Source organism: Sinohyriopsis cumingii, chromosome 7, assembly GCF_028554795.1.
Source record: "Sinohyriopsis cumingii isolate HCF-2022 chromosome 7, ASM2855479v2, whole genome shotgun sequence".
NCBI lineage: Eukaryota > Metazoa > Mollusca > Bivalvia > Unionida > Unionidae > Sinohyriopsis > Sinohyriopsis cumingii.
Genome location: NC_142967.1, coordinates 49,055,236 through 49,127,324, shown reverse-complemented (window position 1 = coordinate 49,127,324; position 72,089 = coordinate 49,055,236). Strand labels below are relative to the sequence as shown.

General features: G+C 37.4%; 1 protein-coding gene across 1 annotated transcript; it reads left to right on the top strand.

Annotated features, from left to right (window-relative positions):
* The first annotated feature begins 23,165 nt into the window (after nt 1–23,165).
* On the top strand, nt 23,166–59,487 carry LOC149795179 (beta-1,3-galactosyl-O-glycosyl-glycoprotein beta-1,6-N-acetylglucosaminyltransferase-like). Its single transcript, XM_089964049.1, has 3 exons — nt 23,166–23,383; nt 57,283–58,437; nt 58,685–59,487. Exons 2-3 carry the CDS (start codon nt 57,339–57,341, stop codon nt 58,957–58,959), a joined length of 1,374 nt encoding a protein of 457 aa, XP_089820175.1. The 5' UTR covers nt 23,166–23,383; nt 57,283–57,338; the 3' UTR covers nt 58,960–59,487.
* Nucleotides 59,488–72,089: the final 12,602 nt, after the last annotated feature.

Sequence of the window (72,089 nt, the reverse complement as noted above, 5' to 3'; positions counted from 1 at the left end):
AATGCTCATCAAAAACACAAAAATGTGCCAACTGTAGAGAAAACCATCCCCACCCCCCAACTCCCACGAATGTCCATATACTAAAACAGAACAACGAACAATGGAAATAATGGAACAACAACATCTCCCATACTGTGAAGCAAGGAAAATAGCCAATAAACCACGCCAAACAATTTCAGAAACTGCTGCTACAACAAGACCAACGAATAAAAATATAATACCAGAGATCGCGACCAATCCCCCAACTCAAGGACCTAACAAACCGACAAGAAATAACATACAAAGGGAATGGAACACACAACGAGAAATACACCCAAACAAGCATCCAAATAAACCAATAAACACAAATATGCAACTACAACAGCAAAATAAAACTAATAATGAAGGATTGATAGAACCGAACCTAATTCAAAATTACATTGGTGCATTCCGAGAAGGAGAAAAACAAATAACAAAAAATAACGAAATACAAAAACAAGATTTCTTCCAACTCCTAATAAAACTGATTGGATCATTCTAACTAACACTAGTTAAAAACCGAAAATTAAGTAACCACATAAACGCTCTATAACTAGAATGGATACCAATGACAGCCCAAACAGTGGAAATAGGATACTCATCTGGCAATGGAACTGCAGAGGACTAAGAAACAACCTTTGGGAACTTTCTGCAGCCATTGCTAATTCTAATCCTAAACCAAGCGTTATATGTTTGCAGGAAACTCATCTTACTAATGCAAACAATAACGTACCCAAAATTAGTGAGTACAATACTACATACATAAAAAATAGAAGTCACGGCACAAGGGGGGGAGGGGAGGATTAGCCATTTATATAAACAACGCCATAACAGAAACCAATGAAGCTAATCCCACCATAGACCTAAATGGGAGTCCCATAGAGTATCTAGCAATAAATATTAAACTTAAAAATAAAACAATAACTATATACAACATCTATGACCCAGGTAGCTCTAGCCTAAATCCCATACAAAACTATACAGAGATCTTTAAAGAAAGGGGTCAACACACAGTTATCTGCGGAGATTTTAACACATATAATCTAGAGTGGGGAGGCGACCATACTGACACCAGTGGGAAAAACCTAGAAAAGTACACTATGGAACACCAACTAGTAATTCTAAACACAGGAACACCCACAGATTAGACCCAGGAACAGGAAAGTTAACTCCTATAGAAATAACTATTGCCACACCCAACATAGCTCTAATCAGCGAATGGGAAGTACTACATCAAAGCACCCTTGGCAGCGACCACTTCCCCATATGCACAACAATATACACAGAAAACATTAAACAGTAAACTAAAACCATACCCAATGGAAAACCCAAAACGCTGATTGGAATACATTTTATAAATCATTAGAAAAAGTAATATTAGGGGAACTACATAACAACGACACCAACCAATTTTACGAAGCCATAACTCCGGCCATCAACAACGCGGCCACAACCAGTATACCAAAAACACATGACAAAATAAAAAATATACCTATACCATGGTGGACAGAGGAATGCCGATTAACAATTCAGGCCAAAAAGAAAGCTCTAAATCGGTTCAAGCATACTAAAGTAACAGCAGACTTCCTCGAATATAAACGTAAAGAAACTATAACACGGACTACAATCAAGGAAGCCAAAACCAACTCATGGCGAAAATATTGCTCCACACTTAACCATCATTGCGATTCAAAACAAGTGTGGGGAAAGATCAGAGCCATGAAAGGAAACGCACCCAAAACAACACCAAAAACCCTGGAGCGGAAACTAACGAAGAAAAAGCCAAACGGTTGGCTCAACACATCACGAATTGAAGCAGCAACAGTAACCACACCAAGGAATTTATGAAACAATCTTCCATTCTTGAAGCGGAATTCCCGTACCTATTTAGTGACCAAATAAACAACGACAATGCACCATTAAATGAGTTATTTAATCTAAATGAATGGAGAAAGGCGTTACGCAATACAAAGTCCACATCACCAGGTGAAGACCAAATAGGCTATGAATTTTACAAAACATACCACCAAACATGGAAAACATAATCCTGCAACTAATTAATCAAATATGGCAAACAGGGAACATACCAACAACCTGGAAACAAGCAATAGTCATTGCCATACCTAAACTGGGGAAAGACCCTACAAATATTAATTCCTACCGACCAATCTCCCTGACCAACACCCTATGTAATCTCATGGAGACTATGATAAATAACCGCCTAAAGCACCATGTAGAACAAAACAAATTATTATCAGAGAATCAAAGCGGATTTAGACATAGACGATCTACTTTAGACCAACTCATCCGACTAGAAGCCAACATCAAACTCGCCTACAATGCAAAAAGGAAAAAAGACCGACACCTTATTGCGATCTTCTTAGACCTAGAAAAAGCCTTTGACATGGTGTGAACCAAAGGACTCATATCCAAACCCAACCAGTATGGTATTACAGGTCGCATGCATTGCTGGATCTCGAATTTTCTAACAGGAAGACAAATCAAAACCAGAATAGGGGATGCACACTCAGAAACACACACATTGGATAATGGAACACCACAAGGAAGTGTGATTAGCCCTACTCTATTCAACATCATAGTCAACGAACTCAGCAAATATCTTAACACCAACCAAGTAGAACTATCACAATTTGCTGACGATAGTGATATGTGGAAAGCGGGCAACCCAAACAGCCAGGAAATCATCAAACAAATCCAACTCAACCTAGATAAGATAGGAACATGGGCTGACAATTGGGGCTTCAAGATATCTAAAACCAAAACTGTAGGAATGCTTTTTTCTCCATCAAATAAGCGTACAATAACATACCCTAAGCTATATCTACAAAAAACGCCAATAAACTTTGTTAAAAATACGTACTTCCTAGGAATGTTGCTAGACGAACAATTAACCTAGCAGTCCCATATTACCAACATCATTCAGAGGGCAATAAAGACCTAAACCTACTTAAAAACATAAAGGGAACAACATGGGGAGCAGACCAACAAACCATGTTAATGTTATATAGGTCACTAATTATATCTAAACTAGATTATGGCCGCCAGGTATATGCATCGGCAAACACAAATTTACTTCAAAAATTAAATAACATACAGTACAAAGCACTAAGGCTCTGCACAGGAACACTTCCAAACATTGCCTTAGAAGAACTACAAATCCTAACAGGGGACTTACCCCTATGCCTAAGAAGAGAGGAACAGACCTTTAGATATGCTACCAGGAACTCCATACACATGGATAACAACCCCACCAAAACTACAATCAACAAATGCCGAATACCATTTAGGCCAAAACTTGTCCCAAATCCACCTGCAGCCAATAAGGTACATACTCTCTGTACCGAATTTGTGCAATGGGGAATACAAGCTGAACAACACCAACTAAATGACACGACACCATGGAAAAACAGGACCCCAGATATCAACCTAACAGCACAAAAACTTGGGTCCAAAAGTGAAAACCCAATAGGACTCCTAATGGAAGTACAAAAAATCTTAATGGAAGAATACCCGACTCATGTAAAAATCTACACAGACGGTTCCAAATCACAAGAGTTAGACATAACTGGAGCAGAACATAACATCGAAATAGTTGAAAGACTCCCAAACGACTGCTCAATCTATACAGCCGAAGTCTGGGCCATAAATGAGGCACTAAAATGGATCGCAAATTCAACCACAAAACAACATGTAATCATCACCGACTCCCTCAGTGTACTTAAATCACTGGAATCTGGTCTTTCCAAAAGTAGAGCAAACCTAATGGAAACAGCGCTACAAACAATAAGGGAAATAGAAGCTAAACAACAAGAACTGACATTCCTGTGAGTACCCTCACACATTAACCTACCAGGAAATGATAAGGGAAATAGAAGCTAAACAACAAGAACTGACATTCCTGTGAGTACCCTCACACATTAACCTACCAGGAAATGATAAAGCAGACCTAAGTGCAAAATTCAGCCTCACAAAAAATACTAATTTGGCCATGCAATATAGCGTAACAGAAATTTACAGCCAAGTAACCCAAAAAATCAACAACAAATGGCAACAAATATGGGACAACAACACCAAGGGCAGACACCTATACCAATGGCAAAAAAAGGTGGATAGACATATTACAGTACCTAGGACGCTACAAAGCTCAGATATCCGACTTATAAATAGAATAAGAACTACCAAAACCCTGCTTAAGGGAAGCTTTGGAAGACATCTCTACAAAGGACTTGACAACCATACCCAATGTCCCCATTGCACCAGTATAAAGACCCTGGAACATGTCTTTAACCATTGCACCCATTACCATTCGCACAGAATGGAATTTCAAAAACAACAAAAGAAAATCGGGTCCCCCTATAAATATTCAGACTTCCTAAATCTTAAAACAAACAGCAATAAAGAACTAACATACAAAAACATAATATCATACTTAAAACAAATAAACAAGTATGATAAGCTATGACCCAAGGAGTTGAAAGCAATAATTGCTGGCTGAAAAGCGAACTCAAGATCTAAAACAGGACAAACACAAACAAAGTATAGGTTATTAAACAGGCACCAAATAAAGAGAACAGGCACCTTTGAGAAGTCCCCAGGACCTGATTATTCAGCAAAGGTGCCTGCATACTAGATAAATACCCCGTAAACAATAAACAGGAAGGTACAAGCAAACACCAGAATAAAGACAATAGGTATAAACCAACGAGGACAGGCTCCTTTGATAAGTCCACCCGGACCTGAGTATTCAGCAAAGGAGCCTGTACCTAACCTAAAACAAAAAAAAAAAAAAAAAAAAAAAAACAAAAAAAAAAAACACAAAAAAACAAGGGAGGTAACTCCTCTTATAAAGGACAGACAAAAAGACAGATAATAGGGTGTAAATTACAACCAATAGGATTCTTTTAACTTTAAAAAATAATAATAATAAAAATAAAAAATGGAAAAAAGAATTTTAAAAAATGGGGAGACAGGCACCTGTGATAAGTCCACCCGGACGTGAGTATTCAGCAAAGGGACCTGCACCTATAAATCTAGATACAAGAAACTAACAAAAAATCAAAATAAAGACACAATTTAAAAAAACAACAACAAAAAAACAATAAATAATACTAATAAAAAAGGAGCACAACTCCTAAAACACGCAGGTTCTTTTTCTCCCTTCTCTACCCTCCAAACTTTCTCAAAATGCATGTCTGTATATACTAACCATAACATCTAAGGTCTGACAAGAACAGAACACATATTAACTTCCTAAATTTAGATATATAGGTGACATAAGTCCAGTCATCAGGACCCTCCGCACAAGGCGGAACAAAACTAAAGTCACAACAAAACTTTTAATTAACAACGCACTACACAGGGAACACGGCACTTTCTTCAGACCAAGTGCTGACATCTTTATTCTTGAAAAAAACAACATTATTTATAAGTAATAACATAGGGCTTGAGGCACAATGTTAATTAAGATGCTGGTTGTGTGGCAGTTGACAACAAAGAACAATAGAATAGGACCCCAGCAAGAAAGACCAGCAACCCACAACAACGATGATGGAAAGAAGACACAGACATCTATAAATTGCCTTAAAAGGAGCTCTCATTTTGGCTATTGGACAGCTCTTCAGATATACCAATTTTTTTGGCCCTAATTCAGTACGATCATTTTTGGACACCACCATCAAAATTCAAAACCTAAACTACAATACAAGAACTAAAAGTACCGGGTGACAAACACCTAACAGATTGGCATCATTTTCTTAATTTTGTATTTATCTTAATATGTATACGAAAGTACACTCTGTACACAAACAAAAGGAAACAAAACTGCTACAGGTTAAAAATAAACAAAATTTAACAACTACTAAGATTAGGTTAATTACAGTGGCTAACACAACATTGGCATATTCAACGTCCACTAGTACAACTGGATTTAATTTGAACAAATAGGCTTTGGCGTTTCTAACAACATGGACCTGTGACGTCGGGCTCCTCCTGGATTCATGCCTTCCCTCCTTTGCCACGATCAGACATTATAATTAAGTAGTGCGGCCATCGCACACAAACACGGGGATGTAGTGGCTCCATTCCTACAAACCCGACCAACTAAATAGCCTGGTCATCAGACGCATCAAGACGCAAAAGTATTAGTTTACATAAGCGTCTTTAATTTTATATTCATTCATTCATTCAGTCTGACTAGGATAAGGCACTAAATCCTTCACCCAGGAGTAATCAAACAGTCAGCCGTGCTGGCATAAAGCGTGATGCATGCACAATAGTGCGAAAATCACGTAAATTAAACTAATCAGTCATCATTCTGACTATTCCGTTATTCCATTTTCCATTTCAAGCACGGCTATTGATACACATATACGTGCGGTTGTGTGCTTGTTGCGGAGAGAAGTGCTTTGTTTAGCAGGAGCCTGTAGAGAACCATCATCCGATGAAGAAAGAAGAAGAGGAGAAAAAGAAGAACAGTAGTCCGCAACAAAGGAACTGAGGACCAAGCAACAATAAAAGCCCGCCAAGCTGAAACAAAGGAACAAAGGACTTGGAACAAAGGAATCCCGCCAAACAAAGAATAACGTAGAAACATCCACTAAACCTGAGGGTATATTAAAATTCTGTGCTGTTTTAAACTAATACTAATTTTCTAATTACTGTTTCCTACTCCACTCCACTTATATTCCTTTTTACTACATAACACAATAATTCTTCTTTGGCGCCATTAACCTAAAATAAGTGCTAGGTACCATACTAGCGAACACTTGGACCGAGTCCTTGCATTTTTTAAGCACCAGAAAATCCCTGCAAGATTCTCAGTTATTAGATACCGCCAACTGCTATTTACTAATCCCTCAAATATCAATAAATATTAACAAATCAATATTCTTCCTTCGCCACTTTTTGCTAAAACAGGTGCTAGGCCGCACATTTGCATTCACCTGGGCCGTGTCCTTACATATTTCTAAGCACAAAGAAAACCACTGTAAGATTCGGATAATCTAGCACCTCTAAATTCCACTATTTTCTCTGCTAAAACCTAACCCCTCTCACACGAAAACAAATTCCGAAAACAGGTACTAGGAAACACACCAGTAAACACCTGGGCAGAATCCTAGCAAGTCTGTTAGCTCTTACACACCCTGCATATATTTTCTGCCATCAGATGATATCGCTATCTTTTAGAAAACCCAACTCCACACTATCTACTAAAAATAAAATTAATTCATCCAAAACCTAATTTACAATATTAACAAACAAAAACTCGTCTACTTCAACAAAATGTCTCAAAAAACTGGAATTAACAAGGCTGCATTTAACCAAAGGCAAAATATAACTAGGAAACAAAACACCATCACAAAACAATTGACCAAATGTAACCTTCAGTCTCAGGGTACCACACAGCCTCAACCTCAGTTGGCACCACTAGTACCTCCCCCAAATAACAATATTCAGTATTTAACAATACAACAACCATCAAGCAATTAGTAGAAAAACACTAAAATGCACAATAAGGACCCAAACTAGCCCAAAACAAGTAATCCAAACTAGCCCAAAACAAGTAACCCAAACTAGCCCAAAACAAGTAACACAAACTTACAAAACCCAGAATGCATACTATCACCGGTCAGATATGAAGAACTAGAAGACAATATCCCCATGTCATCAAAGAAAAATATCTACGGAGACTTTACCATTACCACAAGCACCCCATAATTATGAAAAAACATATACTCCAAAATACCCCGCAACGATTACAAAAAACATTTGAACTAGAACAAAACCAAGTATTTCCAAGTACTGAAAATCCAAATAATGCAACTAAAGCAAAATTTCTAAACACAACATCTACACCAAGAATTCAAAAGGAAGTAATCCATGATAGACAAACACCTGGTCCATCAGGAATCACAGCCACAAAGGGAAAAAGTCCCAACACAAACCAAAAACACTACTAAATCAAACAACCTCTCCACTAAGGACAGCCACAAGAAACCAAAAACTTCAAACCCCTCCACAAAAAACACAATTAAAAAAAACAACTCGAATAACCAGTAATACACAACAGCCAAATCCCAGGTCCATCAGGGACCCACCCTGGGATTAAAACCCTCCCAAACAGAACACCAGCACACCTAACAAATTTCAGGGGAGCATCACCGGAAATGTTAAATACATAGAGAAAGGAAAGGGCCCTATGAAACCCAAACCTCAACCAAACCCTAACCAAACTGGAACAACAAATACAGGGACAATCCACCCACAGCACCATCAAGACAATAAACCAAAATTCCACTCAGTTGAACACACTCTTTACATCAGCATCAAGACCAACCAACTGTTAAATTTAAGTATCAACAGTATCATGGCAGCCCTACTAAGAGTTCACCAAGGACAGTTTATATTATTAAGGCCAAACACAAACTACTTAATTATCCACTGTAGCACCCACAGTCAAGTAGAGAAACTACTACAAATTGAAAATATATGGCACATTAAACTAAAAATAGAACGGCACTACAAGAAACAAAAAAGACCATACAACTCTGCATATTCTAAATCAACACTCCCCAAACCAAAAAATAAAGCAAACCCCAGTAATAAACTTACCCAACCACCCTCACAAAAAAACTTTAAGGGAGTATTAACACTCAAAGTCACAACAATGACCTAAACAATGAAATATTATTTTAAAAAACTCAACGAAAACGGTACTAAAGTCCAAAAAATATATCGACTTAAAATTTACAAAGGACAAAACACCTCAAAAGCTGTGATAGAATCTACCGAACCACTAACACCACTGGTCAAGCAGGGCCCATACACACCGAGACAGAGACTCGAACCCATTATTAACAAACCTAGGTTTTGCACAACATGTCATTATTGGGGACACTATGCCCTCAAATGTCGATACAAACAAAGATATCAACACGGTGGTGGCCAACACAAGGGCACATGTCACTCACATAACCAAAAAAGCCCTAACTGCAGGAACCCTCACCATCCCAAAGCAGCAGAAAGTCCCTACACAATTAAAGACAGGATGATCATTGATCTTATGAACACCAAACATCTTACATACCTTGCAGCCAAAAATATAGTAAACAAAACAAAAATGCCCCCCCCCAACATCCTGATGCTAGCGAAACACTTAATAGCCAAAATCAAACTATACCAAATAGAAACCCATCTCCAAATCACACACTCCCCCCCCCAAAAAAAATAACTAACCCATATTCAACAACCAAAGAAACAAATCGAACACAGGAAAAGCCTAAACCAAATCTGCATCATAGCCACTCTAGCTATAACCAAAACATAAACCCTCCACCCAATAGTAAAACCATTACATGGCCCATCCTCTTAGACATACTAAAGAAACTATCCGAATTAGCAACAACCCATCTACATAGCAGCCACAATAACAACACTAAATCCAATAATACCTAAGCATTTCAAATCCACACTTGCAATTATTCCCATGACCACCAATATAACAGAAAAATCTAACACCAACAATGGAAATACAACAAAAAAGAACTTATAATCTGGCAATGGAACTATAGGGGATTAATTAAAAACCTCCCATAACTACTTGTTAAAATTAATAAATCAATCAACAAACCGGTTATAATTTGCCTCCAAGAAACACTCCTATCAGAAAACCTGAAACGTTTACCTAAGATCCCAGGGTACTCACCAGGCATATTAAAACACCGTAATAACGGACAAAAGGGAGGAGGCCTGGCAATAATTTTACTAGAAACGTTAACAAACTCAGAAACCCTACCAGATTCAGTTGCCAATGAACCCAACAACATCCTTGAAATGCATTCTATCCTAATAAGTACTGGAACAACTACTATTCAAATTACAAATATATATGACCCAGGAGGTAATAACCAACAAGTAAACTCCACCAAATCACCAAAAACCCAAGAAAAAACTTAATCATATGTGGTGACTTCAATGCACACAATGAATTATAGGGAGAAAATAGGAATGGCAAAAGAGGAAAGCTGGTCGAAAATTGGATAACAAAATATAATCTAGTCATCCTCAATGACGGATCAAAAACCAGATTAAATGCTGAGGATGGCTCCCTCTCAGTCATTTACCTAACCATATGCACTCCTAAACTTGCACATATAACTAACTGGTGTGTAGACCAACTCAACATAACCCCACTGAAGTCCCCCCATATGGAAATTACACAAAGCAGACTGGGATAAATTCAAAAATATCTTGTCAACCATATATACTAAAGATCTAGAAAACCCAGATGCAAACATTTTCCACGACAATATATTTAAATCCATCCATAATACAAAATACTGTACGATCCCCAACTAAACAATCATTACCCTGGTGGAGTGACCTATGCAGCACAGCACATAAGGGAAGAAAAGAGCACTCAATAAATATAAACACAAACAAAACTCCATAGACTTCACCCACTACAAAGATAAGGAAAAAATCTAAAACACATCATAAAATTAGATTAAGAAAAATCCTGGCAAACCTTTTTGCTCTAAATTTAATCTAAAATCAAATTCCAAACAAGTCTGGGATAAAATAAAATCTATTAGAGGGAAATCAACCTACTCAACCCCAAAACTAATAGGTGCTACCACCAATCAAGAAAAGGCCGATATGCCTGCTAGTCACTTTTCCGACATGAGCAGCGATAAGAACCATTCAAAACATTTCCAAGACCAAAGAATCACGGTAGAAAACACCCTTCAACACATCTTTCAAGACAGACGAACCCAATATTCAAACTTAAACAGTGAAATCACCTTATCTGAACGGGACATAGCGTTAGGCTCAAAGAAAGAAAGATCACCTGGAAAAGATCAAATTAGGTATATAATATATATAAAAAAAAATCTCCACAGCAATATAACAACAACCATTATTAAGCTACTAAACCAAATATGGAATAATGGAAAACAACCAGATGGCTGGAAACAGGCCATTATTATTCCCATCCCCAAACCAGAAAAAGACCATAACAACATAACATCATATCAACCCATCTCCCTCACCAATAGTATATGTAACCTTATGGAAACTATACTCTCAAACAGATTAAAACATCACCTCGAAAGCAACAATCTGCTATCAGAAAACCAATGTGGCTTTCGTAACAAGCGTTCCACCACTGACCAGTTAGAAACGGACATTAAACTAGCATTTATCTCCATGAGAAAAACCGACAGAAACCTCATAGCGGTCTTTCTTGACCCAGAAAAAGCTTTTGACCTAGTCTGGACAAAAGGAGTGATTGCGAAACTCATCAACCTCGGAATTACTGGACGCATGTTTAACTGGATTGCAAACTTTCTAACAGGTCGTAAAATTATAACCAGAGTTGAGCACATAAATGCCTGAGGAATGAATCTCTAATTCCTTTCCCCATCATCAATTAACAGGTCGCTGGGCGATCATTAAACAGGGGTACAAGCAAATACGTGCGCACACCTCTATAATTCAACTAGATAGATCGATAGTCTGACCATCCATTGTTGACTCATCCTTCTATAAAGATGTGCTCAAGACTAGCGAAGCTGAACGAAGACGTACAGACTTCAGAAGCAGATAGAGCAGCAGTAGCAGCAACAGCAGCAGCAGGAACGAGACAGAGGTTTTGTCGACTGCAGTGTAGACACAAAGTGTTCTCCTTCTCCTTCCGAAGAAACAGACCCTATTCTGTGGAAAAGCCTGCCGCCAGACGGCGACGAAATCTTAGACAATGAAAGATTGCCATCACTCCTCGTCCACAAAAACAGCCCTTTTCAGGGCTACCCAATAATCTAGAAAATAGATACTAATTCAATTGCCAATGGTTTGTTAGTAAGTTTTAAAAAAATAGAAGTGTGCCTATAAGCACTTCTTTTCTTTATCTTTGTTAGAAGCGTGTCTATAAGCACTTCGTTTCCGTAGGTTGTCAAAATAGTCGGTGGGGTTAGTGATTGTAACTAGTGAGTGAGTGTTTTTATTATGTCCGCGCGTTCCATGCTTGTTGAGGTAATGAAACGGGTAATGTACGTTTTGGTGACGGAATCTTTTCCTTCACGTCCATGCTTGACATTTATAAAAGGAACTCTAGTCAGTCTGGCTACCCATTGATGATTCATCAACTGTAAAGAATGGGTAGCAGAACAGCAAAGTTACTGGTACTCCAGATGAACCTGGAACATGCCAGAAGACTCCTTGATGAACTGGCTATGGAGGCCGTAGCCGAAGAGAACAGGGTGAAAAAAGAGGAGGAGGAAAGAAAAATGAGGAAAAGAAAACAACTATCCTACCTCAAGTAATGATGACACCTGTGTGTGAGGTCAAGCCTTAGGCGAGGACGCCTCCACAGAGGCAATCACCACAGTCACGACCAACGCAGCAGCCTCTACCAGCTCCAGAGCAAGTTGCAGTACAGGTGCGTGCTGAAGATATAAGGAGGCCTCCACATCCAAGAGTGTGGAATATGAGAAGAGAGAGGGAAGTCTTCACTATCCCTCAAAGTGAAGACTGGGAGAGTGAAGCCAATCAACCTCCTTCAGGCTCCCAACCATAATAATCAATTGGGATAATGATTGGAGCCGGAGATGTGTCTGTGGTGCCAGACCCGGAAGATGTCACTATTAGCCAGGTACATCTGGAGTTGTAAAATCTTGCCCTTCTCAGGGCTACCCCAATACTCTAGAAAAGAGATTATTCAAGTTGCCATTTTGAGAGAGTAATGTGTAGTGTGATTATAAACACTCATTTTACTGATGTAAGTGTGTGTGTGTGTGTGTGTGTGTGTGTGTATGAGCTCGAGTGCGTTTGTATGGATAGTATAGTGTTGTTTTTTTACCTTCCCGTGTGTGGATAGTATAATTATGGTTAGTTTTTTCTTCCTCTCGTGTGTGGATAGTATATTTGTGGTTAGTTTTTCTACTTCCCATGCGTGGATTGTATCATTTGGTTAGTTTTTGCTCGTCACCTCTGTGTTGATAGCATAATTTGGTTTGTTTTTTGCTCCTTCCTTTGTGTTGATAGTATATTGGTGGCTTTTTTAAATAATATATAATACGTTTTTTTACCTTTCATTCCATATGGATAGTATATAACATGTGAAGTGAGTGTAAGGGATGTTTGACACATAAAGTCAAAGCGTTCGTCGTTCGCATCATTAACATATGAATGTGTGATGGGTCCATTACCACTCATACATAGCTAAATGCAGCTTATTAGCGACTGAATAGGTCGAGTGTGTGTTGGGTCTATTCCCACTCGCCGTCAAGCCTTCCATTCAGACAGTTAGGGGCTAATCTTAGCCCCACTGCCTGACGGCTTCAATCAAACAGTGCTCCGTGAGCACATAAAAGCCTGGGGAAAGTGGCTCGAATTCCTTCTCTAGGAATAATTAAGCAGCCTACCGTGTAGGCATAAAGCAGTGGTACCTGCACGACTGTGCGAAAACTACTTAAATCTAAATAAACTAACTCGTTCGCATCCATGCCATCATTCCATTCTCAATCCTATTAGGATTCGATTCATTCAGGCGGTACACACAAAGAAGGCATGACCGGAGTATCGGGGGCCCATGAATAGGGTGCAGGCGGGAAAAGCAGGCAAAGCGTGCCGCACATAGGACCACTACAATAATGTGTTCATAACGAGGTAGCCTCCTGCTCCCATGATGGAAATAAGCCTCAGATATAAGAAGTCGCTGGACAGCCCCGGAAAATTGGAGGGCGGTTAGGACACGAGGTAACCAAATTGTAGCCAGTGCGAGGCCCCACCAGAAACCGAGTGGCAGTTAAACAGCGATAAAAACTAAGCTGCCTGACAAAACAACGTTGCACCATAGGAGTTAATGGAAGGGCACCGGACACGAAGCTATCCCAGGCCAGTGGCGAGATGTCACCAGAAAAACGAATATAGTTAGACGACGTAAACCAGAGCAGCATTTCATTCCGGATGATGCCTTGAGTAGCAGAAACAGATGAAGCTAGATTCATTGCCATGTTGCCTGAATGTATACGTTTTTCATTTGGTTGAAAACCGTTTTTGATAATATCTTTATTTTAAAATCCTAATTTTACCTGTTAGGTACCACCATCAAAATTGTATTCTCTTATTTTTACTTATGCGTGATACAAACTATTTTAAAGTCATTTTTGACTTTACTGATTGGTATTTAATTAGTATATCAAATGTACACCTTGTACACTAAATTCCAACTCTAGAATCATTTTTCAAATTTGTTTGGGCCTCAGTTTAAACAATTGCACAGGTGGCTTACACATTATTGCTATATCATTGTCCATTTACATAACTGGACTCGATTTGAAATAAATACGGGCTGGCGTTCTTGGGAGTACACGACATCCATAGCTTGCTTGCCGAGTTCCTTGCCTTCCTTGCGTCTTTCGGACATAGTAAATTGACGGAGATGTGGAACTATTTCCACCCGTCAAAAAAAAAACAGGTGTCTTAATGTGACGTCATCGCTGCCGACCAATCGCAGCGGACGTTACATACTGCTTGGGTTGACAGGTGGTGCGTTCAATCGCAGCTGAGTATCAACTTTTTATGACGAGTGCGTGTTGGGTTCATTCCCACTCATGATGATTCTACACTCAGGTCGTTAGGGACTAATTAGTCCCACGACCTGAAGGCCAAATTAATTAGTGTTCCGTGAACACAGTAATGCCTGAGGGATGAGGCAATAATTCCTTCCCCCAGGATTAATCAAAGAGCCAGATAAAGCGTGATGCGTGCACAATAGTGAGAAAATCACGTAAATTCAACTAATCAATCAATCGTTCGCGCCATTCAACATTGAATAAAGGAAGATGGCGATAGACCCGTTTAACGAATTGAAGGACAGTTGGTACTGGATAATGGATGTAGCCTATGTGGCGGAAAAGCTTGAGAAAGGATTAAAGTATCCAGATAGCCAAGACTTCGTGACCAGATTGAAATTAATGAGAGATGTGGTAGAAGGTATAATAGAGGAAAATGTGAAGAAATTAAGAAGATTAATTACACCAAAATATGTGAGAGTGGGTAGCTTAAAGGAGGCACTTGATAATTTCATCAAATTCGGGTGCTTTCTTGAAGACACGTTTTATTGGACTTAGTGGTCTTTTGTTAAGTGAGGAAATAGACCAGCTAAAAAAAGCAGAAGAAATGATAAGAAAGGTGTAGAGGTGAAAAAGATTAAAGATACCTGGGCTTAAAGATACCTGGGCAAAGGAGAGAAAGGAAAAAGAAAACACAAAGGACAAAGAAAATAGAAAGAAAAAAGAGGAGTTTGAAAGAATGAATAACAACTGGATGAAGGTGCAGGAGAAATTTAGGTCGATGGGTCATCCTGACTGAATTCCAGAGACGGAAAAGAAGAAGAAAGGAATTATTGAGAAAGTGAGAACATGGTGGAAGAACTGGAGAAAATAGAAGAACCCAAAGGCCCTTTTCAGGGCCACTCATATGTCTCGAAAAGATTTGCTTTCTTGCCTATAATTTGTTTTAGTTAGTTGTATAGTTGGATACATGTTGCCTGTTGTCTGTGTTAACTCTGTCTCTGTCCCGCCAGTCCCGTTCCCGCCAAGCGTTTTAGCCAACCCACCCCGCTGTTTGATCAGTCGAGGTCTATAGGTTACTGCATTTGTATGGGAAAATATGAACGAGTTTTTGGATGGAATACCCCACGACCTTGGGATGGCAGTATACCCATCCGACAAAACGAGTTCATATTTTCCCATACAAATGCAGCAACCTTTTTATTATATGCTCATTTTCTTTTTCTACCGAAGTCTAAATTATATAAACAAAATACACTACAATAAACAATGTAAATGAATGTACGCCGTATTCCAAACTAAATACACAAGCGCAGATTCATCATTACACAAGAACAACATTATTAATGCGCACATAACTCCCCCCAGATAAATTTGAACTTGTCGCGCGCTCGACATAACTTTCGAACGAAAATGGCCTGTCTACTTAAAATTGAAATTTGTAGTCATATTGTGAATGAATGCGCATAGCAACAACTCTTCCATTTGATCTGGAGTGAATAGATTTTGATATTTTGTTTTCGATTCTACGAAATTTCTTGAGTATGGACTGGATTTATATGTGAAATACATCGGATTGAAGAAGCTAGGGAGAAGCGTGTTGACATCTGAAATGTTGTTGTTTTGTTGTGGGGTTTAACGCCATTTTTCAGCACACGATAGGCTATACATGGCGGCCAGTATTAATGGTGGAGGAAGAACCCGGAAAAACCCCGGAAAGAGCCACAGACCCACGAGAAGCTACTGGCAAGCTGTCTCACATACCCACATTGGCCGAAATCTGCAAATGTATTTATGTTTCTGTCATTTAATATTTGAAATCATAATGGGTGAAAAATATGAAGTCTTTCAATTGCAATTATCAAAAAGACGCTAAGGAATTGAATGCTTATTTCATTTTGAGTGCAGTAAGGAGGATATAATTGCACTTATATTTATAGGTTACTTCATTTGTATGGGAAAATATGAACGAGTTTTGGGATGGATTACTGCACGACCTTGGGAGTGCAGTATATTCTTCCGACAAAACGAGTTCATATTTTTCCATACAAAGGCAGTAACCTTTTTATTATATGCTCATTTTCTTTTATTCTACCTAAGATTTAATTATATAAACACAATACAATACAAGAAACAACGTAAATGAATGTATGCCGTATTCCAAACTAAATACACAAGCGCATATTCATCATTGCACAAATCAACATTATTACTGCGCACATAACTCCGCCCATATAAATTTGAACTTAGTCGCGCGCTCGACATAACTTTAGAAAGAAAATGGCGTGTCTAGTTAAAATTGAAAATTGGAGTCATATTGTGAATGAATGTGCATTGCAACAACTTTTCCATTTGATCTGGAATGAATAGATTTTCTCGATCCAAGGAAATTTCGTGATTATTGACTGGATTTGTATGTGACGATTCCACATGAAATACATGAGATTTATTTAGCTAGGGAGAAGCGTGTTGACATCTGCAAATGTGTTTCTGTCATTGAATGTTTGAAATCATAATGTGGGAAAAATATGAAGTCTTTCAATTGCAATTATCAAAAAGACGCTATGGAATTTAATGCTTATTTCATTTTGAGTGCAGTAAGAAGAATGCAATTGCACTTATCATCGAAATTACAGCACAGTTTCGAAATGTGTAATCCAGACTGAAAACCTATGACATGGCTCATGTAATTCGGATTTGCAGAATTAAGAAAATACATTTTGAGGAAATTCAGGATGTAAAACTGCAAGTATATTTTATTTTGCCATTCTTATCACCAGCTAAAGAAGAGAGTATATGACTTGTCACTCGTATGCTATTTGTAAGGACATTATCTTGCGTCTGTTATATAATGTAGCTAGCCTAAATCTGTAACACTGTATCAAGGCGGAATGTGCCAAAGCACCTGGTATGTGGCAGTCCACGAAACATCTGTTTTATTTCATTCAGAAACAAATTTAAACAACCACAACGTAAAGAGCCTCTTGTGCGAGTGTACATGATTTGTGTACAAAATCAAAAGTGCTGGCGTCAGCGTCCATTGTTTGTTTACAATAGAAAGTAGTTTCTTTATGCACGTGAATGCTATATGTGTATTGTCGCTAGTTTAGTATCGGGTAATATTGAACGATTCTGACAATGTAAAGTTAACGGGGAAAAAATGAGCATATAATAATCGAAATTACAGTATAATTTTGAAATGTGTAATCAATATTGAGAACCTATGACATGTAATTCGGATTTGCAGAACTAAGAAAGTACATTTTGAGGAAATTCAGGATGTAAAACTGTAAGTATATTTTTTTTGCCACTCTTATCACCAGCTAAAGAAGACCGTATATGCCTTGTCACTTGTATGTTATTCGTAAGGACCTTTTCTTGCGTCTGTTGTATAGCTAGCCTAAATCATAAACATTGTAACAAAATAGATAAAGCGGAATGTGCCAAAGCAGCTGGTATGTGGCAGTCAACGAAAGATCTGCTTTACTTCATTCAGAAACAAATTTAAACAACCACAACGTAAAGCGCGTACTACGCGAGTGTACATGATTTGTTTACAAATCAAAAGTGCTGGCGTCTGCGTCCATTGTTTGTTTACAATATAAAGTAGTTCCTTTATGCATGTGAATGCAATATGTGTATTTGCACGCGAGTTCAGTATCGGGTAATATTGAACTATTCTGACAATGTAAAGTTAACGGAGAAATAAATGAACATATAATAAAGCCCCAATACTTTTGTCCGTATACAGTCCCAATGTGTTTTTGACTGAGATTTCCCTTGTCCGTATATCGTCGGGGTGGGTGGGGTCTGTAATGTATTTTCCCATTGTCCGTATATCGTCTCCCTTCACTACTTAACTCTAACAAATGAGTCAGATAAATTAAGTTCAGGAATCAAGTTTCAAATTACCAAGTTACTTTCTGTTGAAATCATTTGGTAAATCTGAAATTGGTCTAATAATGAATGTAAATACATAAAAAGCATAAAATTTTGTGTGGTGTTTGTATATTTGCAAATAGTTTGGAAGAGTTACAGTAGAATATAAAGAATATTTAAGAGTTAAGGAAGCTGTTAAACATGTCTCTTCATTCATTCCTTAAAAGTATGAATGTCCTTTCCTGATGTAGACTATATCCGTTCTTGTGGAATGTTCATGAATCAATATCTTTTTTCCTTCTGGTTTGTATACTTTGGTATACATTCTGTTGTATTGTTACCTTGGTCTGTAGTTCTATGCCTCGACTTGTATACAGCCCTGTTATAGAAACCTTTATATGTATTTCATTGAGAATATGAAACCTTATCCGTTTTCCTTAATCCGTTTCCGTTTCAATATTGTAATATATTATATAAAATTCCATCCTCCTTTATTCCACGTCGATAGCATTCCTCCTACTTGTTTGAAATAAGGGCTATTCGTCTCGGCGAAAACCTGGGGATTTTCTCTTATAGTATTCCGTTTTATATATTTATTTCCCCTTGTATCCATTGTCTGAATCATAGTCCATATTCATTCCGGGTCATGCAAGTCTTTAAGTGGACCGCTCACTGACAAGACTTCCGTAATGTGAAGATTTAATCTTACGGTGAGGCATTTATACACAAACGAAATCGTCATACATTGTCTGTGCGCTGAAAGTATTCGGTTTTTCCCATTGAAAGCACTTTGCATGTGCGGCATATGATGAACCGAACTCACTATTTCGAAATATTGTACAATATACATAAATCACCCTCGGGTATCGTTGTACACAAAAAACGAAACCCGAGTACATGTATTTAATAAATAAAATGATTTATACAATTCCGTGACATTCGCCACGCGATAACCTTGGGTTTCCAAGATATTATTATTATTATTATTGTAAGACTTTTGTTTGTTTTCTGGCTTTTGAGTAAGTATTTACCTAAATTCTGACTTTTCATGTGCCTTTTTAGATTATGATGATATGCCGTTAAGTGCATACATATCCCACTTCTGCTCACTATAGAAACAGTCTACCCGATTCAAATAGATCTCACCGAACTGCTTATTCTGCCAATAGAACCTATTTTAAATGTTTTTATATTTTTTCATTCTATTTTTGGAGTGGGTTGTTGAGTGTTCTTGACTAAACAAACAACGAATTGAATATAGTGGAACCTTTAAATTACTGTGGGAGCTGAGGTGGCTTATTTGGTAATCCAAGTGTTGCAGGTTTGATACCTACAAAGACCAACCTGGATCTACCGTATTTGCAAAAGCATTTAGCCCCCATTTACTCGGCATGATATAGCCATATATGTATTAAAAGCGATGTAAAATCCAACGATAAAGAAAACAACTATTTTGTTGGTGTATCTCAGTGATGTACAACATTTTTTGTGTTTGTTTTCTCAAACCTGTTTAGAGGTGATTTGCTAAGACGTTTTTGGCTAGTTTTTCAACGGCAATGAGAGTTTGCGATTCAGTTTTGTAAGTTTTTAGTTTTATAAATCACTCTGAATTATTTTAATGGATCTTGTAGTTATGGAGTCCTCGATTTCAAGTATTTTTATACAACTTGCATCCCAGGTTATTTATTCGAAATGCAAGTATATTGTACAAGGGAAACAACCTCTCAAAATTGTTGTTGGAAACGACTGTTTAACACGTGTTTTGCCTCCCTTGATCTATCTTTCTGCACACGTTTTATCCTAATATAGCTTCTATAGTAAACCTATGGAAACATTTTGATATTAAAAATTCAATGGCTTTAAATTTCATAATGCTCATGATTAAATCTACATTTCTCAGCATAGATCATTCCTTGATTGAAACTTCTCTGACGGCAAAAGAATACGAGCAGTGGCAATGTTTCGAAATGTATATGAATCTTCTTTTCAATTCCGCACGTAAAGAATCAGGTACTAAAGTCAAGTCTGTAAATGGACTAAATTTCCACCAATAAAAATTGTCTCTATTGGTCTCAGTTGCAAATAGGATAAGCTCTCAAAATATTTTTTTTATACTGTAATGTTACTTTCCGTTATCAACCATTTATGGCTGGCAACAAATATATAATCTATTTATCTTTCGATTTTTAGACTGGTTCTCATCTGTCGATATACTTTGGTCCAACATATCAGCTGAACACCGTTTAAATTTGACCGTTGGAATTTATATTAATCCCATGCTTCTCTCAAAGAAAACATTAGAAGTCCGTAATTCTTTATTACATACATACATACATACATACATACATACATACATACATACATACATACTTATTGGAACTTTGGCTAGTGAAGATATTACTGCAGACGAAAATATAAATTTAAACAGTGAAACCCCTCACAACCTAGCCCTCTTCTTCATCTCAACAAAAAATAGCTTTTGAGAGGTTTTCGGTTCACTTGGGTTTTCAAAGATGTAAAACAATTCCAAGCGCTAAGGTCACAAGAGAGAGACAGAGAGAGAGAGAGACAGAGAGAGAGAGAGAGAGAGAGAGAGAGAGAGAGAGAGAGATTATATACTATAGGGCAGGGATCTCAAACTCGAACCACCCCGAGGGCCGCATGAGGGCATTTTCGATGGCCCAAGGGCCACACCACCTTTGTTATCTCTTACGACACCTTGTAACGCAAATTCATTTTGCGGGCCACAGGATACGACTTAGCGGGCCGCATGCGGCTCACTGGCCGCGTGTTTAAGACCCCTGCTATAGGGCCTATGACTGGAATATTGTTGGCACTACCTTAGCTAAACTACTGCAACAGAAGATCATTCCGTTTGTTAAATTTGCAGGTATTGTTTAAACGATGTTTGTTTGCATCACTTTTGTTTACAGATTCATTCTTGTAGAGTTCCAGCTTCTTTAGAACACTAGATTGTCCTGTGTCGAATTTGCCCTCTAGTTTCTTCAGTGTATGTATTGACACAGATTCATTTGTAAGGATAGTTGAATCGTATGATGCTTAACTGGTCATTCTGACATATTCACGTGCATGTCAAGACAATCTGACATTAACCGGGTCTCATCTCTTCTCCTAAGGGTATAACCCCTGAGTTATAACATATTAACTATTGAAATCCCCATTGTTATGTCTATTTAAGCTGTGTTAGGTGTTGGCTTGTCTCCATGATTATACGTAATGAATATATATACTGTGTGGTTGATCTAGACCAGCAATTGAGATTAGGGCCTACCTGACATAATGTCTCGTTATATTTTTCAACAAAGTATTACTCGCTAATATTTGTCTATGATTTCAGATTATATTTAAGATTATTATTACCTGGAGGTAAAGGTGTTTACAGACGTTAGTTCAGTGCCGGATTAAACCTTGTGGAGGCCCTTAGGCCCTTACGCAGTCGAAATCTTGGGCCCCCCTCGCAAACTATATCCTAATACGTTTTATCAATATTATATTGATCCACTGTCGCGGGGCCTCAGTGGCCGGTGCCTACCACTCAGCCTATTTGGTAATCCGGCACTGGTTAAGTTCTAGGTTTAAATTTTCTTTAGAAATTATGAATGTTCTGGAAATTTACTAATTTGATGGAAAATTCCATTGTAAATGACCTAGGTCCAGGGCATTTTGTTCTGTCATGTAAGGTGACAGTCTGTATATGCGTCCGAAGTCAGCAGGTTTATTTATTTAATGTCATAACATTAGTCTTTGTGGAATCGGTTTTAGTGTGTTTTCAGTTGAGATGATTTTATTTATTTATTTTAATTGTTCACCTGAATTAAAAAGGTTTCATTAATACTTTTCGGACTAAGTCCCTATTTTGGGATTAATCTGAATTCATTTATATCATTGCGCACATCAAGACTTCCAGCACATCCGCTCTATTCCAGGTTATTGAGACCTCAGCACATTCAAAATCAGATGTTTTTTGGAACACCACTGAACTTCATTTGGAATATTCTACACTTTTGGACTTGTGTTAGAACTTTCACGAGTATATGGGATTTAATTCACAATATTATAAGTTCTTTTTTTAAAATTTCTCTTTGTATTCAAGGGAACTAAATTATTTGTTGAATTTTACAAAATCTGTTGGCTTTCGCTTTTTCTGTTACTTAGTTTAAAACCACAGAGTCGTTTCAATATATACACTTGCATGGCCGGGAAGAGGGGGCGTCCTTAGCTGTCAATATACCATCACCTTGGGTCCTATATTGTAAACTACTGACATCTCCAAAATATAACTATATACATACTTGCCAGGCATGCAAAAGCAAATGCACACGACTAACTCACATTTGCTCTTAGGCGAATTCTTACCCAAGAAGCTCCAAATTCAAGGTTGACATCAAAACGGACAAGCGAGGGAATACATGTTTTACAAAAATCAAATTCCATTTGCAGTTGCAGCGTTGTTGTATGTCCACCACACGTTCCAGAAAGATACTTGTAAATGCAATGCCAAAGTCGTATTGATTCTATGGAAATTGCTGCAAACGCAGGCTAAGAGCTAGAAAAATCGATATACACGCGTCATCCATGTAACCCAAATTGAAGTCCATAATTTTAGGTCACGAGGTGAATCCACGCATACGTACACACTCACCAGGAAGCGAAGGACTTGGAGAATATTGACTTTCCTGCCTTTAATTTAAAATATCTTGTTTAGTTTAAGTGTTATTAACTTCTTCCAATTCGAGAGAGTATATCCCTTTGCATAAAAAACGTTAAGTTTTGGGGTTGTAACTGGTCGATATGAGGCTGCTTAAGTGCCGAAGGAAACATCCTTGAAATCATTTTATGGGGTGAACGTTGTGAGATGCAGTACGCTGGTAAGTAGCCATATTAACCCATTCATATTTTAGCCGAGAATATTCATTGACACACCATACGTACGAATGGATAAAAACAGTTCAGTTGATAATGTTTTATTACTGACAGTAGACATGAACTTTCCTTGACGGGGGTTGGGGTTGGGGGGGGGGGTGATATGCCGTCAATAAACATAGATTATTCACTAAACACGTTAGGACTTCAATTATTTTTAGTATGTAATATATTACGTTTCATTAGAAGCAATTGTCTTAGTTGTGTACAAGTCGCCTTTTATTTTTAGCTCTATCCAGGGTCAATAAGGGGGGCGGGGGGGGGGGGGGGCGAGCCCGTAAGCGGGCCCGGGCCGAGCAACAATTTTTAATTGTAAAAGTGAACATTTTTGTTTGAACAAGAACTAGGTGATCCTGAGTGTTTCTCACTCCAGGGCCCGTGATTTACAGTCCTGGCTCTATCCACGAAGGCGCCTATGGCTGCATTTCGCCTTTTAACTTTTTGATGTGAAACTGTGGCTTTCGCCATTTTTTGACATGGAGAATTTACATTAGGAAACCATTTTTGGTATAATTCCTACTTTACTAAAGACTACCTTGCAATATGAAAAAGAGAGAATGTTTGTTTTCGTAAGATTAACTAGGAAAGCCGTCCGCTTTTGTAAATTTAACATTTACTGCGCAATATAAACTGATATGATAATTACAGTATGATGTCATCAATAACACGTCACGTTTTACTCAGTCATTGGAATATCCTTGTCGTTTCCGATGCGAGTTGAATAACCTCGACTCGTTCGAAGAGGCTCTGGGGTAATAATAGTGATACTTCCCAAATTGGCAGTTTTAGGCAGACGAACGTACAACTAATTGTGCGAAAGTCAGATTCATGTAAATCGATAGGCATTGCAAATAACGCTACAATCAATGAAATGCCTGCACTTTAAATTTGAATATAATAAATGTAACGAAAACAAATTTAAGAACTCGTTCAGTTTCAATTGCCTCAAATTATTGTTTATGTTGATGTTAATGATGGTATGCTGTATATTCCTTTTGACGTCGATTGATTGATTGATTAGTTGGATTATAGTGGTGTGCGCACCTTGTGCATGTACCACTGTTAATGGTCGCACAGCGACCTGATAATTGATCCTGGGGCAAGGAAAAAGAGCCTCATCCCGCAGGCGTTTGTGTGTACAAGGTACACTGGTAATTATAGCCTTCAGCCGCGTGTCCTTTTGGTTCCCATTCTGATTGGAGGGCTGTTTCATGAGTGAGAATGGACCCACGCACTCATGATACTAAAATAAATTTTCTGTTTACCAATCACTGTGATGTCGACCAATGCAATTGTAACGTCAGTCGCGATTGGTTGGTGAAAATGACATCACACTGGGACACCGATTTTAGGCGGGTGGATATCGTTCCACATCTCCGCCCTTTGTACGAATATCCGGACGTGGGATGTGTAGGGGAGTTCCGGCATCAGACAACCCACCCGTACTTAGCCAAATTATGTCCAGTTGTTTGTAAATGGATCCTAACAACCAATATTGTGTGAGCCACCTGTGCAGTTGAGTCAAAGTCAAATGAGTCTGATAATTTTCCTAACTCCTAACAATTGAAATATTACTAGTACATAGTGTACATAGTGAGATGCCCTAACAATTTTGCTTTTCTAATTGTCTAAGCGACAAATAAAAGTTTAGTCACTGTTAGGTAATTGGGTTTAAATTTTGATGCAGGCAACTGAAACGATCAAGTCAGTTTTGTGTGGTTTTATCGAACTGGAAAACCAAGCCAAACTGGTCCCCTTAGATAAATGGCAATTTGTAGCCCTCAGAAGGGCTGTTATTTCTCCCCAGGCGGGAAGGTGCCTCGGCTAACTTCTTCCTCGTATATTGCTTCCGCTGTCCGTGTTTCCCTTCGTTTTCTGGCTGGAAAACCTTCGAATCCATGGAACACGCTTAAAACTTCGGCTGCTTCTATCAGTGTGTTCAGGGGATGTTGAGTGTAGGCAACGTTGAACCTTTTCTTGAGGATGTGACGTCCTGTGTGCCACTGCTGCGACGTGGGTTTTCTGTCCTTAAATGACCTCCAGGCTATAAATATAGTTGCTTTCATAAATTTTATATTTATAGCATGGAGGTCAATTAAGGACAGAAAACCCACGTCGCAGCAGTGGATGACGTTATTGTTACTTCATAAAGTTATTTCGTGATAAAAACCACTGGTTCGAGTGCAGTTCCAAAGGGTTATGGTTTATGTTAAAGACAAGATAGTAGATTTCGTGAAAATAAAGAGCTATAGTAACTTGTATCTAGTTTTAAAGGAAATATATATTTTATACTTGAACTTTGACAGTCCTCCACACCAAAAGTTTCATATTTTGCTACATAGGTTGAAAGTGAGTGTGAGTCTCATCCGATATGTAGTAATCATTTACATGTTAACAAATCTGGACAACTCATTACTGAGAAAATCATTTACATGTCAACAAATCTGGACAACTCATTACTGAGATTAATCATTTACATGTTAACAAATCTGGACAACTCATTACTGAGATTAATCATTTACAGGTTAACAAATCTGGACAACTCATTACTGAGATTAATCATTTACAGGTTAACAAATCTGGACAACTCATTACTGAGATTAATCAGTTACAGGTTAACAAATCTGGACAATTCATTACTGAGATTAATCATTTACATGTTAACAAATTTGCACAACTCATTACTGAGATGTAAGCGTTTACATGTTAACAAATCTGGACAAACCATTACTGAGATTAATCATTTACATGTTAATAAATCTGGACAACTCATTACTGAGATGTAAGCATTTACATGTTAACAAATTTGCACAACTCATTACTGAGATTAATCATTTACATGTTAACAAATCTGGACAACTCATTACTGAGATTAATCATTTACATGTTAACAAATTTGCACAACTCATTACTGAGATGTAAACATTTACATGTTAACAAATCTGGACAACTCATTACTGAGATTGATCATTTACATGTTAACAAATCTGGACAACTCATTACTGAGATTAATCATTTACATGTCAACAAATCTGGACAACTCATTACTGAGATAATCATTTACATGTTAACAAATCTGGACAACTCATTACTGAGATTAATCATTTACATGTCAACAAATCTGGACAACTCATTACTGAGATTAATCATTTACATGTTAACAAATCTGGACAACTCATTACTGAGATTAATCATTTACATGTTAACAAATCTGCACAACTCATTACTGAGATTAAGCATTTACATGTTAACAAATATGGACAATTCATTACTGAGATTAATCATTTACATGTTAACAAATCTGGACAACTTATTACTGAGATGTAAGCATTTACATGTTAACAAATCTGGACAACTCATTACTGAGATTAATCATTTACATATTAACAAATCTGCAGAACTCATTACTGAGATTAATCATTTACATGTTAACAAATCTGGACAACTTATTACTGAGATGTAAGCATTTACATGTTAACAAATCTGGACAACTCATTACTGAGATTAATCATTTACATGTTAACAAATCTGCACAACTCATTACTGAGATTAATCATTTACATTTTAACAAATCTGCACAACTCATTACTGAGATTAATCATTTACATGTTAACAAATCTGCACAACTCATTATTGAGATGTAAGCAATTACATGTTAACAAATCTGGACAACTCATTACTGAGATTAAGCATTTACATGTTAACAAATATGGACAATTCATTACTGAGATTAATCATTTACATGTTAACAAATCTGGACAACTCATTACTGAGATGTAAGCATTTACATGTTAACAAATCTGGACAACTCATTACTGAGATTAATCATTTACATTTTAACAAATCTGCACAACTCATTACTGAGATTAATCATTTACATTTTAACAAATCTGCACAACTCATTACTGAGATTAATCATTTACATGTTAACAGATCTGCACAACTCATTACTGAGATTAATCATTTACATGTTAACAAATCTGCACAACTCATTACTGAGATTAAGCATTTACATGTTAACAAATATGGACAATTCATTACTGAGATTAATCATTTACATGTTAACAAATCTGGACAACTTATTACTGAGATGTAAGCATTTACATGTTAACAAATCTGGACAACTCATTACTGAGATTAATCATTTACATGTTAACAAATCTGCACAACTCATTACTGAGATTAATCATTTACATTTTAACAAATCTGCACAACTCATTACTGAGATTAATCATTTACATGTTAACAGATCTGCACAACTCATTACTGAGATTAATCATTTAGATGTTAACAAATCTGCACAACTCATTACTGAGATTAAGCATTTACATGTTAACAAATATGGACAATTCATTACTGAGATTAATCATTTACATGTTAACAAATCTGGACAACTTATTACTGAGATGTAAGCATTTACATGTTAACAAATCTGGACAACTCATTACTGAGATTAATCATTTACATGTTAACAAATCTGCACAACTCATTACTGAGATTAATCATTTACATTTAACAAATCTGCACAACTCATTACTGAGATTAATCATTTACATGTTAACAAATCTGCACAACTCATTATTGAGATGTAAGCAATTACATGTTAACAAATCTGGACAACTCATTACTGAGATTAAGCATTTACATGTTAACAAATCTGGACAACTCATTACTGAGATTAATCATTTACATGTTAACAAATCTGCACAACTCATTACTGAGATTAATCATTTACATGTCAACAAATCTGGACAACTCATTACTGAGATTAATCATTTACATGTTAACAAATCTGGACAACTCATTACTGAGATTAATCATTTACATGTTAACAAATCTGCACAACTCATTACTGAGATTAAGCATTTACATGTTAACAAATATGGACAATTCATTACTGAGATTAATCATTTACATGTTAACAAATCTGGACAACTTATTACTGAGATGTAAGCATTTACATGTTAACAAATCTGGACAACTCATTACTGAGATTAATCATTTACATGTTAACAAATCTGCACAACTCATTACTGAGATTAATCATTTACATTTTAACAAATCTGCACAACTCATTACTGAGATTAATCATTTACATGTTAACAGATCTGCACAACTCATTACTGAGATTAATCATTTACGTGTTAACAAATCTGGACAACTCATTACTGAGATTAATCATTTACATGTTAACAAATCTGGACAACTCATTACTGAGATTAATCATTTACATGTTAACAAATCTACACAACTCATTACTGAGATGTAAGCATGTACATGTTAACAAATCTGGACAACTCATTACTGAGATTAATCATTTACATGTTAACAGATCTGCACAACTCATTACTGAGATTAATCATTTACATGTTAACAAATCTGGACAACTCATTACTGAGATTAATCATTTACATGTTAACAAATCTGGACAACTCATTACTGAGATTAATCATTTACATGTTAACAAATCTACACAACTCATTACTGAGATGTAAGCATTTACATGTTAACAGATCTGGACAACTCATTACTGAGATTAATCATTTACATGTTAACAAATCTACACAACGCATTACTGAGATATCAGAAGTTGAGTTTAACATAGGAAACACAGATTTGTGAATCAGAAACAATCAAGCCAGCTAGATAACTATGTTATCAAAATGTGTCCTGTGAACTCCGCAAGTTTATATATATATAGTTAGTTAGTTAGTTAGTTAGTTAGTTAGTTAGTAGGACTCTATGATCTGAAACTAAGTAATTGAAAAGAGCGAAACCCAACAGGTTTTGTAAAATTCAACAAATGATAATTTATTTCCCTAGAGTACAATGTAAACAAAAATGTTAAAAGAACGTACTGTATTGCAAATTTAAACCCAAAATAATCCTAGAAATTCTAACACAAGTCCTAATGGATAAAGTTATGAAACTAACTTTGGTGGTATTTCAGAATAAATCCAACGAATGGAAGTGTTGATGTGCTTGTGATGGCCTGTGTCGTAGTGATCTGCCAACAGTCGTTATTGAATAACGATAATACAATCCAAGAATACATTCTTTTTTGAATTTCATTATTAATCCAAGACTTTATTTCCAAGAATGTTATAGAATGAACAATATGTAACAATATGTATTTCCAAAGAAGAATAACTTGAATTAAATGATTTAAATAAATAAATGCCAGCTCAAGTGAAAAAGTGGACACATCAATAATACAACTGAATATGTTCAGATCGTAAAGCATGAATGAATATATCTCTAGGTAAGCAAGATTATATAGTCCTCTACTTGAACTCGGGTCACAAATTAGTATTTTGGAGGGAAGAAAACTATTATCTAATTTAATATTTCATTCAGGAAGGTTCCAAATGTTTTCAATATAAAGTCTTAATTATATTTAGAAGGTCTATCTCTAACATTATAATATAAAATGAGGTAAACAACAGGCAGACCCGGCATTTATGGGCAATTTCCAATTTCCAATATTAAATGTAAATTAAATATACATAACACCTCCTGTGATAAAGAAGAAGAAAGATTTATGCAATAAAGCTTTCTTTTAACTCTTAGTCAAATATACATACGATAAAAAAGATTTTTATAAATGTGATTGAAATATCCACTATTTTAATTCAGTCTTTTCTAATGGCCTAATCTGCCTAAAGAAACCATTTCCATGTGATACTGGACCGAACCACTCATGTCTATTGCGTAATTGCAGTACTCACAAGTTGCAGAGAGTTCTGATTCATGTCAATCGCTTGAAAGTATATAATGATCCTGCACTACGATAGTAGCACTCTCTGACACAACAGACAGAAAGAGGTCGCAGTGACCCATCGATTGCACCAGATGTGGAGAGAGAGAGAGAGAGAGAGAGAGAGAGAGAGAGATCCCTGGAAGAGGACCCCAGGAAGGGCCTATCTCGTAGATCAGACCAGCCAGAACTTTCGAGAGACCCATCTCGGGCATAGTTGCAAAACTATACGTGTGTGCACAACGTCGTTGAAAAAATGTACAAAGTTAAATGGAAGGTCTGTTCGAAACTTGGTAACCAGCGGAACAGTTGTATTAATTGTGGATTTTCATGTGAACATAAGTCTAAAACGATATTGCGAAAATCTATATATAAAAAGGTGAAGCTCCTAAAATGGCAATTTTAATATAGAAAATAAGGACGGGTTCATGATTAATAAATAGTCTAAACTCAACTGATACAGTGTCATATAATGCTGGTCTTTTTTTCCGCTATCTTCTGTTTTTCCATAACCTCGTTTTCTGAATACCCCTTGATATGACACTGGAAGATTTATATAATTGTGATTGAAATAATGACTATTTTTATTCCGTCTTTTCTAAAGACCGAATCTGTCAAAATAAACTACTTCCATTTGTACCACATGAACACCTTAAACTATTATGGAACTGAAAGCGCCATCCGTTTTTAGTGGGATTTATATTAGTTGACTGGAAATTTCAACATTTGGATGAAACTGACATTTTTTTCCTGGTTGCTTATGTATAGTGTACAATTACTGCAATTAACATTCATATGCATTTCTGGATTTAATATGTCGGATTCCATGCAGCAGAGAACGCTAATCTGATTAATGTTTTATCTTCTGAATACTGAAACTTGTATCTTTTGTCAGTTTATCCATGTTAAATTGTGAAACAAACTTATTTTGCATTTTAACAGCATGCTGACCATCTTTATAGAAGCATTTTGCATTATTAATAGATAAATTTAACAGTAGAAACACATCGTTTGTAGTGTGATGAGATGACTTTATTTTGTGATGAAATATTTTAAAATAATTTGGAGACCAAATTTTAGAACGGAGGGGGAATTATAGTAGGGACAGTTGGTATGATTTAACTGTTTTTGGCCGTCCATTTAGTACGTACGCATGCATGGGGGGTAACTCAAATGCATGCGCTTGCGTATGGGGGGGGGGGGCTACTGATAATGTACGTACGCATATGAAATGGGGTGGGGGTGAGACCTCGATAGTAATTTGTCTAATACGTAACCTGTTTGAGTGGGTCCAGTCGGTGTTTGAATTTTAGCGGACACTAGACAAACTGTTTAAAGTTACGCAGCTTATTTCTTTGAATGCAGCCAGACATTCAACGTCGGTGGACTATCTGTTTCATTAAACACGTTAATATTATTAATCCTTTATGGATTAAATATAGGCCGTTCTATAGAATTCGCGGGGGAGGGGGCGTCAAGCTTACGTATGCAGGTGGGGGTGTGTAAAAAGTAAGCATATGTACAGGGAGGGGGGAGGGGTCACGTTTTGACAGATTTTTGCATACGTACTAAATCGATGGCCCCTTTCCAGTTTTCAAGTCTTATACATAATCACATTGAATAGAATCCACATTTCATGAAATGTTATGCTCCTGCAGTCTAAAAATAAAAGCAGAATCACTACAGCACACTCACCCCATGACCTTGAGATATTAATCGTTTTATTTCACAGGTCTAGCTCTCTGGCCTTTAACTTTGGTGTTGTAAAAATAATCCATTAAATACATGTATCAAGCCCGAACAGTTTATTTGTTTGCTCTACTTGCTGATTCCCCCATGTAGCTACTACCATCTTGATATACAGCTAAAACAAATGATAAAGTCAACAAAAAGTATGCGACACCTTTGGAAATCTCTCTACTGCTGATTTACGATTCTCAAGCACCTATCTAACCATGTTTATTGCTCATAAGCCGAGTCAAATTGCAAAAAACAAAGATCCTGATCTGCCGAAGCATAAAGAACCTACATTTCAGGGTATATGTTGTTTGTTCTACAGATTACTCCTAACAAACTGCACGGACCCAGGTCTGTCGGCGCTTTATGCGACGGCAGATCTGGGTCTGTGCGGTTTCCAGTTGGAATAGTCTTATAAGTGAGTACAGTAGGTAAATGTGGAAAAGCAAATAAGTGTATTGATCAATATACATGACCAACCTAACTGAACTTTTACGCCAGGAAAGCCATTTTTGTCTTGATTGATTGATTGATGGGTTGATTGATTGATTATACGTTTGAATGGTTGGTTGGACCGGTTTGGTGATTGATTTATTGATTAAATAATTGACTTTATTATCTTAATTAGTAAAATGGTTGATGTAATAATGCGTGGCTGTCAGATATTTATTTAAGCCACGTGTGAATTTTTGGAACTGAATAAATATAACTTTATTGCCCCCATGTATGTTGGCGTTTTTGTTTTGTTAGTTTTGTTGTATCGCTGCATGGTCAATTACCAAAATATCTTAATGTACTAAATGTACTTAACTACAGTATTGGTCTTAACGCCACTTACCGTAATGATATGACACTTTCAGTACCTTAAGAAAAGACGGGATGGGGTGAGGTGGGGTGGGAAGGGTAACGTATATGGATGAAATATAATTTGTAGACAAGTGTTATTACCTTGACGAAATATTTGTTCATGTTTAGTTGTAATTTATCTTATCACTCAGGTATGTACTTATGAAACTCTGACATGTCCAAAGTAATCAGCAGGGTCATAAATCAAACGTGTATGGACACTTGATTAACACCAGTGTCTTCAAATATTGTAAAAGTGTCCCGTGTATGTGATGTGTAAAGATTTAATATTTAAAAGAAGGGCTCTGCAGAACACACTGTCGGGCCTTGTTCGGCCTTGTGAGGCTGTGCAGTCTTGAACACTGGATTTTACACACACACACACACACAAACATTGACTATTACTTAAACATGTACATTGATTTGTACAAAAACTTTAACACAATTTAATATTGCTTGCAAAAACCCTTTAAAACTCGCTTGACAAACTTTTAATGTTAACTTCAAAAACTGAAATATTAAATTGTCACCTCCGCCGCTCGTGATATCTCTCCTATTTTTCCTCCAAAATGTGAAACGAAAACTTCTTAAAAATTGCTTAACATTCTTCAATTACAACATATCACTTGTACATTGCATCACTTGCACATGACAACATATCTTAATTATAATACTGATTTAGTACAAAATCATGAATGCTCATATCGACTGAATACAGGTTCACTTACTCTACACAACGAATTTATTTGTAAACTCTGTAATGTTTACCAGTTTGTAAAATGGGAAGTCATTTTTATTAAGATATATATTTTTATATGAACTCTGGGCACATATTTTTGAATGCGACGCTTGTATTATGTATTTTGTGATATTCATCGCAATATCTGAGATAATTCTGGTTTCAACTTAGCAATCATATTTTCATTATATGTTTTATATATATATATATATATATATATATATATATATATATATATATATATATATATATATATGCAATGCCAGTAGCTGGTAAAGGAAAGTAACATTTCCATTGGTCAGAATGTTACCACGTGATCAAAATGAATAGCGTTTATTTCTGTATGAACTGTAAGGAGAACTACTTTTCAAAGAATACCCACTTGTATAAATAAAGTCACGTGTACAGCATAAGATAAACACTGCCAGTTAAGGCAGACACGAAGTAAGCATTAAAGAAAAACAACATTCTAACAAACAAACAAAATTATTGAAAACATTTGGCTTCCATTGGTTGAAGGACTGGTATTATGATGACCTTATTGCGATCAAGCTGGACATCCCAAGTGCTATAAATAGCTACATAACAGAAAAACCACAAACATGTATTACTACGTTTATTAAGGTTTCAGTTTTTTAATGTTGCAAACAAAATAATATAACAAATAATTAAAATTTCAATTATAAGAGTTTAACGTTGTTTTTTCTGAGTTTATCGTGGTATAAACCGTCAGTTGCCGACTCACACAGCAAATAACGCCCGAACTCTAACATGTTTTGTTTTTGGAAGGAAGAATAATTGCAATGTCAGTAGCTGGTAAAGGAAAGTAACATTTCCATTGGTCAGAATGTTACCACGTGATCAAAATGAATTGCGTTTATTTCTGTATGAACTGTAAGGGCAACTACTTTTCAAAGAACACCCACTTCTATAAATAGAGTCACGTGTACAGCATAAGATAAACGCTGCCAGTGAAAGCAGACACTAAGTAAAAATTAAAGGAAAAGAACATTCTAACAATTTAAAAAAAAATATAATTGAATAAATTTGGCTTCCATTGGTTGAAGGACTGGTATTATGATGACCTTATTACTTTCAAGCAGGACAATCCCATGTGCTATAAATAGCTTAAATAGCTACGTAATAGAAAACCCTAAACGTGTATTACTACGCTCAATTAAGATTTCTGTTTTTTAATGATGCAAACAAAATATCATAACGAATGATTGAAATTTCAATTATAAGAGTTTAATGTTGTTTTTATTCTCGGAGTTTATCGTGGTATAATCGGGCGTTATGTGCTGTGTGAGTCAGCAACTGACAGTTTATACCACGATAAACTCAGAAAAAACAACGTTAAACTCTTAAATATCCTGAAGAAAAGGGAAAGACCTGACTTTTAGAGCATTGTTTTATCGCGCCAAAAATATGTTATCGATTATATTAGTTGCAAATATTATCTTCAGGCAAACAAAAAATGTACCCCTCCCTCATTTTTCATAGCCCTGCTAAGTACTGAAATTGTTGATTAACTTGCATCTTGTGAATGTTTATAGTGAGCGACATTGATAGTTGCTGAAGTGGTTGAGAGAGGTTACTATATATGTGGTAGAAGTCTATAAAATACAGATATATCGATGCGTTTTTAACATATAATTTGCAACTGTGTAGGAAATTAACATATATAAATCTGTATTCCGTTCATAACATTACTTCTGTCCTTCTTTCTTTCTAATCTTGCTGACATCTCTCAATTAACAATGTAAAGACAAAAATCAATGGCTATATACTTTTAATTTCAGTACAAACTATATTGGGATGTGTAGTGCAGCTAAGGAGTAATAGTAAATACGTTTGGTGTTTATTTTATCGTCAGATAGCTGTAATGTGTGTTACGTGACCTGCCAACCCGGTCAAGGAGAATGCCTTGTCTTGGGCAATGGCGAATCGAAGGTTTTACGGGGTTCTGCCCTATATCCATACTTCCTTAAAAGTTGAACGCGAAACAACCGAAACGTTTCCTGGATTCAATTTTCTCTGTTGGATGCGAGATTTGTCTTCTAGGCCCCAACAGTGGATTCTGTCCCACAGAAACCTTTGCAGCTTGTTTACGCACCCACTCTACCCCCACCTAAACGATACCGTGTTACAAAGTACAATTGTCTGATCTGAAGACAAATATTAATGCTATTAAACTGTTTTAACCCAACATAAACATCTTGAGGATTTCTGACTTAAAAGTATGTAAATAATTGAGTTTTGATAGTAGAGTGGCTGACCTGTCTGAGTACTGAACCCGCGACATTTCATTTACGAGTCAGACGCTCTACCAGCTGGGGACATCCTATTGTTGTTAGCAAGCCATTAACGGTTGTTCGCATTATATCACGTTTATGTGGCTATACAGTAATTGTGGAATGTATATTGTTTTGAACTAGATGAGTCAAAACACAGTGTGAAAAGCAATGTTTGGGAGAGAGAGAGAGAGATAGAGAGAGAGAGAGGGAGAGGGAGGGAGGGATGAATGCTCTAGAATTTTTTATTAAACGTTACCATGAATGTGATACTGTCAGCTTTTCGCTCTCCATGCTATCGTAAAAGCATGGATAGTAGTGGATCTGTAATCGAAATTTAACAGTCTTGTTGAATGGAGTGGAAATATTTTGTTCTGACATACCTGGTAATTGTCGTTCTCCTTGCCATAGTAAAAGCATGTATAGTAGTGGATATGTGATCGAAATTTAACAGTCTCGTGGATTTGATTGGAACTACTTTGTTCTGACCTACCAGGTGATTCTACATTGTGCGGATATAGAAAAAGCGGAAGTTTTGATGAGTAGAGATTTGATTAAACGAACAAGTGATGTGGTAATCAATATGGAAATTCTCTTTGAAGCTTTGCTTTCACACGATCATGCAATTTGTAATAAAAATTATTTCCTTATCTAATACATACTTAATAGATGACTTCACTTTTAGGAATGAAATTTATTCATTCAGCTTCCTCTTGCCATTCTTTTTTTGGGCAAAACGTTTGTTTATTATAACTCTTGTGAAATTGATTTTCTGTTGTGATTTGAATTTGAGTTTTTTCTCTCACTTTAAGAATTTAGACTTTGTATCATTCCAATGGCAAAAGCTCATTTCCTCATTGCCATCTAACCAATCTAGACGTCATGTCATTGGTTGGTATGATTAGTAGGCAGATGTTTTATCTGAAGGTCAATCAATAGTACAGGTCAGTATAATTTGCGGTAGCTTACCTCGAGTTGAGACGCATTTAAAAAAATAAATTTAAAAAAATGAAAATCCTTTTGGTTTGATTAAAATGAAGGTGCATTTTTCATTTGGAGGTGGTCATTTGAAAGGTAAATATTCAGACTAGAGTAAATATTCAGACTAGCGTAAATATTCACACCAGTGTAAATATTCATTTCAGTGCTGCTTTTTTTCTTTCTTCAGAAACAGACACGACGATATGTCGATGTGGTATTTTGTGTTTTGTTTAAAAAGATATTAATATTGACATTAGTGACAAGAATATTTCAACAGCCTGTATGATGAAAACACAATCGTAAGACCGAATCTTAATCATGGATATTTATGTCTAGGAATTCTTCTTTTTCAAACCCCACCGGAGCCTCTAGAACACCTGATTTTTCACAGAACAGTGAAACCTGTAAAATAGTTACTGAACAGTGTTTAAATTATCCCTGTTGGACAAAATACTTTCATTGGAAATGTATGCAGTGATACTTTCCTCACTATAAACGCCTAACTTGATTGTCATGACATTTGTTGTGTATAACATAATAAATTGTTTGAGTTAAAGTTTATATAGGTGCGGATTTCACGAGTGGACGTGATTTTGGTTCTGTTTAATTCACGATTGGACATGATTTTGGTTCTATGTAATTCACGATTGGATATAATCTTAGTTCTGTCCAATTCACGATCGGACATGATCTTAGTTCTGTGCAATTTACGATTGAACAGGATCTTCGTTCTGTGTAATTGACGATTGGACATGATCTTAGTTGTGTGCAATTCACGACTGGACATGATCTTAATTATGTGCATTTCACGATTGGACTTGATTTTAGTTCTATGAAATTCATGATTGGACATGATCTTAGCTGTGTACAATTCACGACTGGACATGATCTTAATTATGTGCAATTGACGATTGGACACGATCTTAGTTGTGTACAATTCACGATTGGACATGATCTTATTTCTGTGCAATTTACGATTGAACAGGATCTTAGTTTAGTGCAATTCACGATTGGACATGATATTCTGTTCATTTTACGATTGAACACGATCTTAGTTATGTGTAATTGACGATTGGACATGATCTTAGTTGTGTGCAATTCACGATTGGACTTGATCTTAGTTCTATGCAATTCACGACAGGATATGATAATTCTGTGCAATTCACGATCGGGCTTGATCTTAGTTTTATGTAATTCACGATTGGACATGACCTTAGTTCTATGTAATTCACGATTGGACATGACCTTAGTTCTGTGGAATTCACGATTGCACATGATCTTAGTTATACGTAATTCACGACTGGACATGACCATAGTTCTGTGCAATTCACGATCGGACTTGATCTTAGTTCTATGTAATTCCCGATTTGACATGACCTTAGTTCTGTGCAATTCACGATTGGACTTGATCTTAGTTCTATATAATTCACGATTGGACATGACCTTAGTTCTGTGCAATTCACGATTGGACATGACCTTAGTTCTGTGCAATATACGATCGGACTTGATCTTAGTTCTATGTAATTCACGATTCAACATGATCTTAGTTCTGTGCAATTCACGATTGCACATGATCTTAGTTCTGTGCAATTCACGATTGCACATGATCTTAGTTATGTGCAATTCACGATCGGACTTGGTCTTAGTTCTATGTAATTCACGATTGGACATGACCTTAGCTCTGTTCACTTCACGATTGGACAAGACCTTAGTTCTGTGCAATTCACGATCGGACTTGATCTTAGTTATATGTAATTCACGACTGGACATGACCCTTAGTTCTGTGCAATTCACAATTGGACTTGATCTTAGTTCTATGTAATTCACGATTGGACATGACCTTAGTTCTGTTCACTTCACGATTGGACAAGACCTTAGTTCTGTGCAATTCACGATCGGACTTGATCTTAGTTATATGTAATTCACGACTGGACATGACCCTTAGTTCTGTGCAATTCACAATTGGACTTGATCTTAGTTCTATGTAATTCACGATTGGACATTGACATTAGTTCTGTGCAATTCACGATTGGACATGACCTTAGTTCTGTGCAATTCACGATTGCACATGATCTTAGTTCTTTGCCATTCACGATTGGACATGATCTTAGTTCTGTGCAATTTACATTTGAGCACGATCTTATTTATATGCAATTCACGATTGCACATGATCTTAGTTCTGTGCAATTCACGATTGCACATGATCTTAGTTCTGTGCAATTCGCGATTGCACATGATCTTAGTTCTGTGCAATTCACGATTGCACATGATCTTAGTTCTGTGCAATATACACTTGAACACGATCTTAGTTATATGCAATTCACGATTGGACATGATGTTAGTTATGTGCAATTCACGATTGGACATAATCTTAGTTTAGTACAATTTACGATAGGACATGCTCTTGGTTCTATGCAAATGACGCTTGACATGTTGGTAATATTAATCTTAACTTTTAGTCAATCAAAATGTGCTTTACTGGCTTGATGAAGCATTATTTCATAATTAAATCTGATTGTTTGCAAACGTCTGATTGTCTGGGAATAGAGAATGTATATGCCGTTCAGTGGTTTTTAGGCAGTTTGTTTTTGACAACATTATTTTCTCATTCGAATACGTTCGCCTATCGCATTAACGTTTGGAATAGAAGCATGCGACATTCCGAATCCAGCTCTACTAAAAAGACGAAAATTTGTCTTTCTGCTTTTCTGTCTGTACCAAGACTCAGATCAAGGATATTTTGCCTATAAAGTCTCTTAATTTTGTGTGTTAGTACTAAACTTTCCGGTTTGTCCGAATCCTAAGAAATAAAATGTCAGCATAAAATATCTACATATATTGACTGACGGTGAAATTCTTGCCATAGGTAACCATGCGTTTTATTTTGTTGAATATTTTTATTTGAGAGGCTGCGCTGTAAACAAAGCTGACTACTGTGAGTCATATATTTCACTTTTTGACCAGCAACAATGCTACATTACTCACTGTGCACTGTCGCCAAAAATACAAAAAAACAAAAAAAACAATTTCCTTTGAATTGAAACCATAAATGCCTAAATGTAGCTAGTTCAGTAAAACAAAATACCCCTCTCAATGGCAGAACCACATTCGTGTGTACTGACCCATGTGTAATAGTTGTGTCCCCAGTCCAACATTTAAAGGGAAATAATTCTTGCTCATTAGCTCCCTTGCCACCGACTGGTACCATCAGTTTTAACCTTTCGCTCTAGTGCAGACAAATTCGTATGATATACCTCTAGAAACTCCTCCCAATCTGCACGTGATTTTCAGCCACCTCCTCCCCTCCCCAGAAGTTTGGACGTTTACTGTGTAATTAGAATTCTACTGCAGGTGGTATACGCATTATTTTTCGGGACCAATATTTTACTGAATTTTATTCTTGGTCTTTGTTTATTCTGACCATATGCTCCATCACGCTATCATTGCTCCTGAGTGTGATTCATATTTTCACACACCCAGTGTATTGTTTGCTCACTCGGTTAGTAATGGGTGTTGCTTTAGGGACTTATTAACACGCTGCGCTGTTAATTTATCCATTGTTTGTTTTTGTTTCTTTTAGTGGAACATAACGACGAGGTGTTCAAAATTTAAGAAGTTCAAGACCCATGAAGAAACTCGTGAATTGTGTCTTGCTTGCACCAAGTGCACTTTGTCGCCGCCATGTAGTGTTTGTGCCGACGTTTTTTGAGGTCCACCACCCCTACCCATCACCACCAACTAAAGTGAAACGTACACAACTATCGGCATCGGCCTCTATAAAATCTGCAGAAGTGGAGGAGAAAAGCGCTGAGGTTTTGCAGTCAAAATAACTATCTGCGCTTTCATGCGAGTTACAGATGTATCGATTGTAGGAAGAGACGACAGAAATACTTAAATCCGGGGAATAGTTGCCCATTTGTCCATCTCGTACATCGAAGATAATTCTGACCTCATGGGTGAAAGTCCCCCCGTTACATATATTGTAGAGAACCCAGTGGATGCATGTCCCCCAACATGTCCAAGCCGTAAGTCGGTCGTGTTGACCACACCTGCATACAGTTACGGGGATGTTATTGATAGGTCCATCAGTCCTTCAGTGTCAACAGCACTGGCGGTATCAAAGCCGTTCAAACTATTTTCCGCATGGTCGACAATCGGACCTATCATTTTAGTGGAAAACCAGCCATCAGTAATGGTACGACAAAAAGAATCGTTCTACGGATTCGGCTAACTTTGTAGAGAAGGTACCGTGATTTGTACAGAGATGACGAAACAACTTCCTATATGCCGCAGAAAATGTTTTATCCTGATACAGAAACATACCCTGACCACGATACTAGATCTGCTATCCGGGAAATACTATTAAACACGCTATTACCCTTCTGTAAGAATATTTTTGAAACTATAAAGAATCGTTTTCTTTTAGTCCGCTAGATCTTTGTTCCATTCTTATTGTGTGTGAACTTGCTTGCTGGTTTAAATTATAGAGGCGTTCGGACATAGTGCATGTGCCTCTCGTTAGTGTCTGCAACGCGGACTGATAATTATTCGTGGAGGAAGGAATTCGTGCCCCATCCCCCACGCATTAATGTGCTCAAAGAGCACTGCTAATTTAGCCCTTGGTTGTGGGACAATTTTAGTCCGTAAAGACCTGAATGGAGGGCTTTCATGAGTGGGAATGGACCCAACACGCACTCGTGTTCCAAAAGGATTTATCAGTCTGTTCTACTGAGCGAGGTGTCTACCAAGGCAGTATGTGACGCCCGTTGCGATTAGTCTCTACTATGACGCCAAAAAGGGACACCTGGGTTTAGACGGGTGGAAATTGTTCCACATCTTCGTCGTGGTACAGGAAAGCTGGGAGAGGCAAAGAATGAAAGGTACCCGTCAGCAGGCGCAAACGCACAGAGCCCTGGAAAGCCAGAACATGCTTAACCAAATCTAGTCCAGTTATTTTAATGGACGAAAAAAATACCAATAATGTGTAAGCCACCTTTGCAATTAATCAAATCAAATAAGCAAACCAATTTCAAAATGGATTCATTCAAAAGGTTGGAATTTAGTGTACAAAGTGTATATACAATTAACTAATAAATACAAATCAACTAAACCAAAATGACTAATGCATAGTTTGTATCACGCATAATAAAACTCCTAGAGTAATTTTTTTATTGCGGTAACAGATCAAATTATAAAAAATAAAATAAAGATATAATAAAATTGTAAAATAAATTTCAAGCCAAAATGAAAACCGTATATCATTACATACAGGCAATCTCATTGGTATACCGGGTCTTTTCACACCCGGGTATCGACTGGGATTTTCTTTGGACGTCGGCCTTGCATCTGGGCTGAATTATTGGGTCGGCTCCATTCCTCGGTCTCTACGGTGGTATTCTCCGGTATTTCCAGGACTAATTCCTGCCCGTATGTCCATCGAAATTAACGCAGGCCCTTCCATGCAGCTATCTTTGATCGGTCCTTCCACCAGCTACCCTGTTCTGGCCTCCAACTGAATTTCGTCAACGTGCCCCCCCCCCCCCCCCCATTTCAGGCTATCGGTTTTCCAACCGACAGAATTTATGTAAGATGCTAGCTTCTCTGTTGAGGTGGGTTGTTAAGCTGTCTTCTATCAGCTATGCATTCCACTGCATACATAAGTCCACGATCTTCCTGCTTCTAGCTTCCACCCTTTGTTTCTGTTTTACCTCTGCGAGGCCAACACCGATGTTATCCGGTTGACTTTTCTGTCCTGAATGATTGTTTGTGAAGCTTGTGTTCCATGTTGAGGATGTTTTCCTACACGTCCGTTCTTCAAGCATATAAAAAAAAATTGCTAGGAAAACAATGCAACTCATCATCATTCATCACAACTCGACCCAAGTAGACGTAATCTGGGAATTGTCACCTACACACAAACAATGTTGAAGCACCTGAAGCTGTCTGCCAAATCAACCCGAATCAAACTTGAATCATAATTTCGATCAGTACGAAGGCCTAGCAGCCCACCCAGCAGTGATACTTTACAACTGATACCACATTGCTAGGAAATTTTTGGAAATGGAGTCAAAATAATCATAGTGTAAGGTAGGGGAAATTATTTACTAAACCTTCGGGTATTGTAATCTGTGCTGCTGAAAATCCATTACGACCTTTGATTTTTTCCACTTACTTTTTCTATTATCTTTTAATCTTACTTAACACTGACATAGTAATCAAATAAGTAAACTAAATGGTATAAATTCTGATATCTGCATAAGTAAACAAGAAGTGAATAATATACACGGTGAACTAAAACTCACAACAGGTGTCAGGACTCATACTGACTCATACGTGGGCGGAATCCTTGCAAGTTAGCAAGCCTTTGTAAACCACTGCAAGATTTTCCGCCAGTGAATAGAACTCACCTACTGATTAACTTATTATCAAAACCGTACTATCCAATTAAATTACAGTAGCTTAAAACTTGTATCATTAAAACTTTATTATACATTAGAAAATTATTAAATAAACTATTTATATTTCAACATTAATTATTAAGTAACTAAACATTAAATCATAGGAAGTAGTGTATTGTCTGACATTTCTGACACATCTGACTGAAATCACACTTATTGGAAATGTCGTAAAGTATGAAAAAGATCAATATGATCCCAATCAGACACTCTGTTAGGAAAGCCAATAAGGTTTCGAACATGGGAAAAACAAATTCTTCCCCCTAAGTTACCACTACCAACTCCCCAGTAATTGTCCCGATTTATAAGGATGGTGATGTTACTAGCAGGAAAAGCACACACCCCACCACCCTATCCTCACCTATTGCATTTCGCGTCATTGTGGGAGAATTTCAATCCAACTCAACCGCCCGAGTGGTTATGGAAAGAAAATTGAATTTTGTTGTCTCTATACCGTCTCCCTTTGATGACCCAAATTTATCAATTTACGAAAACGGGACATTACAAGACAACGAGAATTTAGATGATCTCCTACAAATTGGAATTCTATATACATGAACGACCAAGGGCGCAACCCAAATACTCCTATGAATATAGACCAAGCAAGCGCATTATATAAATTTAATTGCAGTCCATCTAAGCAACCCCCAATAAAGATATTCATAGAAATTAAAGACTGTAAATTGGTAAACCTATCCCAGCCATCATTTTCAACAGAAAAGCAAATCGAGATACTGGAACAAGGTAAAGTAACGTCACCAGTCAAAGCCTATGCTGACGTGGTAATGGAAAGAAATTTGGATTTTGTAGACTATGCCGTCTCCCTCGGATGACCCATACTTATCCATTTATGGAAGTGGGAACTTACAAGACAACGAGAACTTCGAGGATACCATCCCAATGTCTCCTTCAATTTGGAATCCTATAGACATGACCGACCAAGAGCGCAACCCAAACACCCCTACGAATATAGACCAAGCAAGCACATTAGACAAACTTACCTCCAGCTCACCTAAGCAACGCCCAACCAAGACAGTCACAGAAGTTAAAGAATGTAAAGTGGTGGATCTACCCCAGCCACTATATATAACAGAAGAGCAAATCCAGATACTGGAACAAGGTAAAGTAACGCCACCAGTCAGAACCTATGCTGATGTGGTAATGGAGAGAAATTTGGATTTTGTAGTCTATGCCGTCTGCCTCGGATGACCCATACTTATCCATTTATGGAAGTGGGAACTTACAAGACACCGAGAACTTAGAGGATACCACCCCAATGTCTTCTTCAGTTTGGAATCCTATAGACATGACCGACCAAGAGCGCAACCCAAAAACCCCTACGAATACAGACCAAGCAAGCGCATTAGATAAACTTACCTCCAGCCCACCTAAGCAACGCCCAACCAAGACAGTCACATAAATTAAAGAATGTAAAGTAATGGATCTACCCCAGCCACTATCTACAACAGAAGAGCAAATCGGGATATTGGAAGAAGGTAAAATCACATCACCAATCAGAACCTACACTGACGTGGTTAACTCAAACAATACTCTACCTCCCAAGATTCCAGAGCCATCATCAACGGTTAATGTATTCCCGACAACAGACAACCGTAGAAAAAGGCCATCGGTCTAAGAGAAAAATAACCACCGAATTAAAAAGGAAGTGCTACATAACTGTCAAACACCTGGATCATCAAAAGTATTAAAATAGTACCAAGAGCAAGAGGATATCGGAATTGAAATATTCATTGTCTATTAAGTCCACCACATCGGAAAAAGACTGCACCAACAATTGCACCAACAGTAGTAAAAGCGGTTAAATATGTCGACAAGGGAAAAAGAACTATGAATGGTCAATCCAAGGACAAGTCAACAACCAAGAAAAAACAAAAAACGGAACTAAAATCCAAACAGGATAAAAAATATTCCAAGTAACTTAACAATTAATGAACCAGATACCCAGCCAAAATCCAATGGCACTCCAAATGAGAATGTCAGTATCACCAAAGGAGAAAGAAAGAAAAAGACAACCCTACAATGGCTAGCAACTCCACATACCATAATCAACAAACCAGGAAATACCACCCCAGGGAACATACTATATTTATCACGAGTAATGGTTCCCAAGTACTTAACCTTAGCACTAGAACTATTGCTACAGCCTTAACCAAAGCACATGAAGGAGAATTTAAACTAATAATACCAAAAACACGCTTCATTATAGTATGGTGTAGTACGTTACATCAAGTGGCCAAATATATGGAAATTGACCAAACTGGTCACATAAGGGCGTCAGTGACCAGGAAATTATAACACCAGATCACCCAACGACAACCAGAGCAAAAAGGAAACTCCTAACCAAATTGGAAAAGAACAAGTGAAGCCTCTGGAGGAATCTGCACCAAATTGTACATACAAAAAGTATTCAAGCTAAGCAGAAGACACCTACAAAGTTCCAATGCCGAAATTACAAAAGAACTAACACAGCAAGGAGCTAACATCAAGAGGTCATTTAGGATGAAAAACAAACAAGGACAAGAAACCTCGTCGATACTTGTGGAATTTTTATCAACACCACCCATCCTTGTTAGATTTGGAAACAACAGGCAATACTAAAAACTGGAGGATTATGTTAACAAACCCAGATTCTGTAGCAATTACAGAGCATGGGGACATCACACAAGAACATTCACTTACAAAACAAGGTGCAACACCTGTGGAGGCCAACATGGAGGCAAGTGCGCATATCAAGGAATACGGTGCGCGAACTACCGAGAACCGCATCACCCAAAATCTGATGTGTGTAATTATGCCACCAGAGAAAAAGAAATCATCCATCAAATGGAAACGGATAATATATCATATCAAAAGGCCAAATCCTCACCGAGGAAACTTAATCAAGGAAAATTAACCCAGACAATGGTAATTCATCCAACTCAACCATACTCCTTGATATGACCAAAAGATCACCAATGATCCAACACAATGCAATGGCAATGCAAATAAAAGAAAAGGAGATGATATGAAAATATACAATGGCAGTGGAAAACATGAACAATTACCATCTCCTAAGGAACCATTAATAAGCTATAGCAACGCAAACCAAAACCCAAAACAGGAACCCATACCCACTTTACCTCTGATAACTGTTGAAACACATCAAGCAATACGAATGGTAACAAGGTCAACAATAAAGATGATATTAGTTTAATAGACCATTTTCCGCTAAGCGTTATGCTTAAGTATAATTGAGAATTCATAGTGGGTATTATAAATATAACCCAGAATAATTTAACCCCAACCCAACCTACGTTTAGACTATTATCTGAATTACTTGAAAAATATCTAAGTAAATTTAACTAAACAAACTTAATCTTCACAATACTTTTTATATAATATATCTTAATATTATTGATAAACAATCAAAATCAGAAGGTGATAAGGACAAGAAGCAATCATTAGTCATATAGCAATGGAATTGCCGCGGATTAATTAAGAACAATCCTGAATTAATAGTCAAATTAAATAATAAAAAAATTAAACCAGACAGCATATGTCTGCAAGAGACACTTCTGTCTAGTGCTACTAGATTCATGCCAAAAATCCCAGGTTATACAACCAATTATTTACAAAACAGAACAAAAGGAAAAAGGGAGGGGGATTAGCCATTTATATTCATGACTCTATCCCCAATACAACATTAGGATTGACCCAAACAGAGTCTAACAACTCAGATTCGCTTGAATTTCAGTCTGTAATAATTCGTACAGAACGCTCAGATATTGAAATTTGCAATGTTTATGATCCAGGGGTTATAACTCCCACTACAATCAAGACATCAACAACTTAAAAATAAGCATATAAACTATAGCATGTGTGGAGATCTTAATGCCCATAGCGATAGATGGGAGTGGGGGTGGGGTGGTCACTGGGATAAAAGAGGGAAACTGATAGAAGAATGGGTGCTTAGTACAAATCTAGTCATTTTAAACAACGGAGCTGGACAAGAATTAATCCGGAAAACGGCTCGTTAGCAGCTATAGACCTCACAATCTCTACACCCAAATTAGCTGAAATAGCAGACTGGGAAGTGGACCAAACCAGTGCGCTAGGGAGTGACCAGTTCCCTATCCCTATCACTAGCTCAACTAGGATTGCCAAATTGAAATCAGATAAGGCAGACTGGCTCGCATTTAGGACTACACTTGAAGACGTAAAAATATGTGAACTTCAAGATATGGATATCAATAAATATAATCAGAATGTAATAGATGCGATCTCATCAACGGCTACCTTAAGCTTTCCTAAAACGGGAAGAAATAATATCCACATATAAAAAAATTCCGTACCATGGTGGAATGAGGAATGTAAACAAGTCCCTAAGGAAAAGAAAAAGGCCCTGAACAAGTTTAAACATACCAGCGTTTCCTCGTAATTTATAATATACAAAGGCAAGGAACAAGCAGCCAAACGCACTATCCGCACTGTAAAGTTGAACACCTGGCAAGAATACTGCTCGTCTCTGGACTATAGAAGCAATGCAAAACAGGTATGGACCCGAATAAAGGCAATGAAAGAAAAAGCTACTCAACCTACGCCAAATATAACCGAAGCATATTCCAAAAATGATAAAGCTAACCTGTTAGCAGAGTATTTTGCCAAGATGAGCAGTAGTAAAAACCATTCTGCTTGGTTCCAAACACACCGGAAACTTGTGGAGAAAAAATACCCCGAACTATTTACCAACTTGAGAATTGACTACAGCTCTCTAAACATAGAGTTTACAATGCATGAAAGGAGAACTGCCCTGAAAAATTAAATAAAAACAACCTCACCAGGGGAAGACAACCTAGGATACGAATTCTACAAGAACCTACCGGAAAGTATGGAGACCATAATGCTGAATCTAATCAACACTTCCTGGAAAACCTGAAAAATCCCTAACAAGTGGAAACAAACAATAGTTATTCCAATTCCAAAAGTAGGAAAAGACCCGACAGAAATAAACTTCTATAGGCCAATCTCCCTCACATACAATATACGTAAAGTGACGGAAACTATGATGAACAACAGGATTAAACATCACTTGGAATGCAACAACCTGGTTTCAAAAACTCAAAGCGGCTTTCGCAAGAAAAGGTTCACTCTAGATCAGTTATTCGGTTGGAATCGAGTGTTAAATTAGTATTTAATGCTAAAAGGAAATGCGACCGAAATCCAATAGCATTTTCCTGGATTTAGAGAAAACTTTCTATCTAGTGTGGACAAACGGCCTAATTGCGAGACTAAACCACTACGGTATCAACGGCCGTATGCACCAGTGGATATCTACCTTCCTCACCGGTCGAGAAATTAGGACAAGAATAGGGGACCAATATTCGGACAACCACATATTAGAAAATGGCACTCCACAAGGCAGTGTCCTAAGTCATACCCTCTTCAATATTATGATTAATGATGTGGAGCGCGCTGTTGACCTCAATAAAATTAATTTATGCCAATCTGCAAACGACAGCGGTATATGGAGGGCAGGGAACCCTGCCAGCAACAAAATTATAAGCGAAATCCAAATCCAACTGAAATCAGATTGGAAAGTTGGCTGATAAATGGGGTTTCAAAATCTCAAAAGAAAAATCGGTAGGAATTATATTTACACCTAGAACCAAGATCAAAATAAAGTACTCAATCCAATACATTCAAGATACACAAATTAAATTCGAAAAAGTCACCAAATTCCTAGGTATGTACTTTGATGAGCATCTCACCTGGATATATCATATCCAGGAGCTTATTAGAAGATGTAGCCTGGACTTGAACCTCCTCAAAAACATTAAAGGATTAAATTGGGGACCAGACCAGGATACCCGCTTAATCCTATACAGATTAAATAATGAGATCTAAGTTGGATTATGGGTGCCAGGTGTGTGCCTCGTCGAAGTCGTACCAAGAGGAGAACTATTACTAAGATATCGATCCATGAAGACTCACACCCAACCAAGATTTATGTATCAAAATGTAACATCCCCTTCAGATGTAAGTTAGTCCCGGATACACCAGGAGGAAAGCAGATTCACGAATTAACCAAAAAGTTTGAAATTCCAAACATACAAGCTGAACAAATCGCATACCCTGATCCCATACCATGGACATGCAACACAGTGCATATCAATTTCAGCGCAACCAGGATTGGACCTAAAAATGACATTCCTCTAGCAATAAGATCTACAATACTCTCTAACATAGAAAACTCGTATCAAGATTATATTAAGACTTACACCGATGGATAAAAACAAACAATCATATCAGAACAGCAGCCGCTATAGTAGTACCGGAGGACAATATAGAGCTTGGAGCTAGACTCCCAGATAACTGCTCTCTTTACACAGCAGATTTCTGGGCCATAATTGAAGCCATTAAATGGGTGAAATCGACAAACATGCGCAAAGCACTAATTATCATTGACTCGCTAAGTGTCTTAAAATCACTGAAATCCGGCATCTCCACCTGCCGCGACAATTTCGTCAAAGAGACCAACCTGTTACTGAGACAAATGGAAAACAAGGACACTATAATCGAATTTATGTGGGTACCACCCCATATCAACATCCCAGGAAACGAAACAGCTGACTAAGCAGCTAAAAACAAACTTGAAGAAAACAACCATGTCATACTCCAGTAAAGCTGCAAAGAATACTATGGCATAATCAGGAATAAAAATTCTAGGGAAATGTCAGCAGGAATGGGACAATAGTACAAAAGGTAGCACACTTTACCTCATACAAAAGGAAATATCCAGGAATATAAAAGCGCCGAGTCTGGCCAACAAACAAAACCAGAAATTTATCAACAGAATAAAAACTGGAAATACATTATTGTCCAGCAGTTTCGGAAAATACATCTATATTAACAATGTTAGAGGCGTGAATTGTTCGCATTGTGCCACCCCAGAAGATTTACACCATGTATTTAATGAGTGCAACAAATATGCACAAGTGGACGTCGTTAAGACAAATCAAAAACACATAGGAACCTCAACACCTCCCCGGAATTCCTGTCGTCCAGTAACCCTAACATCAACTCTTCATATAATAATATCCTATTTTTCCTGAAAGAAATTGGCAAACAAGGAAACATTTAACCCTTTATGATCATCCCCTCACTCCACTCCACTTAGAACCATAAACTATAAAATGATACAATAAAATCCCTATGAAAATAAAGTAGAACTTATCACAAACAAAACAATATATATTTAAAAAAAAATTAAACTTTTTAAAGAAATGTATAATCATTTTATAAAAATTATTATTCTTTTCCTTCTTTTTTCACAATATCCAACAGCACACATACAATCTTTAAAAATTCAGCAAGACTATTTACTCTGGAAATTGGGATCAAAATTAACTGTGGATGTCAGAAAAAGCTCCCTTCCTATTTATATCCCTACCTTCCTGCCCTCAACCAGACATTCAGTCATACTATGCTAGCACGTATTAAACCTACTACCCTGATGAACGTGCCATCATGGTACTGGGGTAGCGCTATAAGTGGGATGTAATTCCCCAAGAAGCGAAGCAATTGATACAGACTAAAAACGATAAGCTTGGGTCCTCCTGTTCCCGCTCGTCGTTTTTCCCGTGGGATTACATTATCCCGGAATCAGACACAACTAAGTAGCACACTTTGTGTGCATTAAAGCGCTGAGGGATGAGGCTCTTTTTCCGCCCCCCTCGAACAATTAATTAATCTTGCGGAATTTAAATCATCGCGCATGCACTATGTGCGCAAGCGATGCTAATCAAATATCATCATCATCAACAATGCAACTAAACTCGTACATCGACCATCAAGTATGCCATATGAGGTGGTCCTAAGCACAAACCATCAGGCCCCGCTGCACAAGGTGGCAAAGACTGGCTTACTCATAACAAATCAAAAATAGGACCAGCTAAGCTGACCCAAAAAGTAAGGATATAAGTTGGTCCTAAGCCCAGACCATCAGTGCCTCGCCCCACAGAGTGCAATATTTGGGACACTAAAAGGAATATAACTGTATGTCCTGTTAATCTGAACACACAATTAGTAAGAATATAAGGTAGTCAAATTCCCAGATCACCAGAGCCAACCACATGATGTGGTATCTGATTATTAACAAACCCCAGAAACATATAAGAAAGCAAGTGTACCATCAGCTACGCATGACCAAACTACATCCCCTCCAAAAGTTCGACAGTATACGATGGTCATAGACACAAACCACTAGGTGGCACTGATTGAAGTAATTTATATGTACACTACAATTCAACGTAAAGATGCAAATGTTTACAAAAAGAGAAGATACGATTTCATCATACACATGACCCGTCACTCGATGTTACTCTTTCTAAAAGCTATACCTGACTAACCCAACCGCCAAAAGCACAGATTGTATATATTCACAATTCAGGTGCAGGATGGCAACGTTTGGAAGTCTAACCATGGAACAACAGGAGACATCCGGTAGCATCGGGGCTCGACCCTATCGGTCCCTTTCCCTCCATTTCCTATTCAGGACTTGCAAATTAAAAAGTATGTGATGCATACATTGAAGTGGTGATGGCCACTGAAAAGTTACCCATCGACGAGAAATTAAGCAGTATGCAGTGCGGATATTAACCAGTCGCCGGATAGCCGCACGCGATATTAATCAAAGATAGACAGTCGTGCATTAGAATTGAAATCGAAAGGCAGCGTACTAAATCCCACCCTGTCCAGTATAATGATAAGCGCCCTGGATTGATCAATCGACCCACCAATGTGGACCTAGGTGCCCATAGAATACCATCCTTGGAATGGCGTTCTATGAACAGTTAAGATGATGTAAATAGATTACACAGGTAGTAAGACATTGTGGGCACGATTGAACCACTTGAAGAACCTCAAGGGCATTGATGTGGGGGTGGGGGAGCAGCTCAGTCCACACTACTTACACAATACAGGACCCTCATTCATCCAAAATTGACTATGCAAACCTTAATGTACACGAGAAAATTAGACCGGATCCAGCACAAAACTCGTATTACCTTCACCGGTATGCTCGGTAACACGTTCAAGGAAGAATGTAGAATCTTAACCGGGGAACTTCCTATCAATCTAAGAGAGGAACTGTTCTTGAAGTATGCGAATATGCTATCAATACAAGTCGTACCCAGCAAGATTCATTATACAGAGATGAAAAACTGTGCATAACGGTGCCAGGAGGTAAAAAAACAAACAAATCCATGCCTAATATACAGGCGGAGATTATAAACTACTCTGATCTCGCCCCATGGAACTACAGAATACCAAAAATAACCTAAATGCACTCACATATGGAAATAAACAAGAGCATCCTATAAAATTAGGGACTAAACTCCTCTGTGATATAGAATGTAGGTATGAGGGGTGTTATGTATATTTAATTTGTATTGTTTTTTATTTTTCTTAATGATTAATATATTATGTACATCTCTAGTCAAATATCAAGTTAATGGTGTATCTGACCAGTGATATTTAATTGGTAAATAACATAGTAAATAGCTAATATTTCTCGAAGTTTGTAAAATTATAGATTAAATATTCAGATCAGTATCAATGGTAAACATGTTTACTTGAATCTGAATCTAAAATATTACGTTTTTCACTTTGAAATTCCTACACTTGTTGACAAGTTTGAATATTGTATAGAGGAGACTTGCCTACATCCTAGCTCTGCTATTATGTCTTAGCTTTTTTATAAAAATTTTCTTTTACTTGAAAATGAATTATTCGTTCTTGCCTTAACAGCTGAAGTAAATCAGTATTATTGTTGTTTTCGGCTTTTAATTTGAGAGGATTTATTCATTAAAATTATTTTTCACTGGAACTACAAAATGATCAATAATATTCTTGGAAAGAAACATTACTTTGGAATTTTTTGAGTTCAGACAGGGACATTTCGGAATATGTTATTGCGATACGTCAAAAGACTTAGCACATCTCCACATTCCAGATTATTGTCACATTAGCACGTTCAAGACTACAGGCACACCAACATATTCAGTACTGGAATATATTTGGAATACCACTATAATTGAATTGGAACTTCATACATTTCGACTTGCGGTTGAACTTTTTGGACTATTTCTGATTTAATTCTCAATATTGTAATTTCGTTTAAACATTTTAACCTTGTGTTCCTGGGAAACAAATTATTTGTTGCAATTTACAAAATTTGTTGGTTTTCACTCATTCCTTTTACTTAGTTTAAGACCATAGACGTACCTGGGGTACATCCAGATTTACACAGATTTATATAAATCCCCTGACCAAGGACACGTTTCAGCAGCAGCTGTGATCATAGAGAAAACACTGGGGGCGAAGCTACCAGGTAATATGTGAATTCTGGGCTACAATCCAAGCGATACAATTGATGCCAACTAACCAGACCCCCCAGAGCAGTCATAATTAGCGTCTCACTCAGTGTGCCGGAACTCTGGAATCAGATGAATCTACCAGCAGTGAAAACGTGATTCCAGAAGATTATACGAGGCTTGAAAATCTGCATCAACATATTGTAGAATTCATGTGGGATCTCTCCCATATTAACATGCCTGGAGATGAAAGGACAGACAAAGAAGAAAAAGCACGCTAATTGAACCAGAAATACTCAAACTGGAATGACAACCTCCAGGAGATCTACAGTATGATTGGGCAGAAAATCTATTTTAAAAAATGGCGGAGGATGGAACAACAAGCAAAAAGCGTGGAAAACTTCACAGATCTGCAAAAGCAAGATTGTATAAATATTATAGCCCCAAGCCTGGCAAACTGTTTTGATACCAATGTTAAATATAGAATAAAAAACGGGCAAACCATTACTGTCTAGGGGCTTTGGACAGTTTGTTTTGCCACGAATAAAAGAAGAAGGAATTAACTGCTCTCACTCTTCAGAAAAATTCAGCCATGTATTTAACCATTGCCCGTTTGGCTCTGTATTACCATATCATATTAAACATATGCTTTCCCGTTTAACTCTCAAGTCTTGTTAATACCCGTAATATTATATATATATATATATATATATATATATATATATATATATATATATATATATATATATATATATATATATATATATATATAAGTGTGCCAAGAAATTGTTTGCATTTGCAACATGAGCAATATGGAGAATATTAGTATTCCTCTATTTTACGTTCATGTACTATGGCTGAAATGTCTTTGGATATTGTACTTATGGTAATTGTACATGATATAAGCACACAGCTAACTAAAATGTCTTCTCTCTTGTGCTCAAAAGATCATCCTGAATTACTGCAAAAGTAGACTATCTTCAGCAATTTGTAAAGTCGGGAATAGGAAAATTGCCAGCCTAGACAATACTATCTTCAGAATTTGCAATGAATGAGTTACCATATATAAATATAAAACCATATAAATATGATGTAAAACGTAAAGCTATCGGCTCTTTGCAATTTACCTCTTAAGTCCAGGAAGTGAAAATGACCAAGCCGAGGTAGCAGTTTTTGAAAGATGCACATCTGAAGTAAGGCCAAGCTGTATACTCTATAACCCAAATTACACCCATCAACCATACACCAAAATAAAGGGAATTAAAAGTTCTTTGAACAATATCTAAGATTTGCAAGGTCTTGTTTAAACAGCTAGTATAATCAAAGAAGAAAACCCAGGAAATTCTTTTTCCTTAAAAATGTAACCCTATACAAAATATGCGAAACTGTAGAGCACCACCCATAACCAAATATGAAAACTTTGGCAAAGAGTTTCTTTTCTGCATATGATCATACATAATGTTCGGAATAAAATGGTACATGAACATTGATGTTATGCATGAAAACAGCTAACTATGCTTATTTTGCTCTCGCTTACACAGTATGTCTTGAGGCACATGTAACGACTTTAGTTATATAGAGAATCTGAGAAGTCATGGAGCACTGGAGTGAAGTCGACTTAAATTTAAATTTGTTGCATTTAAGTGACAGAAATGTATGGCAAATATGTTTCTTTTCATTCATTTGTAATTAATTTAAGAAATAAAGGATGACAAAGCAAAATCTTTTTCTTCCATATTCTAGTGTTAGAACAATTAGCAAACATATTAATATTTGACCTCCATGAACCTGATCTGTTCCACCCCTTTCCAAAATGTAAAATGAAATGGTTACAGGAATAATTGTGACAAGTTTAATAACACTGGTTGCCATGTTGGCAATATGTAATGTGAATTTTTTTTAAAAACTCATATTTCGGAAGTGGGGGCTGGGCATGTGTGGGACTTTGACACCAATAAATACTGTTCTGCGGGGTGAAATAGAGGTGAATTATTCAAAAGGACTGTTTTTAAGCTTGCGACTTAAATGATTCAGCCATGCAACCAAAATTAGATTAATTCACGATTATAATAGCTATATGTTCGTATTGGGGTCCCTCTACATATATTATGAACTTCGAGAGCGTGGCAGTTGTAAGATGATGTTGTTTTTTTGTAACATGCAAACTAAAATGACTGCTCCCGTGTGCTCAAAATATCATTCTGAATTAGTGTTAAAACATACTATTTTTGCAGTTATTATATAGGGAAAAGTAATTTTGCCAGACTAGACAATATCAGCTTTCGAAAGTGCAATGATTAAATTAACATAGATACGAAATGTAAAAAAAAAAAGTTGTCGGTTCTTTTTTAACAATTTACCGCTGAGTCCAGGAAGCAGTTTTTGAAAGACGCACATCTGAAGTAAGGCCAAGCTGTATACTATATAACCCATATTACAAATTATCAATTATACACCAAAATAAATGGAATTAAAATTCTTTGAACAATACCTAAGATGTACAAAGCCACTTTTTAAATAACCAATATAACAAGTGAGGAAAGTCGGATACATTCTTTTTCTTTACAAATTTAACCCTATGCAAATTACAAAACTGTAGAGCGCCACCAATAAAGCAAATTTTAACCACAATCCGTTGTTAGCTAAGACATTTATTCGTCTTTTATAACAATATAACCAAAATGGAATAAATCTTCTTGGAATAAATTCATTATGAATTCCTTATTCCAAAAGCTAATACAATAGTCTCGTCACCACTGCGAGAACAAGATATGAACCATATACAAAGCTAAATAACAGACGTACTGGGTCAGACAGCCGTCAGGATACTAAAACTTTAAATGTCTGGTTATTGATGTGTCTCTTTTTAAACACACAATCTGGTTGGTTCGACAGAACCGATTTAAGTTCTTTAGCCTTACATGTTTTTATTTTATTTTGTTCAAGCGGCTGTCCATTAAATGCACATCTTCCTGTCTCACTTCTTTTGTTGCTTCACATTAAAAAATATGTGCTGTTCACGCCCTAGTTATTTAAATTTCTGATAGTATCAATGATCTTTCAGAGTTTGTTACTTTTATATAGAAAATAAAACTGATAACTATTCTGTTGATAACAAGCAGGTTCATATCAGCATTAACAGTTTATTCGCGTTGGTTTTAAAATTGTGCTTACATGTGGCAATATTCCTATAAGCTGAGCATTGCTCCATTTGTTGTTGTTTCATTATGCCCGGTATTATACATGATAATTTCTTCCGTTTGGCGCTTAGTTTTGTATGTCCGTTGATTTGCCGATCAGTGTTGTGAATTCTCTCTTTTTGCACTTTTTGTACTAGGTAAGCGGTTCTTAAGTAGAATCGCTCGTGACTCAGATGTATATATGAAACAACATACACAACAGAGAATTTACACCACATAGAATTTGATATATCTTCACTGCCTGGATGGCTTTGACAAAATTTGGGCTTGAATCTAACGCCTTTCTATTTAACAGTTGTCCAAGAAAATGTCGCTGCTTTCAGCCACTGTATTACTTGGTCGAGTTATGTCCCTTGATGTTGTAACTGTTACTGGCATACCGAATTTGCTCTCTCTCTCTCTCTCTCTCACACACACACACACACACACACACAACTCACTAGTTCTCATGTTTATTTACAGATACCAATTCCGGGAAAAACTAGTGAAGGAATGTACACTGAGACACGAGTCTTGTGATGAGAATAATATATTGCCGGTACAAAGCTTCCAAATGCTTTGGATTTGTGTTTTCTGTCTTTCTTCTTGCGGTTATCTCGTTACACAATTTTCAATGCAAAGATTCAACATGCGAGGAGAGGAAACACTCATTGGACAGTTCCTCAAGAGATGTTGATATGCCAATGCAAACAAATAATTTTAAAGTCAATCAGACTATTCCTTTTAAATTTATCAAAGGCAGTCGGGGAAGATATGTGCGGGAAGTGAATTGCAAAGCAATTATCAATGGAGAACACTCAGAAATATTAAATGCAGAAAAACTGTCGCCATCGCACCGCCCTATTGTGCCTGATGATAATTTTTCCGTGATTGCCTCTAACTGTGATGCTTTTAAACAGATGAGAGGATACTTAGATTATCACGTAACTAAAGAGGAGAAAGAATTTCCTATATCTTTCAGCATTCTTATGTACAAAGAGGTAGAGCAAGCCGAAAGACTTCTTCGAGCTATATACAGACCTCAAAATTTATACTGCGTTCACGTTGACCTTCAGGCAGAGCCCGTGGTACATTCTGGGATTGATGCAATAGCTAGCTGCTTCGACAACGTTTTTGTAGTCTCCAAGAAAGAGAACGTTGTGTACGCGGGATTCACGAGACTTCAGGCTGATTTAAACTGTATGAAAGATTTGCTTGAAAAGGGAAAATTGTGGAAATATTTCATAAACCTACCTAGTCAGCAGTTCCCCTTAAAAACAAACGCTGAGTTGGTCAAGATATTAAACATTCTTAATGGTACTAACGATATCGAAGGTATTACGGGTCCACGAATGTTAGATATTAGATTTAAGTATCACTACAAATATATTTCTGGAACCAATCTGAAACCTAAAATTGTTAGTACGCGGAAACTAAAACCTTCACCACCATTCAATATTTCAATCGTGAAGGGCAGTGCATACGGCGTTTTTAGCAGGAAGTTTGTAGAATTTATTCTTACTGACAGGAAGGCTAGAGCCTTTCTTGACTGGACAAGAGATATATACAGCCCAGACGAGTATTATTGGGCAACTTTAAACTACAATACTCAACTTGGTGCCCCAGGTGGCTACTCAGGTAAGAGTCACACTCCAGTTTTTAACAAGCGTAATATATTTTGTAATGTAAAGGGAATCTTGATGTTGATTACACATATAACTAACTAGGTAAACAAAGCGTGAAATTGTTAATATTTTACTGTCCATACTTTTGAAATTCATTTGTAAATGTCCCGGTACGCTGAAAAGTTGCAGAAGTCATTTAGCACTTGAATTATTATATATTTAATTTATTTCTTAAGTTTATTCCTTCATTATATTCACAGGCCACCCAGATGGGAAGAAATTCCTAGCTGTGTACGCGGACTGGGGTAAGGAATGTTATGGGAAATATGTCAGGTCCATCTGCATCTTTGGCCTCCGAGATCTGAAAAGACTAATGAAGAGAAAAGAACTATTTGCCAACAAATTTTACCTTGCTTACCAACCGTATGCATATGACTGTATTGAGGAATGGCTGTACAACAAATCTATGAATACTGACACATATTTGGACTTGAACTTTTACACAAAATGGTCGCGCGACAAAAGGTCTCCATAATACATAATATTGAATTTATAAACAAATCTATGAAATAGGAAATATTAATTGGTATAAACTTAAACAAGAGCTAAAAGAGGACAAATTTTCTTCAAAATCCACGCAATGAGATAAGTGGTACTTGAATAGAGGAAATGGTAGCTAAGTGCCTCTCCCAAGGCCTTCAATAAAGTTACCGAACAGCGTTGGCCTGGGCGAGTATTGAACACGCGATCCTTGCATTACGAGTTTAACGCTCTACTGACTGAGCTACCTTGACTGAAACCCATATGCCGTACAGGTTAATGTTTAGAACGTGTCTACTACTTGTAAGTGCAGTATTATTTATCAGATTGCCAGAATTGCACTTCTTTTTAACAAGGATTTTTGAAATGTTTAACAAATCGTCAAGGAATGGCAAAATTTGTAATTTATGTGCAATGTCGACGCACAAGTGATTAAATACGCAAGGAATATTCAAATTTAGTGACGTCATCAAAATGCACCCATTAACACATTAACCCTGGTAAAATAAATTTTAAAAAACTGCGTATTATTATATGCTCATTTTTTTCCCCGTTAACTTTACATTGTCAGAATCGTTCAGTATTTATAGGTTACTGCATTTGTATCGGAAAATATGAACGAGTTTTGGGATGGAATACTGCACGAACTTGTGAGTGCAGTATATCCTTCCGACAAAACGAGTTCATATTTTCCCATACAAATGCAGTAACATTTTTATTATATGCTAATTTTTTTATATTCTACCTAAGGTTTAATTATATAAACAAAATACACTGCAAGAAACAACGTAAATGAATGAATGCTGTATTCCAAACCAAATACACAAGCGCAGATTTGTCATTACACAATGACATCATTATTAATGCGCACACAACTCCGCCCAGATAAATTTGAACTTAGTCGCGCGCTCGACATAACTTTCGAAAGAAAATGGCGTGTCTAGTTAAAATTGAAATTTGCAGTCATATTGTGAATGAATGCGCATTGCAACAACTTTTCCATTTGATCTGGAATGAATATATTTTGGTATTTTGTTTCGATTCGACGAAAGTTTGTGATTTTGGACTGGATTCATCTGTGCAAATTATACCTGAAATACATCGGATTGAAGTGGCGCGGGAGAAACGTGTTTACGTCTGCAAATATGTTTCTGTTTCTGTCACTGAATGTTTGAAATCGTAACGTGGGAAAAATATGTTATTTGCAAGGACCTAATCTTCCGTCATAATCAGTCTTGTGACTTCATTAGTGTTTGTCCGTGTCCCCTTCCAGCTCATCCTCCGGAAACCCTCTTTTAGGATCATCCAGCTAATCAGTGTCATTTTTTTTATATAAAAAACACTTTTCAACCACATATACCGACTAATTGTCACAACTATATGTATGATAAATTGCCGTCAGTTACGGCATTCATTCTAGTCGCGTGGTATTTTCCAACTGCAAAAACTTATTTCGCGCAACACGCGATCTTGGAGTTGAACTGCCATTACACAGTCAGCACTGCCTATGTCTTGTCAAGTGAATACACATATATAAAAAATATAAAAAACAGGTAAGTGTTCTTACAAAGTTTCGTCAAAATCTTCCCACGTGATTTTGTAACGGACATGCGTTCCATGCATTGCTAATGATGCAGCCTATAGGTCATATGGAAATCGGAAAGGGGACCACAAATCATTATCGTGGACTTTGAAGTGCATTTATGACGACATGAGATATCGACGATCCTGGAGAGGTATTACATTATGCGGAACACTGACGCGTTTTTACCTTGTATGAAACCATCGCTCTGAGCGACTTCTGATGTCTGTGCGATGATAAGAGATGGTAGGAGCTAGTATAATTGTTTTCGGCAGGATTACACAATATCCCCCCTCTCTCTCTCTTTCTCATCGTTCCTTTCCTCTTCTTCTCCTTTTCTCCCCTCAGTACCTCTCACTTCTCTATTTATCTCACCCATCATCACTCTTCCGTCTTCCATCCATGTTTCTTATCTCTCCTTATCTTTACGAAGCAAACAAAAAAGGTATCAATCAGTATATTTATCTCTCTTTCTCTCCACCCTTCTCGGTTTCCTCACATCCTCCCATTTCAGAAACGTTGCGTATGCGCAACTCAAAAACCTGGCAACATCATGTATAAACAGGTTTGTTCTCAGTTTGAATATACTCGAGATCTCTGGCATTAGATAGATATGGGTCATGTTCTACTGACCTTTCGATTCACTAGTCAAATTACAGCTTTCACGTTTATGAAAGTGGAAAGCTTCATTCGATATATTTAGTTTCTAAAGAAAACTCTCCCTAACACGATATGCAACGCTTCTTCTGATATATTACTAAAATATAAGTGGACCGGGAATTGCATAGGTTGCCAGAACGCGAACCTCTCTCAGTGTCCGTAGATGTAATTATTATAAGCTGGCCTCTGTTATAATCCGATTAATCTTTGTTTTTATAATATTAAAGAGTTTTCCAACGTAAATGTACAGTTGTTGTTGTTGTTGTAGGGTTTAACGCCATTTCAGCACACGATAGGCTATACATGGCGGCCGGAAGAACACGTGGAGGAAGAACCATGGAAAATCCCGGGTAGAACCACCGACGCACGAGGAGCTACTGGCAAGCTTTTTCACATACCCACGTTAGCCGCGTAAATGTACAGATGAAAGTTGATGAGAGATTTGAAAGAGAAGGTATTATAACCTGAGCTATCGAAACCGATTGGCTAAATTTTTCTGGATATATTAAGCACCATTAAATCATAGAAATCAAGATGCCGTGAAGAGAGATACAAAATGGATGTAACCCAGAAAAAAAGTTTGAGAAATAAAACTCGGAAAAAAAGTCGCACTCATTTAGATAATCTTCTCTTGTGTTATACCATTGATATTGCAGGGTGCGGGATTCGACAGGTACTGACAGAAACAACGCTGGCGCCAATACGCGTCCGATTTCTCTAACAATGCCCTCCTAGTCGCTCCAGTCTGTGATACATCTGGTATCCTCGTTGTGCATATCGCATATCGTCTAACTAATACATCGTTCCAAGTCTAAATGGTTTATATTCACAGCAGACTTATATTAAAATGTCACAACATATTTTGATAAAAAAAGGGTACATTTCAAAGTTTACAACAGCATTTACTGTTAAAATTGCCTGCTCTAAAATGAACACAATTGCATTATAGCGTCTTCTTATTGCATATTATTCAGGCACATTGTTATCTCCCCAAGTTCGTCTTCTTAACAACAACAACAACAACAACAACAACAACAATAATAATAATAATAATAATAATAATAATAATAACGACGATGACTTCTAAGAGCGCTTTTTTAAAACAAAAACTCTTAAGCGCTTTTAAACATCAAGTGAACACACAAAGGCTTAAGAACAGTTAATAACCTAAAACCACAAAATGAGTTTACAATACAGTTTCAATCTAAAAATAATGACTAATGGATGACTGTCAAATTTATTATTGCTGGTTGAAACGATGTGTCTTGAGAGCACTCTAGAATGTGATCATGGCCTCGTTAAGATCAAGAGGCAGTTCATTCCAAGTAGATGGACCTTGATACGAAAATGAATGTTGTCCATCTTACTTGGCTTTTACCATGGGAATACTGGTGTCAGATGAGCGCAGACGTCTAGCAGGAGTGTAAACATGGATGAGATCAGATGTATTTCGGACCAGATGAAGTCAATGAAATGTAATACAGAGAAGTGATTTTGTTTCTTGATTCTGCTGCGAACACTTTCATTGGTGTGACAATGACGATACGCGGACTAGAAATTACTGAAGAGATTATGTAAATTTGAGTGATGCATGCTATTTGAATCAGTACAACTTTTTCTAAGACTTTTGACATGAATGAGAGGTTAGTGTGTGTGTGTGTGTGTGTGTGTGTGTGTGTGTGTGTGTGATTTGGATTTTCAACATAGTTTTTTTTAAAACAAAATCAGTCATATCGGTACGATGTCTGCAACGTGGCAGTTTATGGTGATGTCTAGCACTGGGGCATCATGCCGCAGACATGTAGTATGATGTCCCACCCAGTCACGTTATCCTGATACCAGGCCGACCAGTCGTAACACTAATGCTGAGCCCCGAGGGAGGCAGCTGTTAGTACCATTTTTATAAGTCTTTGTTATGATCAAACCTACGACCTCCCTCATCCGAGGCGGACGTTCTAACCCCTAGGCCACCGGAGTGTACGAATGAGAGGTTAGAACAGAGCAATAGTTTTTTAAGTCCTTGGGGTCAAGGTTTGGGTTTTTCAAAAGGTGCTTTACAATATTGGTTTTAAAAAGAGACGGAAGAACACCAGCATCAAGAAATGTATGACGTCAGTCAGAGCATGCAGTATAGTATCCAAACACTAATAAAAAACAGTGATGCAGGAACTGGATTAAGGTCGCATGACTTAAGGGCATGCTTCTTTAGGACTATTCGTAGAAAATCCGTACAGATAGGCTGAAATGTTGTGAATGGTAGTTATTGAAATTCTGTACCATAGCTGTAAGGTAAGCATGGATCAGGATGTACGATGCAGTCATGTTGATCTCTGAAAGTTTTCACTTTGTCACAGAATAAATTAGCAAACTGATCTGGTGGACTGTCTGGGGAAGATGTAGTTGGAAATGGTGTAGATTTGTTCCTCGCAAATAATTTGTTCGTGATATAGAATACTGCTTGCAGCTGGTACTTCCGGTAATTTTGGTATTGATTTATGTGGATTTTGTGGAATGAATTATATTTGTAACATTCCTTGTAGCAGCTTTGTAAATCTGCTTATGTACTGCCAGACAGGATGACAGCCATTGTTCCCTCTTGGAGTCATACAGCTTGCTGCTTATGCGGCTATACCATGGAACATGATTCTTCACTTAGACTCGAATCCAGGTTGTAGGGGCACGCATCAATCATTGAGTACAGGACAATGTGTTGGTCAGCGGTGGAACTATTTACAGTTTTTAGGTATGAACTAATGTTGTTTATTAGCTGAGTTCTGTTAATCAAGCTGATGTTATGTTTTGAAGTGTTAACAAGTGATGGGTCAGGGACAGACGGATCAAGGTGGCACATGATGCATAGGTTGTCTGATGCAAGTTCATATGAAACAGTAGTGGATCTCCGAATAGCATCGTTACGTCTATACACAATCCAGTCTTTTATGTGGCCACATCTGTGTGTTGGTATGCTAACAGACTGTGCCATGTTGAATAGGTGAATATAGTATGAGATTTGAAGTGTGTGTTTGAAGTGCAGTATAAATGGAAGTTGAAATCTCCTAGAATCATTAAGCTGCTTTTGGTGGAATTACAAAATTCAAGAGGGGAAGGGAATTGTTCGATACACTGATAACCAGTTCGTTTTTGTTTCGGCTAGGTGGTGGGCGATAGAGGCATACAAATGGATTAAACGTGTCTGCAGTGTTAAAGTTGTTTGAGCGAGCTCAAAAGATGTATGTTCAAAACTGAACCTGGATGTGAGCGTGAGACAAAAGAAAATGGTGTTCTTAGCAATGACAGCCAATACCTCCTCCCTGTGACCGGCTGCGAAGTAACTTGATCATTCAGCCGTCGGATGTCTAATCGGAACATTTCTCCTGATCTCCCGATGTATTAAACCAGGTCTCATTCAAAATAAAATGTCGATGATAAAATTGCAGATTTCTGTTCGTTTTCTGGCGTTCCAACTGATTGGGCATAAAATGATACAATACATAGTAGTTTCGGGGACTAGAAGATGATGGTAGAAGAGACGTTTGTATGAAGTTCTTAATGTTAACGTAACATGTGATTGAGGTGTTGAAAACACTGTCGAAAGGCAGCCAAATCAGTTAAGGAAGGAGGAATATCTGTGATTTATGAGCCAGTCTGTTTCCGGTATACTGATCATATAAGAGAGTTATTTCTATTTGGTCGGGTGCATTTCATTGATGAAGAAAATGAATTTGGTCTGAAAGTTTTAAATTCAGGGCACAATGCTGATTGAGACGCAAAGTAGATGGGTTTGTTTTTTGTTGTTGTTTTTTATGGTGCACAGTGAATCTCGACTATAGCTCTGAATAATAGGACCACACGTGGTGGACATATATTCTGATATGGCGGGCTGATGAGCAGAATCACCCTACTGGAAACAAATCCGACAGTACTGGCTCCCAAAACAAGCGAATGGCAAAGCACATACCAAAATGAACAGCAAAACATGATGGACATCATAATACAACAGATGTACAATAAATTCGGAAACGCAGCCTCCAGCCATTTAGGCAATGACAAACCGGGACCGGGGAGAGTGAGAGAGAGACAGACAGACAGACAGAGAGAGAGAGAGAGAAAGAGACAGACAGACAGACAGACAGACAAAGAGAGATGGGAGAGAGAGCACTGTGTACATTAGGATGGCGTGGTAAATCCATATACATCAGAAGGTCAATCTCAAAGAAAGTATTTTCTAGCTACCCTGATACTTGATTTTGTTTTCTGTTTTTCAAAGACATGTCTCTGGGGTTAACACTTTCTGAAAGACTAAATTTATATTTCATTGACTTGTGTGTCGTGCACATATAGTGGGGCGATCACACATCTGTCAAATAACATATACTAGGAGAATCTCATTTTACACTCTTGCAGTATTGTGAACTGTAGAGGAATTAACAGAATTCCCTCCACCTTGCCTACGATAAACTTTCAAGAGGACTGTTGTTTACAAAATGTAAATTATTTTATTGACTTATATTTCACATGTTTGTTGATGCAGTACGTGTAAAAAAATCTCAGCAAGCATACAAGATTTGTCCAATATTTGTTTTACTCTAGAACCATCCATCCTGCCGACGACAAATGACCCAGTGGTCCCAAAATATTAGTTATGTTTGTACGAGACAAATACAAGATGAAGGATTTCAGAGGTGCAGATCAGTCATTGAAACAAGCATAACACATGTGCATAAAAATATCGTAATTATATAAATAGTTTTCTTTTATATTTTAGACATTTATTATCCGTTTAAAAAATGTATGCGACGATAAAAAGTCGCAAAAACTCATAATCCAAGTCCAATTCATTCTCTGGAATAGAAGAAACCATGGGTGGAATAAAACTTACCACAACCACATTAGAAATACTGTCAGTCCGGGTACAAATATTCACCCCAATCCATCAGAGATGAAGTCACAGTCATCTTGCGTTATGATCGGTAGATACAAAACACGTTATCACTGAACTGCGTGATTGGTGAAGGCTCGTATTCACCTTTCACCCTGACCTAGCTTTGCTAAAGAGGTAGGTTTACCCTATGTGTTTTTCATTTTCAAGACAAACAGCAAAAATTTATAATAACAAATAGTCAGCATGTGTATAAATTTGTTTTAAACCATGCTACCCGGTGTATGACCGCTCTAGTGCCCTAGTGGCTGGAGTGTCCGCCTCGGATGTGGGAGGTCGCGGATTCAAACCCCGGCTGTGACATACCAAATACTTTTAAAAATGGCACTAACAGTTTCCTCGCTTAAGAGGTTAGTGTTGGGACTGGTCGGTCTGGTGTCAGGATAATGTGACTGGGTGGGACATCATGCTACATGTCTGCGGCATGATGCCCCAGTGCTAGACATCACTATAAACTGTCACACTGTAGACATCGTAGCGATATGTCTGGAAAATTATTAAAGCTACTTTAAAAATCTAAATCTCACACACACGCACACACACACACACACACGGTGTATGCCAAGTCAACGTGGGCGATCGCACGCATAACTGACACTGCCTTGTAGTAAAGAAGAGTATATATGGGAAAGTAAGGTTTGAAGAAAGCGATGGTGTGCGAGTAGTATAGTGGGCTTCTATAGGGTCTATGGAAATCGCAGTCAAAAATCCCGTGGGAACGTTTAGGGTCTATGGGAATTTAACGTGGGTGGGATACTCTAGGGTCAATGGGAATTTAACAGGAATGTACAGTGACAATGGTTAGGGACTGTCTATGGGTCAATATGAATTCGAGAGGGGTTACGTCACGGTACTGGAGCTTGGTAACAATGTAGCAAGGGCTGGGAGAGACAAATACAATATAGATATAGGCGTATACATATATAACACATACAACATGCATGCATACATAGACTGATGAACATCAAACACGTGTGTCAAAGAGTATAAATATTTTTTGGAGGCATATGAGTGTCCCATAAAAGGGCCTTTGGGTTTCTTCTTCATGTTTGTCTTCTATTCTCTTCTTTTTCTCCACCAACTTCTTATTTTCTCTCCTACATTCATTTTTTTGTTCGTCTCTTTCTCCTTTTGTTTCTCCTCCTCCCCCTCATCTTTTTTTTTTTTTTCTCTTCATTTTCTTCCTCTTTTTCAATTTTCTCATTCGAGGCTCTCATCCTAAAATTCTGTCTTCTTCATCCTCCTTGATCTCCTTTACTTTTTTCAACAGCTCTCTCAATCTTTCCTTCGTCTTCTTTACACTGTTAGTCTCCATCTAAGCCCTGTGGATGGTATAAACACCATACTCCAACTTCATCACGAAATCCTCCACTATTCCCAGATATATATATTGCCTCTTGTAACATTTTTATGACGTCGATCTGATTTGAAACCATCTTGGTTTATTCCGTGTAGAATGGCACGAATGACTGACTGACTAATTAGAATATCGTTTTCGCCCGTCAGGGCATGCACGACTATTTAATGCCAGCAAAGGTGGCTGATTAATTGATCCTGGGGGAAGGAATTAGTGCCTCATCCCCCAGGCATTTATGTGTTCAAAAAGCACTAGTTAGTTTGGCCTGCAGATCATTTGACTAACAAGTTAATAACGACCCGAATGAACGGCCATCATGAGTGGGAATGAATCCAACACGCACTCATGGTAAAATGATGGATTTGAGTCTGCGATTGAACGCACCAGGTGTCGACCCAATCAGTATGTAACGTCCACTGGGATTGGTCGGGACACCTGGTTTTTGACGGGTGGAAATGGTTCCACATCTCCGTCAATGTACGATGTCCGAGTGAGGAAAGGAAGGCAAGGAGCTCGGCAAGCCGGCAATGGATGTCAATAAAGTCGAAATGACTTATAAATAGTTTGTATCACACATAAGAAAAAATAAGAGAATGCAATTTTGATGGCGGTAACGAAACAAATCAAATTAGGTTTGTTGTTAAAATAGATATTATTCAATAGGTTTTCTAGCCAAAATGAGAATCAGGATTATTCAACCAGACAACCTTGAAAGTAACTCGGCAATACATCTTGAGTTTCTGGAATGTCTCAGCTTGTCCGGATATGGCCTCCACTGGTACATGGTCTGGCATGTTCTTCACTTGTGGGCAGCACGAAGTGGCCTCTTCAAACAAAATCTCCCATGTTTTCCCAGTCATGATACTTTTCAGTCGCAGCGTTAATACTGTGCTAATAACACCAAATAAAGTCCCAGCTCTTTTATCTTTGTAGACCCGACAAGGTAAGTAGACAGTTTTCCGCGAGCGACTTGCACATTTATATTTGCCACGCTCCCTTTTTTGCTCCTATCTCTTCCTCTTTCGTATAATAGTCGGCACTCCGGTTAATTGATTTAGACATCACCTAGGGTGCCCCTGCACTATTCTTGGCTGTCCCAGGCAAACAAATAGTCCATGTTTGGCTGGTGGCTCATAATTATCCCCTATCTTCGCCGTAAATCTCATAGCCGCCACGCGGACGACAGGACAGAGTGCTCCCCGATGTTGCCTGGTCGACGTCCTCTTGCTGAATGGAATGAATGATGAATGAATGAATACATCGAATATTGCGCGAATGATGATGATGATAATAAAATTAAGGTCACCTATGCATCTAGTGCTTTCGCGACCGGTTAAGTCCTGAAGGTCAGGATTCTTAATTAGTCGGGGATGTGGGTATGGTGCCAACACAACCCCGTTTTTATGTGTAAATGTCGTACTCCTTACTTTTGAGTTTTTGGACATGTCTAGGCGAGGCAAAGAGGAAAGGGACCTCGGTGACTCTGCAAGCCATTGGATGTTGGTACGCCCTGGAACGCTGAGACTCGTACGATCAAATTTTAGTCTAGTTTTGCTATTGGACACTTACTTTAGCAATAATGTGTGAGCCACCTGTGTAATTTTCCAGTTTTATGAGTTTATAATTTCCTTTACTATTTTAACGAAAGATTGGAATTTTGTGTACATAGTGTACTTTTAACCTTTTAAATGGTGTCAATCACTGGGTATCAGGTACCCTATATACTTTTGTGTCCTGTTAGTTTTCTGGGGTTTTAAATTTTGATGGTGGTAATCAAAGGATCAAATTAGGATTTTGTGGAGAGAGCTTTTATCAAAAGTGAACATAATAAACCAAATGAAGAACCTCATTAAAGAAGGCAATTTGAAAGTCGATGTCGGCCTTCTTTTTCTTCCTCCTCTGACTTCTTTGCGAATGACGGCCGCTTCAATTTAGATGTGTCAAGCAAGGACGTGAAGGAAAACATCCATTACACTCACTTCACATATTACCTACTATCAACACAACGTACGCGAACACATACAAACCCCAAGTCTGCATGTCTGGGGCACGATGCCACACTGCTAGGCATCACTATAAACTGCCACACTGCCGACATCGTAGCGATATGACTGATAAATTGTTAAAGCTATGTTAAAATTCCTAAACGCACGCACACACACACACACACACACACACATTTACAAAAAAACCAATTATACTATCCACGCAGAAGGGAAGGAAAACAGAAACCCAAAATATAATATCCACACAAATGTACGCGAACGCATAGAAACACGCACTCTACTATCACCGCTTTGGTGCCCTAATGGTTAGAGTCTCCGCCTCGGAAGCGGAAGGTCGTGGGTTTCATCCTCGGCCGAGTCAAACGAAAGACTTACAAAAATGGTACTATCAGTTGCCTCGCTAGGCGCTCAGCATTAAGATGTTAGTGTTAGGACTGGTCCGCCTGGTGTCACGATAATGTGACTGGATGGGACATCATGCTACATGTCTGAGGCATGATGACCAAGTGCTAGAAATCAACATAAACTGCCACATTGCAGACATAGAAAGGATATGACTGAAAAATTGTTAAAGCTACGTTAAAAATCCTAATCACACACACTCACACTCTACTATCCACACAAACGTACGCGAACGCATAACCCCAAAATCTAATATCCACAAACGGGAAGAAGAAAAAAAAAACACAATATCTACTATCCACACAAACATACGCACACATACACACACATATTAGTCTCATCATCTCAGTTTTCACTTTGTGAAATAGTGAAGACTTCCCTAATTCTCCTATGCCACACCCGTGGATGATGAAGTTGTGGTGCTGGTAATGGCTGCGGTTCTGGTACTGGTTGTCGTGGTGGTTTTGGATGTGTAGGAGTCCTCAGGCTTCACCTCACACAGAGACCTTAGCACGAGGTGAGGCAGCATACTTCGCTTCTTTTCCTTCTCCTCTTCTTTCTTCTACTTCTCTTCCTCCTCCTCTATCCTAGCACTTTCTGATATGGCCTCCATAGCCAGCTCATCCAATAAACGTCTGGCAAACTCCAGGTGCATTTGGAGTTCTAAGAGTTTTGAAATCCTGCTCATATTGAATTTTGCCGAGTCAACGATATGTAGCCAGACGAATGAATGCATTCGCTTTATATTTGTGAAGCGCGCACGTGACGAAAAGCATCCCCTGTTACCAAACATTACAAGACCCATATTATCACAAAAACATGGAACAGGTGGACCTAAATGTAACACTCGCTCACTTTGTTTATTTACAAACACTAACTGCAAACATAAACAGACTATTTGACAACCTACGGAAATGAAGTGCTTATAGATACACTTCTTTTTTTATACATAAAACAAAGAAATGAAGTGCTTATAGACGAACTTAATTTTAAATAAAACAAAGAAATGAAGTGCATATAGACACACTTCAATTTTCTTTACTTACTAACATACAATTGGCAATTGAACTAGTATGTTTTTTCTAGAGTATTCTGGTAGCCCTGAAATGGGCTGTTTTTGTGTGCGGCGATGTTATGGCAATCTTGTATCTTCTAAGATTGAGTCCCCATCTGGCGGCAGACTTTCCCACGAGATAGGGCCTTCTTCTTCGAAAAAAGGATTACTCTTTTGTGTCCACACTATCATTCGACAAAACCTCTGTCTGGTTCCTGCTGTTGCTGATCCTGTTCTGTCTGCTGTCTTTGCTTTCGAAGTCTGTACTTCTCCGTCTATTCTTCTTTCTCCTTGTTGATTTCCTCTCTGAAGTGCTCTTCTATCAGGTCTTTGGTCACTTTCAACATTCTGACATTCTCTATCTCTTCAGGCTTAGTTATCAAGCCTTGCCTGACACGATGTAAATTCACGTAAGCTTCGTTTAGACTGGCTAGACTTGAACACATCTTCATATGAGGATGAGTCAATAATGGATGGTCAGACTGGAGACTGACTCGCTTTATATAGCTCAAGCGCGGATTGTTTTGTTGGATCGAATGCTAGTTGATTTTAGGGAGAGGGATAGAGAGAAGTCGAAGAACATATATAATGATAGAAATTGTAAACAAGCGACAGAGACATTTTTTCGAAACATTTTTTATTCAAACAACTAACAATCAACAGTTAACAATGAAACAATTGTTTTTCAAACAAATAAACAAACAAACAATTTTTCAAATAACAAATTATTTTTGGACAAGGTTGACAAGGTTGACAACGTTGTGAAGTCAAATGAAATTTCTATTGATGGAAGTCATTGGGCCATTGATGTATACTACGTTTCCTAGCTAAAGACAACATATAACCATAATGGTCACAAAACCATCGATCTATTTTGTCGTAGTTTCTAGAAGATTGAGGATCAAAATAAGTCACTAAATGTTCTAACGAATATCCAAGACTGCATTGATGAAGAAAATACACACAATATTGTCCACACATCATGGCATTTGTGTCTTGTAATTTTACAATATTGAATCCTGTCGTCTGGGCATTTCTTCTCGTAAAGTCGATGATGTCGTCTTCCAAAGGTGGCAATCCATACGAATCAAAATAATCTACACAACCATCACGGGGAAAGTAGAC

What these genes read in the sequence shown, in the direction of transcription:
- LOC149795179 (XM_089964049.1), top strand. Translation starts at nt 57,339, where the DNA reads ATGAGAATAATATATTGCCGGTACAAAGCTTCCAAATGCTTTGGATTT. An exon ending in TGCCCCAGGTGGCTACTCAG is followed by an intron (nt 58,438 to 58,684) that starts GTAAGAGTCACA and finishes TTATATTCACAG; the next exon opens with GCCACCCAGATGGGAAGAAA.